Below are 72089 nucleotides of genomic sequence, written 5' to 3'. Positions count from 1 at the left end.
ATCCAATGACTAGAATTTAAAACAAATGATGATGAACAAATGATTGTGAGTATAAAATAATCAGTGGATGTAATTCGCAATGCATTATTTTCGGTATAATTATAGATTATGGTAAAATAAGACATTGTCTTAAAATGCAATAATATATCATGCAAAGTAAAGCACATTAAAATATACAAACACAAACTAAAAGTGTGAATTTAATAAAACGCAGTTAACAATGATATAAAGACTAATGCGAAACCAAATGTTTATATGCAATAAGACAAAAAAATATTAGTCATAAAATGGACGATGAGGTCTGCTGAATGCTAGTTATCCCGCAGGATGATGGAGATCGTTCTCGGGAGTTTTAAACTACGGCGCAGATCAGCCAGGTCCACGCACTCCGTAAGGATGTGTACCACAATAAGATGATCACCGCAAGTACACACCGGAGAGGGTTCTTCTTCCAGTAAACAGGAGTGCGTTAATATACGATGGCCGATCCGAGGACGACAGAGTGCCACGGCTTACCTCCGAGAAGCCCGAAGGAAAGTCCTCCGTACCTTCGCTGTTCCTTTCATCGCCCTCAGGTTATTTGGAAGTGGAGTGGCCTAACACACGCGCGTGGCTTGGGAGCCACAAACAACGTGATTCGGGTGCCGACATCAGAACACCCGGCCAGCGGGTCCTGGATCCGCTGCACCAGAGGGTGCCGAGGGAAACATGTATCAATAGACTCTAGGGACCTAAAGGAGTCGGTACACAGCAGAAATTGCAGGCGCTCATAGGACAGTGCGTACCGTAGAGCTTCACAGATAGCATAGGGCTCTTGTGTGTACACACTACAGGTTTTCTTGGAGAGCAAAAAGGAACCTCTCATCGTCGACAACGCATGCACAGCCCACTTTGGTTTCCGACCTCGAACAGTCCGTGTAAAAGACGATTGAGTCTGGACACCGGCCAACAGCGGACACGAAGAAGCTCCGATAAACAGAAGGGTCCGTGTTTTCCTTCGGGCTGGTGTGCAGATCCAGGATTATTTCAGGTCGTCGTATTATCCACGGAGGTACCCCACTTGGTTGTCTTATAATGCAGGCAACCGGAGGTACATCATACAATATGTCACTGCTATCCAAGCGTATTCCAACCGGCCGCGTTGCTCGAGGATAAGCAGCGCACATCCGACGGTTTCCATTGCGGAATACGCAAGGATAGCTTCGGTGAAGTGGTATCTGTAGCAAATTTTCAGCATAGGACAGAAGTACTTGCTGGCGCCTCAGGTGTAAAGACGGCACACAAGATTGAGCGAGCAGGCTAGCTCCCGTCGCGAAACTAACCGCTCTGTGGTGGATGTTGTTTAGTTTCTCAAGGACGCTTTCCCTTGCTGATCCATTTGCAGCATTGCCATACTCTAACCTGGATGAAGAATGTGCGCTATAAAATCGTAGGAGCCCCCCAAGTGCCACATAATAAACTTCGAAATATTCAAATTGTTAGTGGATCACAGTTTTATCTACCGCACATGATAATTTGCTATCGAAAAGGAGCCCAACAAATCGGTAAGTGTCAACTACAGGAAAAACGACATTCCCTAAGGAAACCTCGGGATACGAGTGAAGAGTGCGCTTCCGGAAAACTATTATAGTTTTACTTTGTCCGACTCGTTCGCTGAATGGTCAGCGTACTGGCCTTCGGTTCAGAGGGTCCCGGGTTCGATTCCCGGCCGGGTCGGGGAATTTTACCTTCATTGATTAATTCCAATGGCCCGGGGGCTTGGTGTTAGTGCTGTCCCGAACATCCCTGCAACACGCACTCCACACATAACACTATCCTCCACCACAATAACACGCAGTTACCTACACATGGCAGATGCCGCCCACACTCACCGGAGGGTCTGCCTTATAAGGGCTGCACTCGGCTAGAAATAGCCACATGAAATTTAAAAAGTTTTACTTTGAGCCCACCTTGCCATTACCTTGCCATTATTATTACTATTGTTACGGGGTTACCCGTGGATCAGCAGAGATGAAAGAAGGTGCCGGGATGAATGGGTTATATTTTCTTGAAACAACAAAATTTAAACAACTTAGTGAAATAACAATGGCACAGCAATTTAGAAACAAGACTTAGAAAGAACCAAGACTTCAGAATTTTAACACTTTTGGGCTACAAGCCACTAGTTTTACAATTTTGAGTTCCTAGCTCAACTTTACAAAAGCACAAATTTGTTCAAAGGGCAGAAATTCCCTAATACATGGAGCACTTGCTCCCAAATATCAAGCCTCCCAGAGGCATTCTTACAATACTTGAAAGGAGCTGACGTGCTCTCAGTGTTCCCAGCCTACTCAAGGCAACACAATGTGAAAATCTAATAATCACTGGCCTTACAAGGCACTACTTACAAATAACCCTTTTATTGCACAGGGGTATCTAGTACACAACCTACGGGGCCTTAGTGAAAAAGAACAGGTTCAATAAATGGCCCGAGTACCACTGGAGTGGAGTCGGAGATTGAGCTCCACAAGAAATTATAAAGACCTATAGGGCACTTGGCCAACGAAAACGGGGGCTAATCCCAATCTACTGAGGTAGCGCGAATGGAGATAACTTTAATACATTGCAGGAACAAATGCGGTACCTCAAACCAAGATGAAGGGGAGCTCGAGAGGGTATATCACTCTCTATTCCCGATTACAGTTAAAGATATATAAAATTTTACATGAGCCGAAATGAGATTTATATTTTAGAAGGTTTGTTACATAGTTAATGTTTCGAACCTTTCCCTCGGGTTAAACTGCAGAGCTAGCAAGAAATATAGATGTTAAACGGCCATTACCTTGCTGAAGAACTGCTGCCTGAAGAAAGAGGCGCCTCCCGCCCCCTGCGTGACAGACACACTTAGTTAGATGTTGGTCAAATGGCCAAGAGACGTGAAAATCCGCAGTTTATAAACACTCGGGGAAAGTTCGAGACCTTTCATGAATAATCAAGACACACCCACAGAGTTTTATTGGTTAAAATCAAACGTTACACTCAAAATCGAAGAAGAAATATGGGATTGGTTGGAAATTAATGACAGAAATTCTTGATTGGCTAAATTCAAAACTGGCGGAAAGAAAAGATAAATATTGCCAACCCAAAAGGTGAATGAACGAAATTTAGTAAAGTTAAAACTTATGAATACAAAGTTTCTTCAGAAAGGTTCCTTCACTTCGCACCAGGGTGCATGATCAAAGTTTGTTAGTAGTGACATCTATGAAAGAATGTTCAAACTTCTTGATGAATGGAAAACAAAAACAAGTAGAAATTCACACAGTTCACAATAACAAATTTTAGTGGTGCCATCTTCAGAGAAAATGTATAAGTTGGTCCAGTTTCATGTTCACGGTTTCTCCTGTAGAGGAGTTCTTTAAGGCGCAAGATTTAAATGTGCGGCGTATAGGTGTACCTCCCGGTACAATTATTAATCATTTTATATCATTATAAATTGTATTGACGAGGTGGACTCAAAATAAAACTATAATAGTTTCTATAAGAGATTCGCGAAAATCAATACAGGATCAAATAAAATACCTATAATGGTTAAGATTATCAACAGAGCTCTTTGCGGTTGAAAACCGAAAGCCATATTCTAAAGTCCACTGCTCCACTCTCCTAAGACCTTGGTGTAATTGTCGCTCTGCGACTGCCATATTGTATGAGCTATAAGCAGAGCAAACTCGACGGTATTACTGCTGAACCAGCAGCAGTGACAATACCGTTTATGGCAATCGCGAACAGAGTGACATTAAGAACCGATCCCTGTGGGACTCCATTTTCTTGATCGTGGTATTGCGAATATGCCCTCCCTACTCGGACACACAACACAATTTCGCAATAAATACCGGCAAGTTACCTCGGAATCTCCATTGATGCAGGAATGAAAGGATACCATATCGCCATGTGGTGTCGTAGGCCTTCTCTAAGTCAAAGAAAACAGCCACCAAATGCTGTTTACGGAGAAAGGCATACTGGATAGAACTCTCCAGGCGAACCAAGTGGTCAGTGGTCGAGCGAGTGGTTCGAATACCACATTGGTACTCGGATAAAAGTCCGCCTTTCTCCAGACACCGCACAAGTTCGCGATTTACCTTCCTCTCACATAGCTTACACAAACAGTCGGTCTGTAACTTGCTGCATACTTATGATTTTTGTCAGGCTTGAGGACAGGAATGACTGTGCTCTCTCGCTACTGACACGGAAACTCGGCCTCTATCCAAATTCGGTTGAACACACTAAGAAGATATAACAGACTATCCTCACTAAGGTGTTTCAACATCTGGTTATGATATTGTCTGGTCCGGGGGATGTGTGCTTGTCTCCAGTCTCATACACCTTACACACTAAACGGAATAACCTCGCCACGCCGGTTTCTCCTAAGGCAGTCAGTAATTCAGAGAGATAGATAGATAGGTAATACCTTTATTGGTGGCGAAATTAGGGCTCAAGGCCCTCTCTTACACATAACCACTAGAAGGAGCTCCCACAATAATTTGCTATCGAAAAGGAGCCCAAGAAATCGGTTAGTGTCAACTACAGGAAAAGCGACATTCCCTAAGAAAAGCTCGGGATACGTGTGAAGAGTGCGCTTCCGGCAAACGTGCATGACAGAGGTCTTTACGAATCTATTAAATAAGCTATTATAGTTTTATTTTTGAGTCCACATTGCCATTACACCTTGTAATAATAGAGGTAATGTCATCAAATTCCAGGTGTCTTATTCCTGTATAGGTCTCTCAAAGCTCTGTCAGATTCTGACCTCAAAGTTGTGTCTCCTATTCCATCAGCATCGACAGCCTTTTCTTGTTCCAGAACCACATCATCTACGTCTTTACCTTGATACAAGTGTTGGATACTTTCCTGCCCGATTTCTGATTTGTCTTCTTTTATTAGAAATGATTTTCCACCTGAGCTCTTAATATTTATACACCTAGTTTTCCAAAGGTTTCCTTGATTTTCCAGTATGCGGTATTTACCTAGGACCATAAAACCTTCAACAATCTTCCATTTCTCCTTCAGCCATTCTCTATTAGCTGTCCTGCACTTCCTATCCAGTTCATTCTTTAATAACCTGTATTCCCTTCTGCCTTCTTCATTTTTAACATGCTTGTACTTTGTCGTTCTTCAGTCAGGTGTAGTATCTCCAGAGTTATCCATTGATTCTTAGTTGATCTTTACCTTCTTCCTAATATTTATTCAGCAGCCCGAGAGACGTCTTTCTTCACGACTGTCAATTCTTCCTCTATTGTATTTCCTTCAGCCTTTTCTTTTAGTTGCCTTTCAACAGTTTCCTTGAAACAGACCCTCAGCAACTTTTCTTTCAACTTGTCTAGATCCCATCTCCTTGCACTTCTTCCTTTCTTCTATTTCTTCAAACTCAGATGGCATTTCATGTCCAACAGGTTGAGGTCAAAATCCACGTCTGCTCTTGGGAAAGTTCTGCAAACCAATACCTGGTTTTTAAATCTCTGCCTAATCATAATGAAGTCTATGTTATACTTTCCACTGTCTCCAGGTCTCGTCCACGTGTACAGCCGTCGTTTCTTGTGTTTGATCCAAGTATTAGCAACGACTAGATTATGATTGGTGCAGAATTCAACCAGCCGACTTCCTCGTTCATTCCTTTGGCCCAATCCGAATTCTCCTACTGTTTTACCTCCTCGTCCTTGGTCTACCACTGCATTGTAGTCTCCCATCAGTATTAGATCATCATCTGGTGAGCTAGCAGACATAAAGTCCTGCACTATTGTGGTAGGCACTGGCTTGGTGTCTCAAAGTTGTGTCTCCTATTCCATCAGCATCGACAGCCTTTTCTTGTTCCTTTCAGTGTGCTGGTCGTAGTAGCTTACCCGCTGACCTATTTTCTCAATTATTAAACCAACCCCTGCATTTCCCATGTTTGATTTTGTGTTAATAATTCTGTAGTCACCTGACTAAAAATCATGCTATCCCTGCCAACGTACTTCACTTGTACCAACTACATCTAACTTTAGTCTATCCATCTCGCTTTTCAGATTATATAATCTAGCACAACGATTCAAGCTTGTAATATTCCACGCTCCGAGTCTCAGAATGTCAGTATCCATCTTCGTGATGATCGCCCCCTCTCGTGTAGTCCCCACCCGCACATCCGAATGGGGGAATATTTTACCTCCGGAATATTTTACCCGGATGAAGCCATCATCGGTGCATCATTCATACAGAGAGAGTGCTTATCCTCGGGTGCTATTTATGGCTGTATTTTCCCGTTGTTTTGAGCCGTGTAGCAGTATCAACACAGCTAAGCCATGTTGAGTATCAGTCAGTCATCTAGACTGCCGCACTTTCAACTTCCGAAAGGCTGCTACCCCTACCTTTCGATGAACCATTCGTTAATCAGGTCTCTCGACAGATACCCATCCGTTATGGTTGCATCTGCGGCTCGGCTATCTGCATCATTGGGGCACACAAGCATCCATTTCTCGGCAAGGTCACACTGTTCTCATGTAGCGGTACTAATCACAAGCAACTTAGATTCACGGTGTTCCTCACATTGTGGTGCTAATGAAAGGTAACGTAGTTCGCACAAGTAACGCAGACCTGTGGCGTTTCTCACACAGTGGTACTAATCGCAAGTAACGTAGATTCACGGTGTTCCTCACATTATGGTACTAATGAAAGGTAACGTAGTTCGCACAAGTAACGTAGACCTATGGTGTTTCTCACAAAGTTGTACTAATCACAGGGACTAGTACTATCTCGTCGTGTTCTCACATAGTCTGCACTAATCACAGGCAACGTAAACCCACGCTATTCCTCATATAATTGTACTGATCACGGTTACTGGAAACACATAGTGAATCACGCACGATGCTACTAATCACAAACCTGGTGTGACCCACCTAGTGGCACTAATTGCAAATAAAGTGGACCTATGGTGCACCAGTCGTTGTGGTACTACTTACAAGTAATCTCGTGGTTCTGATTATATCACCTTTGGTCGCCCCCATTAGCCACCTCTTACAACAGGCAGTGGATGCCGTGGGTGCATTCTTCATCTGCGCCCCCCCACCTACAGTGGTGTCCAACATAACGAGTTATGATTTTATGGATATTTGTATAATTCTTATACTTTCCTCGGTAGTTAGTTATGGCTGTTGTTTCCCGTTGCTTTCAGCCGTGCAGCAGTATCTACACAGCTAAGCCATGTTGAGTATTATTACAAGGACATACTAGTCAGTCACTACCATTCATTTTCAACCATACAATAATTACAACGTTACACTAATAATCATTTCAGGCTGTTTATCATTGCTCTCACCATAATCACCATCAACATCACCATTCGGGTTTTTGAAGATATTTGTACAATTTCTATAGTTTCTTCTCTCAGGGTTATGTTAACAGTCACAACTGAATCACAAAAGTTTTAGTATACCAGTTAAGACAAACCTCATAACGTGCTTCGTGATGTGATGTAAAATACAACGTTAACGACTGGATATCAAAGTGGTAGAGAGTAAATACGATCTAACTCTCACAGCGTTTCAGTTAATTGGGAACTTCCGATGTGCACATGGTATTACTGAACATGATATATGTTTGCATTTGTCATTAACTGACCGGGCCTAAATAAACCAATCACAATAAAAACTAGATTACATACTGGAGATGGAATTTACCATGTGCATTTCTCCACAATTAGATATCACTCGGCCGGGTCATTACACACGCACCACTTTAATGAGCAAAAATCTGTAACCAACACGCAGGCCAACGCCATGGTATTCTAATAAAACACTCCTATCTTCCAGCAAATATCCGAAACGCTATGATGAAATTAGGAATAATAACTTTTTTTCTAGTTACTTTACGTCGCACCGACACACATAGGTTTTACGGTGACGATGGGACAGGAAAGGGCTGGGGATGAGAGGGAAGCTGCCGTGGCCTTAATTGAGGTACAGCCCTAGCATTTGTCTGGTGTGAAAATGCGAAACCATGGAAAGCCATCTTCAGGGCTGCCGACAGTGGGTTTCGAACCTACTATCTCCCGAATACTGGATACTGGCCGCACTTAAGCGACTGCAGCTATCGAGCTCGGTGGAATAATAACTGTGTCATAATTTATTGCGTCATATTTTTCTCGAAAATTAGAGGTGTAATACACGGCGTGGTACTTACACCAGGATAACCTGTGGGTGGGAGACGCATATAAAATATACACCCACGGTATCCTCTGCCTTCTGTAAGAAGCAACTAAAAGGGACGCGCAAGGGATGATTGAATAAGAACCATGAGACTAATTTTGATTAGTACCATCACTCGAGGAACATCATGGGTCGCCTCCACCACTATGTGAGGTACACAATAGGTTTGTGATTAGTACCATTACGTGAAAAACACTACGGGTCTGTGCGTTGCCTGTGATTAGTACCACTATATGAGCGAGACCGTGTGTCTGCGTTGCCTGTGATTAGTACCATTACGTGAAAAACACTACGGGTCTGGGCGTTGCCTGTGATTAGTACTGTACCGGGCGGTACACCTCCACGCCGCTAATTTAAAATGTGCGCCAATTGAAACTCCTCTGCTGGAGGAAGTCTGAACTTTATTGACGGTATTAATTTTCAAATTTCTCAGATGTCACTACGTGGAAAATTTATAGTTTTTGAACTGTGTCATTTTCGACGTATTTTTGTTTTGCTTGTAGTAAGAAGTGTGAACTTTCTCTTCTAGAGGACACTACTGAAGATCAACAATAGTGCACCCTAGCGCGGAGTGAAAGAACTGTTTTTTTGGAGAAAATTTAATTTCAAAAGTTTGTTCTTTGCTAAATTTCTTTCAGTCATTGTTTAAGTTGGCAATATTAACCCTTTTTTTCCCCTTGTTTTGTATTTAGCCAATCCCGAATTTCTTTAATTAATTTTCCACCAATTATGTGTTTCTTCTTCATACTGTGTAGGGGTTTCCTTGGTTAGCCAATAAAGTTTTTGTGGGAGGGTGTTCTCATTCCCCTAACGCCTCGAACTTTCCGCGAGAGTATATAAACTGCTGATTTTAGGGTCTCGGGGCCACTTCTGTTCCATCTTTTGGTGTGTAAAGTACATAGCAGGGGGCGGGAAGCGCCTCTTTCTTCGGCGGCAGTCAACAACCAGGTAATGGCCGATTAATTACTTCTTTTCTTTGCTAGCTCAGCAGTTTAACTCTCGGGGCGGGTCCGAAGTTTCTCCATTATGTAACCTTCCTTAAAATGTAAAGAAACTTGTATCTATTCTATCTTTTAAACTACATATTGGGATAGAGAGTGCTTAACCCTCTCGAGCTCCCACTCATATTGTTTTGAGGTGAACTTATTTTTTTTTTCTCAACCTATTCTTCCTTAACTTAATGTAAATTGTTTCCTTCTTAAGTCACCTCTTTAGTATGGGATTAGCCCTTGTATTAACGGCCTAGTGCCAAGTAGGTTTTAAACAAAGCGTATTAGGAGCGCAAGTTCGCCTCCTCTCAAATTGTTATTTTAGAGGTCATGTAATTAATCTTTTCTCACTTAATAGACCTCAGTAGGTTGGGTATTTTACCCCTGTGTCTACTGTATGTCCAGAGAGGACAACTTGAAGGTGAAGTTTGGTGTGGCCTTTGAGAGGCTTAAAGTTTGAGAGCGAGCGGCTCTTTCTTGAAATTGAGTGTTGTATGCCTCGAGGAGGCTTTTCCGTGTAATTTGGAGCAAGTGTTCCTGAGCATGAATGGGGTTTTCTGCCCCTCTGTTAATACTTATTTTGAAGTAAGGTTGGGCTGATTGGCTAAGCATTGTGAAGTCGGGGCGCGAAGCCCAAATCCTGTAAATATTGTAACTACTTCTGTTAACTTGCTACTCTGTACCTGCCATGCTTGTTATTTCTTTATTTTGAAAAGAAAATATAACCTAATTAAATTTTAAATTAATTTTACTTTCTTAGCTTGAGACCTATTCACCACCCCGCACCTTCTTTCACCCCTAACTACCACAAAAACACGGTAACAAGTGGTAGCAGAGCGTGGTTGAATGGGTCTCAATTTAGCCCCTTTTGACGGCTAAACATTGCTTTGATTCAAACTCTAACGATTTTCTCAGTTGCTGGAATTTCCTGATTTTTTCAAAATTGTTCTGTCATCATGCCCGGCCCTCGCGATGTTCTCCATCTTAACTATTTGCGCAAGGAGGAGTTGATCTATGAATTGACTATTAGAAATGTGCAATCTGGAGGCACGGTTGCGGTAGACACAAACAAGCTTAGAGAGTCCCTTGATTTGCCCATTTCCATCCCCACCTTGGGAGAGAAAGAAATTGACGACTCTCTTTCCACGATCGTCGAGAATATTACTGGGCTAGCATCTGTAGTTAGTTTTTTTGATGAAAATGATCCTTCTCCTAATCAAATTAAGCATGTGCAAGCCAGGCTGTTTCATTTTTCAAATAGAGTTAACGATCTGTTGTCTCTAAAGCTGAATGACGTTCAGAAGAAGGAAGCTAGTACGCTGCTTGAAAATATTTCTGAATTATCTAGCAAGGTCACTCAATTGTTAACTGGGGAAGTTCCTCCCAAAATTGATCAACCCACCACGGTGAATGTAGGTAGCGAGGAAGAGCCTCCTAAGGGAGAAGTAAATAGGAAAACCATCGCTGCTCAAACTATCTCTGCCCCATTGGACAACGAGTCCGAACGCCGTGCATCGTTGAATAATATACGTTCTGAATTAACTTCCTTGCCATTGAAACCTTTACCTACTATGTCGCCCGGGTTTAGCAGCTCGCCTCATCCATTGGCAATGTTGCTCAGAGGTATTTCTAAGTTTTCCGTTAATACCACCAGTGACGTAATTTCATTTTTAAGATTTTTATTTGAATTTCAGGATCATGCTCTTGTGTTTTCTCTTTCTCCATGTCAAATTTTGCAAATTATCTATCCCTATGCAATAGGTATTCTCTCAGACAAAATAGTTAGAGCCATTGCCGAGCAATCATCGATTGAAGACTTCCACGCCCACTTGCTAGCTAACTTCATCCCGGCCAGGGCAAGGTCCTCCCTTATTCAGAAGTACTATTATCGGGTACAGCGCTTGGATGAAAACTTGGCAGATTTCATACAAGACATTAAGTTTTATACTAGGGTGTTTGCCCTTCATTTTCCTGAAGATCAGATTGTACAGGCTATTGTAGAAGGAATTTCACCACCCTATAGGTCATATTTGTGTTTCGCGGCGTGCCCGCAAACCTTCTCGGAACTTGAAGCATTGGCCGTCTCAGCGGAAGGAGTTAGATACGCCGACTCTTTGCGTGTCGCGAAAGAACCCCCTCCCTCTTTTAGTAATCTTCGGCCTCCACCTCGCCGACCAGTCACACCCCGTAAATGTTATGCTTGCGGGTCGCCCGACCATCTGCGCAATAAGTGTCCACTGATCAAGTCGAGTGGGACAAGGAATGGGGCTGGTTCATCACAAGGCTGTTTTAAATGTGAGGCTTTCTCACATATCGCCAAAAATTGCACAAATTCAGATAGCACCCCCTCCTGCTCAACTTCTGGTGCAAATTCCACCAATGCCAATAATAAAAAATGACTAGTGGCTTCGGCTGAGTCGACTAATCCCTCTTCCCGAGGCTCAGCCCCTGGTAAACAGGTCGAAAATTCAGGGAATGTTCTATCTTCAAATTCATCTTTCGAATGCCCCAAAGAATGTCTTAGGATTGCGGCGGATACCCCCGCACCTGTTCCTTTTCTTAAAAATGAGTTAAATAACGAGCCTATAACCGCTCTATTAGATTCAGGCAGTGCTTGTTCAATTATTTCGGACCAATGGTATTCAAAATTGAAGTCTGTTTGTAAATTACCTGACTATGGCTCATCTACTGTTCAATATGTTTCGGCTAATTCATCTCCGTTAGAAATTCTAGGTTCTGTACAGGTCAAAATTCGTATTTTTAAATTTACATGGAAAACCAAACTGTTTGTGGCTAAGCACTTGTCTTGCCCCATCATACTGGGAGCGGACTTCATTTCTCACACTGCTCTTGTGCTCGATCTTCAGAGTAAGTCGTGCACATTCAAATTTGCGTCCAATTGTAAAATTCCCTTGTTAAAGTGTAATTCTGTATCATGTTCATCTATTTCGCCTACCCAGGATGAGATGTTGTTAGACCTTAGACATCTACCTGAGGAGCAGGCTGATAGTATTCGTAAATTATGTCAGTCATTTCCAGAGATGTTCTCGGATACTCTTGGTGTTACTGACCTTATTGAATACAAAATTGAGGTCACGGATTCGATTCCTGTCCGTTTTCCACCATATAGGCTATCTCCACCTAAAATGAAGGCTCTGAAAGAAATCATCGATCAGATGTTGGAGGACGGTATTATTAGGCCCTCTAAGTCGGCGTATTCGTCACCTATTTTTCTAGTCCCGAAACCCCAAGGAGGCTTCAGGCCTGTCATTGATTATAGGGCTCTCAGTCGGAAGGTGGTGTTGCAATCCGTGCCCCTTCCTGACCTTCATTCTTGTTTTTCATGGTTTCGTAAGGCCAAGTTCTTTACTATCTTGGACTTGAATCAGGCCTATAATCAAATTCCCCTTGCCGAAGAGTCTAAACATCTTACAGCGTTTGCCACGGACTGAAACTTGTATGAATACAACCGCGTGCCGTTCGGGCTCCCCACGGGAGCAGCTGTACTCACTAGGCTACTAGATAGGGTCTTCTCCGACATCAAATGTGAGTACTTATATCACTACTTGGATGATGTCGTCGTATTTTCAGAGACTTTTGAAGAACATCTAGATCATCTGCGAGAAGTTCTCGATCGCCTTCGTAAGGCTGGGTTAACTGTCAAGTTGTCCAAGGTTGCCTTTGCTAAGCCCTCTATGTCATTCCTAGGGCATATTGTGTCACCTGATGGTGTAGCAGTCGATCATTCTAGAACACAGGCCATCCGTGATTTTAAACCTCCCAAGGACATTAAAGGTATCGCCAGGTTCATTGGTATGGTGAATTTCTTCAGGAAGTTTATTCCTAACTTCGCTAATAGAGCGGCGCCCTTGAACCTTCTTCGTAGGAAAGGCATCAAAATCGAGTGGGGACCTTCTCAACATGCCGCTTTTGAAGATCTTAAATTAGCTCTTTGTAATGCCCCTGTCCTTGCTCTGCCAGATTTCTCAAAGAAATTCATTGTCCAAACGGACGCGTCGTCGTCAGCAGTAGCTGCAGTCCTTCTTCAAGAGACTGAACTAGGGAGGCGACCCATCGCCTATGCATCTAGGACTCTATCGGCTCAAGACGCCAAGTATTCTATCTATGAGCTCGAAGGGTTGGCAGTCTTATTTGCCTTAGAGAAGTTCCGTCTCTATCTGGAACATGTCAAATTCGACCTGGAGACAGATAATCAAGCCTTAAGCTGGGTCTTAGGTAGGCCGCGTCGTACTGGTCGTATAGCCCGTTGGGCCATCCGTATTTCTGCCTTCCAATTCGATGTCAGGCATATCAGAGGTACCGAAAATGTTGTCGCTGATGGACTCAGCCGTATGTTTTCCAACGACGTCGAGACCCACGAACCGGTCGACAGTTCATCACCTCCCGAGTCCATACTATCTGGTGTTAATGCCATCTTAACAGATGCTCCCATGCTCTTTAGGGATATCGAGAAATACCAACGTGAAGATCCGACGCTGGCTCCGATAATGGAAACCCTTTCTTCTGGGGAACATGTTGTCCCTTATGTTCTGAGGAATGGTGTTCTATGTTGCCCTTCGAGGCATGATAAGATGATGAAGGTTGTCGTTCCAGCTGTTCTTGTGCCTATGATCTTCAAATACTATCATGAGACCCCATTAGGGGGGCATCTTGGAATCTTTAAATCTCGTGAAAAGATTCGTGAAAGGTTCATCTGGAAGGGTATGGACGGTGAAATCCGTGAACTAGTAAAAGCTTGTAAATCTTGTTTGCTCAGTAAACCCACCATGTCCACCAAGGTAGGCCTTTTGTCTTCGCATCAAGCGTCGCGCCCCATGGAACGCCTGTATATTGATTATGTAGGACCCTTCCCCCTGTCAAAGGGAAATGCCAACAAGTTCATCTTTGTATGTGTAGATGGTTTTACAAGATTTTCCTGGTTATTTCCGACTAAGCTGGCTACCGCTCAGTCCACCATTACTTGCTTAAATTCTATTTTTGCCTCTTTTGGTCCGTGCCAATATATTGTGTCTGATAATGCTAAGGCGTTCACATCAAATCTTTTTCGTAAATTCTGTTTTGACTTGTCCATCTCTCATGTAACTACTTCTGCGTATTACCCTCAACCATCTCTGGCTGAACGGGTTAACCGTAATCTCAGGTCCGCGCTTATTGCCTATCATCATGAAGATCATTCCAGGTGGGACACGTCCCTGCATTGGTTAGCTTTTGCTTTGAATTCGGCGGTTCATGAATCTCACAAGTTTACTCCAGCTTCTTTGATGTTTAAGTTCGTTCCCAACACGCCGCTCTCCAACCTCTGGTCTCTGAGTGACATTCTACCCGAGACAATAGATCCGGATAATATTAAAGATCTTTGGAAGAAGGCTAAAGCCAATCTTAAAGTGTCTCATGAAAAGGTTAGGGAAAGATATGATCGTGGACGGAGACTCACCCATTTGAAGGTAGGTGACCAGGTGATTGTCAAGAATTTTGTTCCCGCGGGCAAGCTTGCCCCCAGATTCCATGGGCCGTGTGTCATTCTCGATTTCCTTACGCCGGTTACGTTGTTATTAAGCAATCCAGCCACCGAGAGGATATTTAGGGTTCACTTGTCGCAGGTGAAACCTGTATAACTTCTGTGCTAACTTGCCTCATATTATCTTGAAAGGAATATGAAGGTTATATTGTTTTTGAATTTCACTTTTATGGCTTTTTGCCCCTTCTATAGTATTTTGTTTTATATGTAAGCATTTTTGTGAAACCTGCCCCGAACCGTTAAACTGCCATCCTGTCCTTGCCACGGCCATTACCACGCTCCCGTCTCCTGCTCCACTCTACACAGTGGCTTAATTAATGCCATGGATATCTGCACGCCGCTTGCCCCTCATCCTCTCCACAAGCCTGTGCCCTCAAAAAATGATGATGGTCCAACAATTCTGCCGCCTAGCTTTAATGTTTCAGTGCCCCCGCAGCCGCGCGGCGCCGTGCTGCGACTGGGATAGAGGAAGGGCCCCCTCTACTCGAGCGAGGACGACATGTGCATGGCGAGCCGGAGCCCTCCTCCCGGCCAAGGCTGATGTGCGGCGCTCAACCTGCTACTTGCCCGCAGCCTGTATATGTTCACCGCGGGCGCGGCGTATTTCAACACCACTGCTCACGTCATAGTGCGGGCGAGCGGTATCTCAGGGTACTTGAGGGGTCCGAGCGGCCTCCTCTGGACGCAAGCTGCAATGGCCGGTCTGGCCATCCAACTTAATCAACATTAACTACATGGACTATTACTATCAGCAATTACTACACCTGAGAATTCAACAACTATATCTGGTGGACTTAGAAAATTTTTCCTCAACTTTAAAACTAAAGTTTTCCTTCTCAATTCAACCTTCTACAACCATTAAGACAGTACTTCCGCTGTTACTACAAGATTTTTTGAAACTGAATCAAACCAAATTAAGAAAATCTTATAAATACTTCTGCAATTAATCTTCATATCAACATCAAAACTTGGACCTTTCCAAACAAATTGCATGTGTCACCCCTGGAAGAACTTTTGGGGGGGGGGGGGAGGTCTGTACCGGGCGGTACACCTCCACGCCGCTAATTTAAAATGTGCGCCAATTGAAACTCCTCTGCTGGAGGAAGTCTGAACTTTATTGACGGTATTAATTTTCAAATTTCTCAGAAGATGTCACTACGTGGAAAATTTGGAGTTTTTGAACTGTGTCATTTTCGACGTATTTTTGTTTTGCTTGTAGTAAGAAGTGTGAACTTTCTCTACTAGAGGACACTACTGAAGATCAACAATAGTGCACCCTAGCGCGGAGTAAAAGAACTGTTTTTTTGGAGAAAATTTAATTTCAAAACTTTGTTCTTTGCTAAATGTCTTTCAGTCATTGTTTAAGTTGGCAATATTAACCCTTTTTTCCCCTTGTTTTGTATTTAGCCAATCCCGAATTTCTTGAATTAATTTTCCACCAATTATGTGTTTCTTCTTCATATTGTGTAGGGGTTTCCTTGGTTAGCCAATAAAGTTTTTGTGGGAGGGTGTTCTCATTCTCCTAACGCCTCGAACTTTCCGCGAGAGTATATAAACTGCTGATTTTAGGGTCTCGGGGCCACTTCTGTTCCATCTTTTGGTGTGTAAAGTACATAGCAGGGGGCGGGAAGCGCCTCTTTCTTCGGCGGCAGTCAACAACCAGGTAATGGCTGATTAATTACTTCTTTTCTTTGCTATCTCAGCAGTTTAACTCTCGGGGCGGGTCCGAAGTTTCTCCATTATGTAACCTTCCTTAAAATGTAAAGAAACTTGTATCTATTCTATCTTTTAAACTACATATTGGGATAGAGAGTGCTTAACCCTCTCGAGCTCCCACTCATATTGTTTTGAGGTGAACTTATTTTTTTTTCTCAACCTATTCTTCCTTAACTTAATGTAAATTGTTTCCTTCTTAAGTCACCTCTTTAGTATGGGATTAGCCCTTGTATTAACGGCCTAGTGCCAAGTAGGTTTTAAACAAAGCGTATTAGGAGCGCAAGTTCGCCTCCTCTCAAATTGTTATTTTAGAGGTCATGTAATTAATCTTTTCTCACTTAATAGACCTCAGTAGGTTGGGTATTTTACCCCTGTGTCTATGTCCAGAGAGGACAACTTGAAGGTGGAGTTTGGTGTGGCCTTTGAGAGGCTTAAAGTTTGAGAGCGAGCGGCTCTTTCTTGAAATTGAGTGTTGTATGCCTCGAGGAGGCTTTTCCGTGTAATTTGGAGCAAGTGCTCCTGAGCATGAATGGGGTTTTCTGCCCCTCTGTTAATACTTATTTTGAAGTAAGGTTGGGCTGATTGGCCAAGCATTGTGAAGTCGGGGCGCGAAGCCCAAATCCTGTAAATTTTGTAACTACTTCTGTTAACTTGCTACTCTGTACCTGCCATGCTTGTTATTTCTTTATTTTGAAAAGAAAATATAACCTAATTAAATTTTAAATTAATTTTACTTTCGTAGCTTGAGACTTATTCACCACCCCGCACCTTCTTTCACCTCTAACTACCACAAAAACACGGTAACAAGTACCATTACGTGAAAAACACTACGGGTCTGGGCGTTGCCTGTGTTTGGTATCATTGTGAGAAACACCACGGGTCTGGGCGTTGCCTGTGATTAGTGCCACTATATGAGCGAGACTGTGTGTCTGCGTTGTCTGTGATTAGTACTGTACCGGGCGGTACAGCTCCACGCCGCTAATTCAATCATTGCGCCACTTGAAACTCCTCTACTGGAGGAAGCCTGAACTTTAACCACTATGTTAATTCTGAGGTTTCTCAGAAGATGTCTCTATTGTAAATTTTGAAGTGTTCTGAACTATGCCTGTTTCGATGTGTATTTGTTTGCTCTGCAGTAAGAAATTTGAACATTCTCTAACAGATGTCTCTACCAAAACTGATAACGCTCTCTGGTGTAAAGGAATGAACTGTCCGGAAGAAATTTAACATTCATTAGTTTTGTTTTTGCTAAATTTTGTTCTGTGGTTTGAGAGTTGGCAATATAATCCTTTATTTCCGCTTGTTTTGACAGTAGCCAATCAAAAATTTCTGTAATTAATTTTCCACCAATCCTAGGTGTCTTCTTCAGTTTTGACTTGTAATCTTTAGCCGACCAATAAAATTTTGTGGGCGGGTTGTAATCATTCATGAAACGTCTCGAATTTTCCGCGAGGGTATATAAACTGCTGATTTTCTTATCTCCTGGCCACTTCAGTAACATCTATCCGTGTGTGATTATGTAGCAGGGGGCGGGAAGCGCCTCTTTCTTCGGGCAGCAGTTCATCCATAAGGTAATGGCCTTTTAATAACTTATTTGCTCGCTAGCTCAGCAGTTTAACCCTTGGGGCAGGTTCGAAACTTTTATCATGTAACTTTCCTTTAAAATATAAAAGACACTTGGTATAAAATTCTATCTCTTTAACTACAAATTGGGATAGAGAGTGCCTAACCCTCTCGAGCTCCCACTCATAGTGTGACTACGTTTTCATAACAGTTTCCCCTTCTCTTGGTAATGTAATAAAGTTTTCCTATCGTGTCACCTCCGTAGTATGGGATTAGCCCTTGCATAAGCGGCCTAGTGCCAAATAGGTTTTAAAAAGGTGTATTAGGAATGCAAGTTACGCCTCCACTCATGTTGGTATTTTGAGGCCATGTAATTGTCCTGTTTCTTTAGTGAATAGGCCTCAGTAGGTTGGGTATTTTTACCCCTGTTCTTGTGTGCCTGGAGGGCAGCTTGAAGGTAGAGTTTGGTGTGGCCTTTGAATAGGCTTGAACTTTGAGAGCGGGTTGCTCTTTCTTAAATTTGGTTTTTGTGTGCCTCGAGCAGGCTTAACTGGGTAATTGGGAGCTAGTGCTCCTTGGCATGGTTGGGGTTTTCTGCCCCTTTGTTGAACGTTGTTCATATGTAAAGTTGGGCTCATTGCTCAAGGATTGCGTGTCTGGGGGCTCGAAGCCCAAATCTATTAACAAATTGCAATTGTGCATTCTTAATTTGTTGATATGCTCCTGAGTACCTGTTATACTTGTTATTTCTTGATCATGAAAAGAAAATATAACCTTTGTTAAATTTTAAAATAACTTTAATTTCGTAAGTTGAGACCTATTCATCCCAGCACCTTCTTTCACCTCTGCTGTTCCACAGATACCTCGGAACAAGTACCATTACGTGAAAAACACTACGGGTCTGGGCGTTGCCTGTGTTTGGTATCGTTGTGAAAAACACCACGGGTCTTGGCGTTGCCTGTGATTAGTGCCACTATTTGAGCGACACCGTGTGTCTTTGTTGCCTGTGATTAGTACCACTGTATGAGCGCCACCATGGGTGTGCATTGCCAGAAATTAGTACCATTACCTGAGAGACGCGAGGGGTCTGGGCGTTGCCTGTGTTTAGTACCACTATATGAGCGACACCTTGTGTCTGCGTTGCCTGTGATTAGTGCCACTATATGAGCGACACCTTGTGTCTGCGTTGCTTGTGATTAGTGCCACTATATGAGCGACACCTTGTGTCTGCGTTGCCTGTGATTAGTACCACTATATGAGCGACACCTTGTGTCTGCGTTGCCTGTGATTAGTACCCACTATGTGAAGAACACCAAGGGCTAGTTCGGCCCTGAAGTTCACTCAACCTGCACCCAAAAAATGAGTGCCGTACCAAGTTAATTGCTGAGGGCAAAGGCGGCTGGACCTACAGCTAATTAGTATATCCTACCAAGTGCCGTTAGCCCTCCCATGGCCTTCAAGGCCTTAAAGGGGATGATCTTTCTTTGTTAGCAGTATTTGGTCCGTGAATAGTTCATTTAAGTAGGGTAATATAGAGAGAAGGCATCGGATCAAGGACGGGAGTGAGGTTGACATAGACAGCGGATGCTTTAAGCATTTTCTGGAAACAAGCCTCCATGCAAGATGTTGTTTGCAGCCCGCCTGATCTACTGGAATGAGCTCTAGGATTTTAGCACAAAATGTGTCGAGGTGATTGTAACAACAGATAAGGAGATTTATGGGTCTGTAAATTTCAGGTATGTTCACAGGTTTTATAGCTTTCAAGGCAGAACTGATGTTCAGATTCTGGAATTCAGGTAGGATGTGCTCAGCCTGCTGAATATATCTAAAGAATTTGACGCAAGTGTGATAATAGGTATAACATGAAATCAATTTTCTCTCACCCATGGGTAACTAATGCCAATATCGAGCTCGAATTATTGTTATTTTTCTATCAAATTAGTATGATTATTATCATCATTATTTTACGATTATTGTTAGTATCATTACATTTATGTATGTTAGTATTTGTATTATTATTACGATACGATCGATTGTGCGTGAGGTTATGTCATTAAGTATTAGTATAATTACTATTTACATAGTGAATGATCGTATTCTGTGTGAGGTTATGAAACCTGTGTTGTACATATACATTGATATCATTTCCGTTAATGTACATACCTGTAAATTAATATTATGTAATTCATTCTTACCTGTATAATTTGTAATCCATAATGGTGAAACACACTGTAACTTCCATAATGGTAATATGCACAAAAACAATTGAGAATATGCTGTACACTTTTTCTATGCATTGGACACTCCGGAATATTCAAGAAGGTACCTGTTTTTCTTTTTTTTGGTAATATATCTTTCTAGAAATCTGGCCAGATATATATAAAGAGATAACCTTGACGTGAAGTTAGTTACTGTTGAGTTGCTGAAGTTAGCCAGTGACAGTTTTTGGAAGTGAGTTATTGTTTAGTAGCACGTGACTGACATGCCGATCTCCAGGCAGTCTCCATGTTGAATTAATCGGTAGTCATCTGTTTTATATGTGTTGCAAACTGTAACCTCTGTGGTATTCGGTGTCAGTTGTCAACTTTTTAAATATGGAGGCTTTGTTGATATCCTACAAGTGAGGTGTTTTTGTTTTGTGATACGGCGATTAAAGTTATGTGTGTGTTAATTTGTGAATATGTAAATAAAAGTATTGTGCCATCTGACAGCATCTTGTGTGTGTCTGTGTGGCTACGTGAAACTGTGCCATCAATCTCCTTGAATTTTTACCCACATATGTGAGGAATTCTGGATGGATTCCATCAAAACTAGAGGCCTTACCAGGCATCGTTTCTTCAGTGGCTCTTGAAAGGGACACGTAAAGTGTAATATGCGAAGTAATGGCGATCTCAGAGCACGAGCTTCCCGTCTACCTTAGCGTGCTACATACCAGCAGAAACTCGGGTGGTGCTGTGAAATCGGAGGCTAACTTTCTTATTATCGCAGCACCTGTTTCTTGCTACATAAGACGGCTGCAGGCCTTTCCACGAGAGCAAGCAAAGTCTGGTCTTCAAACGGTTCAAATTTTTCCTTGTTATGCAGGTATTCAAACTAGTCAGAAAATTTCCACCAATTTCTGTACCTCCGATTTTTTGGAAGCTATTCCACAGGGATGAAGGCAACGCTGTACTGTGATCATACACGATAGCGGGGCATTCGTAAAAATGATGATGATACTTGTATAAACGGGCTAACATCCACGTCATCGTCCCCTAATGGTACAAAATGAGAGGAAAGGTAATGACAATTTAAAAGTCCAAAACTAATCCACTGACCAGAATTCAAAACTTGATGATGATGATGCTTGTTGTTTAAAGGGGCTTATCATCTGCCCATTATGGTATGACATGTAATAACAATTTAAAATCCAAAATCATCCACTGATAAGAATTCAAAACATGACGATGAAGAATGAATGGAAGAATATAAATGTAAAAAATAAGCGGATCCAACACACAATATTAAAAGATAAAAATCATTCCAAATCAATCCACTAACTAGAGTTCAAAAAGACGACGATGAACAATGATTGTGCACTTAGAACAATTAGTGGATCCGACCCGCAATATTTCACCTTTTCAGAATCGCAAGAACTATCTTAAAACAATGGTATATACTGACCAAGTGGCTGCTTCCAAAGCTCAATCCTGAATCGATGATGCTTGTTGTCTAAAGGGGTCCAAAATCCTGTTCAGCGGCCCCTCATAATGGTACTTATCGCTAGTAAAATAGAACCATGTTATTTCTCATGTTGCGGCACTAATCACAAGTAACGTAGAGTTATGGTGTTACACACATTGTGGTACTACTCACAGGCAACGCCCAGACCCGTGGGGTTTCTCATATAATGGTACTTATCACAGGCAACGCAAACCCACGGTGTCGCTCATAGAGTGGTACTAATCACAGGCAACGCAAACCCACGGTGTCGCTCATATTGTGGTACAAATCACAGGCAACGTAAGCCCACGGTGTCACTCATATAGTGTTACTAATCACCGGCAATGCAGGCCCACTGTGTTGCACATATAGTGGTACTAATCACAGGCAACGCAGACCCACGATGTTGCTCATAGAGTGGTACTAATCACAGGCAACGCAAACCCACGGTGTCGCTCATATTGTGGTACAAATCACAGGCAACGTAAGCCCACGGTGTCGCTCATATAGTGTTACTAATCACCGGCAATGCAGGCCCACTGTGTTGCACATATAGTGGTACTAATCACAGGCAACGCAGACCCACGGTGTCACTCATATAGTGTTACTAATCACCGGCAATGCAGGCCCACTGTGTTGCACATATAGTGGTACTAATCACAGGCAACGCAAACCCACGGTGTCGCTCATATTGTGGTACAAATCACAGGCAACGTAAGCCCACGGTGTCACTCATATAGTGTTACTAATCACCGGCAATGCAGGCCCACTGTGTTGCACATATAGTGGTACTAATCACAGGCAACGCAGACCCACGGTGTCACTCATATAGTGTTACTAATCACCGGCAATGCAGGCCCACTGTGTTGCACATATAGTGGTACTAATCACAGGCAACGCAGACCCACGGTGTCACTCATATAGTGTTACTAATCACAGGCAACGCAGACCCACGGTGTCACTCATATAGTGTTACTAATCACCGGCAATGCAGGCCCACTGTGTTGCACATATAGTGGTACTAATCACAGGCAACGCAGACCCACGGTGTCGCTCATATTGTGGTACAAATCACAGGCAACGTAAGCCCACGGTGTCACTCATATAGTGTTACTAATCACAGGCAACGCAAACCCACGGTGTCACTCATATTGTGGTACAAATCACAGGCAACGCAAACCCACGGTGTCGCTCATATTGTGGTACAAATCACAGGCAACGCAAACCCACGGTGTCGCTCATAGAGTGGTACTAATCACAGGCAACGCAAACCCACGGTGTCGCTCATAGAGTGGTACTAATCACAGGCAACGTAAGCCCACGGTGTCACTCATATTGTGGTACAAATCACAGGCAACGCAAACCCACGGTGTCGCTCATAGAGTGGTACTAATCACAGGCAACGCAAACCCACGGTGTCGCTCATATTGTGGTACAAATCACAGGCAACGTAAGCCCACGGTGTCACTCATATAGTGTTACTAATCACAGGCAACGCAGACCCACGGTGTCACTCATATTGTGGTACAAATCACAGGCAACGCAAACCCACGGTGTCGCTCATATTGTGGTACAAATCACAGCAACGTAAGCCCACGGTGTCACTCATATTGTGGTACAAATCACAGGCAACGCAAACCCACGGTGTCACTCATATTGTGGTACAAATCACAGGCAACGCAAACCCACGGTGTCGCTCATATTGTGGTACAAATCACAGGCAACGTAAGCCCACGGTGTCACTCATATTGTGGTACAAATCACAGGCAACGCAAACCCACGGTGTCGCTCATATTGTGGTACAAATCACAGGCAACGCAAACCCACGGTGTCACTCATATAGTGTTACTAATCACAGGCAACGCAAACCCACGGTGTCACTCATATAGTGTTACTAATCACAGGCAACGCAGACCCACGGTGTCACTCATATGATTGTACTAATTACAGGCAACGCAGACCCACGGTGTCGCTCATATGATTGTACTAATCACTGGCAACGCAGACCCACGGTGTCACTCATATAGTGTTACTAATCACCGGCAATGCAGGCCCACTGTGTTGCACATATAATGGTACTAATCACAGGCAACGCAGACCCACGGTGTCACTCATATAGTGTTACTAATCACCGGCAATGCAGGCCCACTGTGTTGCACATATAATGGTACTAATCACAGGCAACGCAGACCCACGGTGTCGCAGATATAGCGATACTAATCACAGGCAACGCAGACCCACGGTGTCGCTCATATGATTGTACTAATCACAGGCAACGCAGACCCACGGTGTCATTCATATAGTGTTACTAATCACCGGCAATGCAGGCCCACTGTGTTGCACATATAATGGTACTAATCACAGGCAACGCAGACCCACGGTGTCGCAGATATAGCGATACTAATCACAGGCAACGCAGACCCACGGTGTCGCTCATATGATTGTACTAATCACAGGCAACGCAGACCCACGGTGTCATTCATATAGTGTTACTAATCACCGGCAATGCAGGCCCACTGTGTTGCACATATAATGGTACTAATCACAGGCAACGCAGACCCACGGTGTCGCAGATATAGCGATACTAATCACAGGTAACGCAGACCCACGGTGTCGCTCATATGATTGTACTAATCACAGGCAACGCAGACCCACGGTGTCATTCATATAGCGATACTAATCACAGGGAACGCAGACCCTCGGTGTCGCTCATATGATCGTACTAATTACAGACAAGGTAAGGCTATGGTGTTCCGCATATAGGGGTACTAATCACGGGTGTTGTAAAACCCATATTGATTCACCTTCTGTTGCTATTAATCACAAACCTATTGTGTACCAAATATGTGGTACAACTCGCAAGGAAGGGCAATGCATGTTATTCCTTGCGTGATGGTACTGATTACAAGTAGTCTCATCGTTCTAATTAAATCATCCCATGGTCACCCCTTTTAGTCGCCTATTACGTCAGTCAGGGGATAACGTGAGTGTATTCTACGTCTGCTTCCCTCACCCACAGAGGGTGTAACTGTAGTTATTTTTATATAAAACCAAAAATATTATTCATTCTAACGCATTGTTTCCCTAGATTTCAACAATAACATTCACAAAGCTGAGAAGAATTTTCTCAAAAAGTTGTAGTCGATGGAAACATCTAAACTTCATCAAACAGGACTCTTGAATACACCAATCCTATTCTGTCATCTGCAGCATGATGTATCGATACGAACATACAACGAACTAAGGTAGTTGGCACTGATACGTATATGTAACAAAATTGAGTGCTGTTTTGAAGGTGGAAGTCGCACGCAAATACCTACATTAAATCCGTTTGTGCACACAATCTTGGAGCTTCCATTATAATACACCGCCCACTGGGAGAATGAGATTCTAGAGGAAGGAATATACCCGCCCTACGCCCTGAGCAACGCTCAACATAATGTAATGTTATTTTGAATTCCGTTTTATGAACTTTCTCAAAAATATAAAGAGTTTACAGTGACAAAATATAAGAAAGGATACACCTGCCTCGCTGTGACAATGTGCTTCTAAGTAACGTACATCGGAAAAACCAAGATAAAATTAAAAACAACAACGAACACAAAATTAATTATCTTGATTAATGTAAAGACGCAGATTATAAAAATGTTTCAACATTGTAATTTGCAAACTGTCCGTTTTATAATACTTTCGTGAAGACCACTTTAAGGGAAGAGTCAAGCTGACCTTCAGTGATGGTGATGTAATGCTCCTCATTCAAAGGTGCCTAACATCTAGATCATCGGCTCCTAATGGTATGAGGTGCAACGAAATGAACTGATAATTGAAAACTATAAAATGTATCCACTGATTAGAATCTAAACCGATGAAAATGAAAAATCACGTAAGACCGAAACTATCAGTGCAAAGCCTTCTTTTCTGAGATAATGCTTCTCATAATAGTACTGATCACAGGTAACGTACACATGGTGGTAGTAATCACAGGTCGTGCAGTCCCATGGTATTTCATGGTGATACTCACAGGCAACAGAGATCTAGGTGTTCCTCACTTAAAGGTATTGATGATGATGATGATGATGATGATGATGATGATGATGATGATGATGATGATGAAGAAGTTATTTGTTTAAAGGGGCCTAGCACCCAGGTCATCGGTCCCTAATGGTACGAAGTGTAACGAAAAGCAAATTGAAACTTCAAAATGATTCCACTGACTAGAATCTAAAACGATTTATGATGAGAAAATTATCGCGAAACAAAAACAATCCGTGGATCCAATTCATTGTGTCTTAATTATTGGGATGATGCTCATTACCTAAAGGGGTGCAATATCCAGGTCACCGGACCCTCATAATGGTGTTATTCAGTGGTGATGCGAAACCATGGTGGTTCTGCTAAAATGGTATTATTATTATTATTATTATTATTATTATTATTATTTTTCCGCGGATTCTGTAGAACGCAGAGGTGAAAGAAGGGGTGGGAATGAATGGGTGGATATGGAGAAGTCTAAAGGTTAAAGTAAAACTTTAAAACTGGAGCTATATTCCTTCCCTATATCTTTTGATTTTCCTTTCAAAAGTTAGACTTTACAATTGAGGTACAAACTTTCAGCTCATAAGCTAGGGTAACAATTTTAGAAAATCAGAACAATCAACTAATTACCAATTAGCTACCTTGACTCACTTAAACCAACACTCCAGGAGAGGAATCTCCCAGTTTTTACATCAGAAGGAAGAGCATCATTGCTCTACAAATTTACATTTTAGTAGACTATTCTCAAAATTTACAAGTTCCAAGCAATAGAAGAAATAATCAGTATTCACTGTCTCAGCTGCTCCACAGTTGAATGTTGTGACATTCTACATGGCCTTTGCAAAAAACGAAAATCAAAATGGTGATGAGGCGAACACTTGCACTCCTTGAAAAGTCTACTTGATCTTATGGCCCGACCTTACAGAGGCTAAGCCTTTACTACGGAGGTGACTAGAGTTACAGAAATTACAAGATAGGTTTAAAGGTTAAAGAATCATAGTCACCTCAACATCAAGTTGAGAGGGATTAAAGGAGGGCACCTCACCCTTTTATTCCCTAAGTTCGAATAAGTTCTTCGACTAGGTTGAAATTTGCATTTAAACTTTGAAATTTACATTTGAGGAAATAAAAATTACATTACTAAAGATCTTAAATCTTCCTCTCCAGCTAGCTTTCAAAGACTAACTCATAGTTAAGTCGAAACTGCCATTACCTTGAGCTGGTGATCTTCCCGAAGATGGACGCGCGTGCATTTTCCCCTACCTTCGTTACGTGCACACTCTACTCTGGAGCGATCACTAAGACAACCTGGTCCGAAAATGTGCTAGCTTTTATAGCTGAGGGGAAGGTTCTAGAAACGTCTGGGCCAAGGCCCTGATACAACCCCAATCCTCTTTGTATAATCAAATAAATATCAAAATTTTATCATTGATGAATGAGTAAATGTACAATATTTTTGATTGGCCAACGCCTTAAGTTGGCGGAACGACGTAGAATTGTTGATAACTTTTGAACATCAAAAACAAACACTAAACATTCCAGTTTAGGAAACCTTGACATACCAAATTACTTTAGAAATTAATAGTTCACCTTCTTCCCAGAGGGCACAACATAACTTGATATTAGAGAGATCTGTCGAAATGTGTCCAGACTTCTAGTACTAGTAGTTTTAAAGTTTATGTTGCACATGGCCTTATCCAATGCGCTTGATTTGAATGCGCGAGGTGGGTGTACCTCCGGTACAATTATTATTATCGTATGGCATTTACAAGCATAGTGTGCAGACATATGCAATGAATATATAAGTTAAAATAGAGAAATAATTAAACTAGATTGTCCAGCTTCGACAACCGGTCCACTGCACTTGCTGTTAACTCATACAGAGCCCGTAAACCGTCCTTAAATCGTGACAATGGATAGTTCTCAAGAACATGAAGCAATGTCTGCTTCTCAGCGACACACTCACGCGCAGCACTTTCACAATATCCCGACTTTTTCATCCTAAATCGGCACCGTTCTCAAACGGATGAGCTTTGACCACATGTCGAGGAAGATCGAAAACTGGCTATTTCTTTGTTGGGTCGTTAATCAGAAAGGCGTTGCTAGGTGGGCATTGTTCCCTTCGCTTTCTCCATTCTGCTGTTACACTGAATTTTTCATGGGAGTGTAGATCAGTCCAGAGTGGATTCCGGGATTTTAACCTCAGCACAGGTGGATCTCATAAGGCGCTGAACAAAAGTGAGTTCCTGTGGGTTTAAGATATTCTTGAACACCTGTACGTTCGCTGTTTTTCTCCTCAAACATGCTAAAACAGACAGCCACTGTGTGGAGTGGACCTCACTGTACCAGCAACAACTCTCATGGTTTCATTGAGCTATACGTCAATCTTGCTCGAATATGCGCTGTTTTCGCACACAGGAGTGCAGTACTCACCAGCCGAGTATGTCATAAAAAGTGAAGCAGTGCGAAGAGTATCTGCATCTGCACCCCAGTTGCTGCCCGCTAGTTTATGCAGCAGATTTCTTTTTGTACTCGTATTCTTTGAGAGATTCAGGCAATGCTATTTCAAGGAAAAGGATCGATCCAGTGTGACACAAATGTTTTGAGGAGAAGATTTGGGAGACTTGTGTTCCGTTAAAAACCACATGCAGCTTCCGATTAGCTTCCATATTATGCAAGTGGAAAGTTGTTACTTTCGTTTTACTAATATTTTGGCTTCAGTCTCCATTTGTGGATATCGTCACACATGGTAGCTAGGTCCTCTGTAAGTACATCTTCACAGTGTGCCAAATGCGTACTCTGAATAATTAAAACTAGATCGTCTGCAAACAGTACCTTCTTTGAAGTTGTTCTTGGCAGGTCATGGATGTAAGGATTGACTAGAAAGGGGGTTAATACTGACCCTTGAGGTAAACCATGACTTTGAGATCTCCAACTGCTTCTTTCACCGTTCAGAAATACAGCAAGGGGGCGGTTGGATAACATATTGTTTAGTATGCTAGTTTCTGACAAACTTGACCAACAGTCCCTCTCTTCAGACCGTGTCATAGGCTGATGTAAGGTACACAAATGTTGAAGCAGTCTTCAGTCTTTTTTTGGAATCCTGCTTCAATCTCTGTTGTCAGTGTTAACACCTGATCACAGTAAATTCGATTCTTTCTGAAACCCCCTTGTTCAACAGGTGTGACTCATTCTTTTTTTTTTGCTAGGGGCTTTACGTCGCACCGACACAGATAGGTCTTATGGCGACGAATGACTCATTCTATTGCTTCCTGGATAGGTTAAGTATCATTCTCTCGAACATCATGTAGATTACGCTAAGGAGTGAAATTGGTCGATAATGTGACACACCAGTTATTTCCTTTCCTGGTTTCACGGAAAACGGAAGGAGCCTCCCCGAAGAGTGTTAGACAAGGCATTCGGACGTTCCCTGGGCAACGGTAGTACACCGGCTGATTGTTCCACGAAGGCGCTGCTACACAACAACAAGCAGATGATAGCAAGTACTATGTCCATTAACAGTCCTTTTCAGGATCAACCAGAACACATGCCGATCAGACTTGGTAAAAATCTCCCCATATGTCACTTAAATATCGAATCAATTTCACGACCAAAGAGTCAGTATACGTCTCGATTTATGCTGGGGAACGACGTGGATTGGATAGCATACAGGAAATACACACCAGTGACAAGAAATATCTCTTCAGAAGAGGAAAAATAGATGGTTACAGTATTGCTTGGGCAATTAATGATGAGCGTTATGGGATCGCATCTTACATCAGATCCCAATTAACTGACTTTAAAGTCATTTATGAAGGCAATTCAATACATATCTTTGTCCTGGCAGTGGAAATCTCAGGTATCACTGTTATGAATGTCTATAAACCACTAGGAGCCCTTCATTAAAAGTTTTTGACCACCCTGTTTTGTACGGCGGTTATTTCAATAGTCACAGCACAGCATGGGGATACGAATTCGAAGATGACAATTGGTACAACCTAAATAGCTGGAATTAAGATAACTCCCTACCATTCGTCCACAATGGTAAACACACTGGCACATTCCGTTCTGGCAGATGGCAGAAGGATTATTCTCCTGACCTGTGCATAGTGTCTCAGCCAACTCCTAAGAATCTACACATGGCATGGCGAAAGGTGATCAGTTCCTTTCCTCACAGTCAACACAGACCAGTTATTATTCACTACGGCGCTGTGATTTCTCTTGTGTTTTCAGTGCTAGAACCCCGTTGGAATTTTCGACTAGAAAAGTGGGATAAATTTGCGAAAGGGCTTGATAACACTGTACAGTGGATACCACCACTTCTTGTACATTACATTACATTTGTCAACGCCATAAAAACTAATGCTAGGTAGTCAATTCCCCGAGGTTATCGTAGGAAGTATACACTAGGCTGGTCAGAAGAACGTAATCAGCTCTGAATCGAATTTCAGAACTCTTCTAACGAAACGACCGCTGATGAGTTGCTAAAGGCTGTAAATAAATATAGGAGAAAGAAGTGGCACAGAACTCCAGCAGACATGGACTTCACCACATTCGTCCAGTAGACGGAGCTATAATCCTTGTTGACAAACTCGCCTTACTTTCACTTGCTCTCACAAGTCAGTAAACCCCTGCAGCAGCTGCCCGTCCGCTGTGATGAGAACAGACTTGTAAATAGCCAGCAGTTAGTTGAGTCCGGTCATTCATGTTTGAATAGAATTGTGTGTGTGTGTTTATTAGGCCATCCTGAAATAAATTGCAGTGGTGGAACAGACGGTGCTGTATTCGTAACAATGCAGTGATGCGCAGAACTTAAGGATGGAAGTAACTTGGGCATGTTGTGTCACTGCCAAGTAACATAGCTCGATGGAACTTGAACCATTCAGTATGCAACTGTAGGCAACTGAAAGTAATATGCGATGAGACGAACAGAAATGAAACTTTTATAGAGATACAATAAATTACACGCAACTAACTGCAACTCATAATGGTCACCTAGACATCAAAAAAGAAGGGACATGGGTCTTAAAAATGTGTGTGATCTCCACGGACAGCGATGCATGTTCTGCGACGTGTTCCCATGCTGGCCACAAGATTGGTAAAGAGTTCTTGTTCTGGGGAGTTCCATCCCTCCACCAGTGCGATTGACAACTTCTGGATGGTTGTTGGTGCGTGTGGACGTGTTAGAATACGTCTAACCAATATGGCATATGTCCTATACGTGCTCGATGGGATTTTAGTTGGGGGAAAGAAAGGCCAGTCCATTCGACGTATATCCTCTCGTTCTGAGAGCTCCTCCACCTGTTCTGTTCGATGCAGTCGTGCACTGTCGTCCATTCCCCTGAAAGGACGCACATGAGAAAGGAGTCACTGTCACAATAACGTTGACCGATGAGTGTACTCCGTTCAAGGATTTGGAGGTCAGTACGCCTATGCTAAATTATGCTCCCCCCACATCATAACACTTGGATCACCAAAATGATCATGTTGGACAATGTTTCTGAGTGCAATACTTGTTCCCAAACCCCTGTGGGTGGGGGACGCAGACCTAGAATATACACACGGTATCCCCTGCCTGTCGTAATAGGCGACTAAGAGGGGCGACCAAGGGATGATTGAATTAGAACCATGAAACTACTTGTGATCAATACCATCACGTGGGGAAAGTCATGGGTCGTCTTTACTTGCGAGTAGTACCACTATGTTAGGTACACAAATAGGCTTGTGGCTAGTACCACTATATGCGGAACATCGAGGACTTACGTTGCCTTTGATTTGTACCATTTTGTGGGAAACACCACGGGTCTGGTGGTTGCCTGTGATTAGTGCCACTATATGAACGACACTGTTGGTCTGCGTTGCCTGTGATTAGTACCCACTATGTGAGGAGCCCCGCGGAATAGTACGAGTCCCTGTGATTAGTACACCTATGTGTGATGGACCATGGGTTTGCATTGCCTACGAGTGGCGCCATTATCTGAGAAACATCATAGTTCTGCGTTACCTGTACGACGTACAATACTTGTGAGTAGTACGATAATGTTTGGATCACTTTGAGTTTAAGCTCCCTTTGATTGACACCGCAACTTAAGAAATACTGTGGTTCTTCTTTACTAGCGATAAGCGACATTGAGGCCTTGCTGGCAACATGTAGTGTTTTACGGTGCTCTATGTCTTTTGGTATGGGCAGAGCAATTTGTTACTTTCACTGACCTCTCCCAGTCTCACCCATGGCTGTGACCGAGGTAAAGCGATGTCATTCCTTATGCAGTCAGGCCCTGTTATGAATGGTGTGAGAATATCGCTTTATTTATTTATTCGTATCAGAAGCATACATTTTGCATAGCATAATGGTACTTAATGACATACATATCAAATAGTGTCTGCCAAGAATTTTGCCAAATCACGGGCATTAGGTGTCACAGCCATCAAGTCCTCCATTGGGCAACTGAAAGGATACTTACTACAGTTCCTGAAATGGGCTATGGTTTGGTCTTCACCACATTCACATAGCCTGGATGTGCCGGGAAAGCCCCACTTTACCATACTAATTCTTGATGTACCAACCCCAGTGCGAAGCCTCTTCAACGATTTCCAAGTAGACCAATGTTCCTCATGTCCTGGAGAGAGATGTTCTATTGGTAGCAACCAACCAGCAAGTTGAGGATTTCAACTTCTCCTTAATCTCAACCTTGTGCATTGAGCAGATTCGTTTAGATCTTCGGTTGTTATCAGGAAACTCCTCCTAGACCAAAATCTTCGGTGGGCACGTTCATATCGTTACAATGGGTGTGCCCATGAGGAAAGTGCTTTATTTCTCTCTTTCATTGATGCAACTTCTCTTCTAATATCTATCTCGTGGTTTTGGTCTCAAACAGGCTGTGATAAATCGACATGTTTCATTTAGAGGAATGCTAACTTGTTTAGCATGACTGGATCTGTACCAAACAGGGCAGCGGAGTAGTTCTCATAGTCTTTGGATGTGTACAGCAATTGGTTCCAGATAACTTGCTAAGGATCGCTTTCTGCTTGATGATCATGCAGTGTTGTTTGTAGGTGAGAACATGATCCAATGTTACACCTAGATACTTTGGTGTTGGACAGTAAACTAGTTGAGTATCTTCCCATACTACCTGCAATTTCCATGACACATGTCTGTTCTCTAAATGGAAGGCACATACCTGAGTTTAAGATGGGTTAGGCTTCAATTGATTTTCTCTGTTGTAGTAAGATAATTCAGAAAAAGCCTCCGATAACTTTTCTCCTACAACCTCAAAGCTGTTTGCTTGAGTAATAATAGTTCGATCATCCGCATACATGAAGCTTCTGGTGCCAACTGGAAGATGTTTTTCATTCGTATATGTAGATATTGAACAGCATAGGGGCGAGAACACTGCCGTGTGGCAAACCATTACTTTGTTTCCTCCATCGACTATTCTAATCTTGAAATTCGACGAAGAATCTATGATTTGGGAGAAGATTGTTAATGACTTGAGCATCTTGTAATCCTTTGTCATACTGTATAGTTTGCGCAACAGTATACGGTGATTAACTGTATCATATGGAACAGATAAGTCGACAAAAGCCACCCCTATGATTTTATGATTATCGTATCCATCTTCGATAAACTGCGTTAGATGTAGGACCTCTGAAGTACAACTTTTTCCTTTCCGGAATCATGCTTGCTCTGGGATGAGAAGTGGTCCAATGAACACTGTAAGTTTTCCGTTGGTGCATGCATTTCAGTGGGCTTGGCAGACTGATGTGCAATAGCAACGTCTGACTCGGTGAGGAAAGCAACGGGAAACTACCTCACTCCTCATTTCCCAAATATGCCTCTTCAGTGACACCTAGGCTGTCCATGATAGCTTTTGACGGAGCTGTGGAAGATCAAACCAGCCTTCGGGCTGAATACCCAACATACATAAGTGCCATTAAGAGGGACCGTTGACCTGCATATTGAACCCCTTTAGACAGCAAGCATCATCGATTCAGGCTTTAGAAGCAGTCTTTTGGTCATTAATATAGTTTCTGGGAAGGTGAGGCATTGCCGGTCGGATCCACTGATTGTTTTAAATTAATATTCATCCATTCATTTTTCATCATCACGTTTTGAATTCTGGTCAGTGGATGAATTTTGTATTTTAAATTGTCATAGAGTTTCGTTTCATTTCTTACCAGGGGCCGGTGACTCAGATGATAGGCCCCTCTAAGCAACTAGCATGATCATCATCACGTGTTCCCACCTCTCGCTAGATGAGGGTATGTCTGGAATCACTACTCATACTGAATCTGCTCTGATCTCAGAAGAGCACGTCATCCCGCTCCTGGTCGGTCCAGACCTGATGCTCATTGCAAACGGTGCCGCCATTGTGCGTGAACGGAACACAACGTAATGGTTGTCGGGCAAACAGACCACCTCCATGGAGCGTCAGACTGGGTGCTTTGCAGTCCTGTTAAATGCTTCTTTGCGCAGCAGTGTCAGTGATTCGCAATGCTGTGAGCAATACCAACTCCTGGGCTACACTCGTCACAGTTCCTCCTTCTTCCAGTCTCCTCATGATTATTTCCCGTGTGAAATCATTTAAATGTTTTCTCCGGGCTATATTGTAATGAATAACACCCCCAGAGTGCACCGTAACAGCTCACTGTTTGGTCCCGTTCCTTCATATGCGTCTTTTCGTGGTGCTAGACCCATTTGGCGTTATAGTCGCGTTGACTATGCACGTGTGGGAGACCGCAGGCACTTTCGTTCATTTGCAACGAGTAGTTGACTTGTTATGTTGCTTTATCTATCTCGTCTTTAAGTTTCGCACAGCACTGTATAATGTAATATAATATAATATAATATAATATAATATAATATAATATAATATAATATAATATAATATAATATAATCTATATAAATAAAATTGTTTCTGTTTGTCTGTTTGTCTGTCTGTTTGTCTGTTCCACCATCACGTCGAAACGGCTGGATAGATCTTAACCAAACTTCATATTTAGAGTATACTGACCCCGGGGAAGGTTTCGATATGCATATCATTTTAAAATCTTTGAAAAGACGGGGGTTTTATAGGAAAAACGGTTTTCCTCCATTTTCTCTTATACTATTATAGGCAAAATATCGAATTTGTCGTATAAGGATGAGACAAAGCTCAATTTAATCCTCTTGACGCAAAGAACAAAACTCGGTAAGCCCTACGGGCCCGAAAACCATGTTTTAAGGCCCTAAAACCAACCGTTACGGAGATATTGGCACCACACTACCCCTGCTCTAGGAATCGGATAAAGAAATGAACTGCCGTAACCATGGCAACGTCAGCTCCAGGATTCTAGAGCAGTGAGATTATGCATGTACGTTTGGGCATAGCTGTCAACCAAAATAGGTACAAATAAGACTTAATATCTGGGAAAAAAATATACTGTTGTGTAAGGCACTCATAGGACTCCTTTGGGCGGGGATAAATAAAATTGTTTCTGTTTGTCTGTCTGTTTGTCTGTTCCACCATCACGTCGAAACGGCTGGATAGATCTCAACCAAACTTCATATTTAGGGTATACTCATCCCGGAGAAGGTTTTGATATGCATATCATTTTAAAATCCTTGAATAGATAGGGGGTTTATAGGAAAACCAGAATGGTTTTTCCACCATCACGTCGAAACGGCTGGATAGATCTCAACCAAACTTCATATTTAGAGGATACTCATCGCGGGGAAGTTTTCCATATGCATATCATTTTAAAATATTTGAATATATGGGGGGTTTATAGGAAAATCAGAATGGTTTTTCCACCATCACGTCGAAACGGCTGGATGGATCTCAACCAAACATTGTATTTAGAGTATACTAATCCCGGGGAAGGTTTAGATATGCATATCATTTTAAAATCCTTGAATAGACGGGGGGTTTATAGGAAAACCAGAGTGGTTTTCCCACCATCACGTCGAAACGGCTGGATAGATCTCAGCCAAACTTCATATTTAGAGTATACTCATCCCAGGAAAGGTTCCGATATGCATATAATTTTAAAATCTTTGAATAGACGGGGTGTTTATAGGAAAACCACAGTGGTTTTCCTCTATTTTCTCTTATACTATTGATTTTCTGTAAACTTCGTTTACCGTACGTGAAACGTCTCTTCATTATAAACAACTTTCGTTATGTTCATAATTTATCTTACTCTTCACATGACGGAGAAATTTACAATTTTCTGCTGGTATCATGCTCTGCATTTAGTGACCGACAGACCGACAACGAACCTACAGGTTACCATGGCAACGTCTCTGACTGCATGCCAGTAGGGAAGTAACGTATTGCCATTTTCCTCATCATGCTTTTAAATTCGTGGTTGTTCCTTGGGTAGATGGCAAGAGAGGCATCAATCGGCTCATCTGCGGGATATTGGCGGAATATCGTTGGAGGTTATAACCGCCCTCGAATAGATTAAGTAATAACACCATTAGTCATCTTCATATTTGTTTACCTAAGAATCACTGAACCTAAATTTCTCCTCTGTTAGCGCTTTATTATATCCATAACTCACGGCATTTATTTATTTGTCGTTATCCGGCTGTCCTCAGTTATAATCCATTTTCTATTAGTTTCAACATTCTTAACTGTATTATTTTCTTCCTTAATTACGCCGTATGTACGTGAATGCTAGAAACTACTGGATGCATTTCCACCAAGATTCGTATTTAGAATACACCTGTCCTTGATAGGTTTCAGGGCAAATATTGTTTCTAAATCCCTGAACTAACTGGGGGTTTATACGAAACCGAAACAGTGATTTTGCACTTCCAAAAAATATACACAACAAAAGTTTATGGAAGTCTACCTACCTTGGTAGAAATTAATGTCTAAACCTTTTTTTCTCATGTGCATCATTTCGATACGAGGATCAATAAGGGAGATATCATTAAAGGACCGTTTTTCTGTACAAGTCCCATCGGACTTAACTCACGAGCGGGTGCGTGTAAAGCGTATTCCTTACAACTTGAAAACTACTGAAGACATTCGAAACAAAATTTATATTTAGCATCCACCTGTCCAAAGGTAGGTTTTAAACGTAAATAACATTTCATGTTCCGGAATGGACTGGCGGTTTATAAGGAACCGAAATGGTGATTTTACTCTTCCACAATATATACAGAACAAGACCAACCTGACTGGAAATCGACCAAACCTGATGGAATTCCACCTCTAAACCTTTTTTTTCATGTGCATTTTTTCGTCAGGAGGATTAATAAGGGAGATATCATGAATGGTCACTTTTGCAGGTTAAGTCCAGCGGACATAGCCCAAAAGGTGTTTTACATGGAGCAGATTCCTTATCTATATAAATCAAATCGTAACGACTGTGTACCTCTACACTGACTATTTTGGCGAAATTTTCGTACAGCTTTCCGTTTAAGGGGTAATAATAACAATCTCCATAATTTTTGATTTCCTGAAAGTCCTAATTTTTACCCGCCTCGCCCAAAATCCACATTGTGGCATAATCTGCCAGAAGAATAAGAAGATAATTGAAATTTGACAAAATTATACGTTTTAGCCTGTAACGAATGAAAAATCCTATATCATTAAATTTTTCATTTTTTATCCCCGAAGAATATCGAAATATGCAGGCAATTTTAATGATGGTGCAGACCTTCGGAAATTCCTATCCTTGCACAATCTCCGTTCAATTTGGAATGATCTACAACCTTGGTCTTATGACTTTATGCCGTATCTGTATCCCTTTTACGTTTGATTTTTCTCTATTAATCGATGTTAAGTCAATTTGGAATTTTCACATGCATTATTCATACTTTCAATTACTTATATGAAATACAGAATCATCAAACTCTTCACGAAAATTGGCCCACTCAGTAGCCATATGTGAGCCAAATGCTACGTATGTAGCTGTCACATTATTATCCGAAAAGTAATGTAATGTGAGATGATCTTACAAAACCTTTACCCTGTTCCACGTTTCTAAATCTGACCCAAGAATAGATGACATATCATTGGACCAGCCATTTAGGCCACTAAATCCGGCGTGTCTTATGGTATAATCCTTTGTCTATATGACGTACGTTTAGTAGCAGTTAATCTGTAAATGAAGGTCTTCAATATTGTAAACACGCATATACTTTCGTATGTCGATCTATATATATTCACTGATGTCGATTTGTAGCGAACGAGAAAGGGTGGGTCTGCTATTGTAATCAGTACTCCCCACACCGACTTTGACTGGCAGTAGGAAAGGGTTCCTTCTCCAACTCCTGTGTAACTGTCATTAGTAAGGAAGGCCTACAATTGTAATGAATAGTTCCCTTCTCGATTTGACTTGCAGAAGGTAAGTGAGCATGCAGTTTTGTTTAAAACTCCCCTACCCGATTGTGTTTGGCAGTAGGCAAGGGTGCCCGCCATTATAAAGAAATGTACTCATCTAAAATGTGACTGGCATTAGGCATAGTGGCCTGCTATTTTGATGGAAACTCACCAACTTGGTGTGACTGGCAGTACGCTGGCTGGCAGTAGGAAAAGGGGCCTGTCATTATAATGATAACTGCACAACTCAATTTCGAGTGATAGTAGGGTAATTGCCTGCCATTATAATAAAAACTGTAATCTGTCTGGAGGTAGGAAAGGGGGCTGCCATTTTAACGAAAACTCCCCAAATCGATTCTGTCCGCATAGTAGGCAATGGGGCCTGCAATTATAATGTAAACTTCCCAACCTGATTGTGAATGCCAGTAGGCAAGTGAGCCTGCCGTTATATCACAAATCCGTAACAAACACTTTACATTGGAAACGTACGGGGACCTCCCCATGCTCTTTCTCGGATAACGCTAAGAGGCATGCAATTTTAAAACTATCTTATTTACTGCATGTACACTATTTACTTCGATATTCGAATACAATGTAGAATACCGTAGCGAAGCACGGGTACATTCGCTAGTATAATATAATATAATATAATATAATATAATATAATATAATATAATATAATATAATATAATATAATATAATATAATATAATATAATATAATATAATATAATATAATATAATATAATATAATATAATATCAGCAACGAAACCAAAGAACACACACATATAGTAATAATATTCCAACTACTTTTGAGGTTTTCGAAGACACAGAAGTGCCAGAATTATGTCCAGCAGTAGTTGAACACCTTCAAATATCACGGGACTCGGCCGGGATCGAACTCGGCAACTGGATATCAGGAGAGCAGCGCTCTACTGCCTGAGCTATTCAGCTCGACAACACAAATTTTCACTGCAAAATACGTTCATAGAATAACAATGATTCTAGTACAATAAACCACCTTCATTTGTCGCACAGTAGACATGTAGCGCACTAAACGGTGATAGTAGAGGAATATTTTGTCTCTCGGCGACCTGTGTGCCAAAGCTAGCTTTATAATTCGTTCCCGTGTGGTCGCTGACCGCACTATCGCAGGTAGACGATGGTGAAACAACATAGTCGGTGCAGAACGAACAGGCAATGCGACGCTTTTTATTTTATTATCAAGTGTGAACAAAGAGCCTGCCTGGATGAAGTACCAACTCAGCAGTTAATAAATTGGCCTCTGCTCATGAGCAAAGTTCCCAGAATTGCTCGTTTTATCATTCGAGGGTTCAAATACTCTGGTATTAGAACCTAAAACTATAAATCACGGATTCTGCGGCCACCTCAACCTCCGACTCCCTGGGGCCCGCTCCTCCTCCCCAGGGGCCTCTTCCTCCTCCCGCGGGAGATTGGAATGTTGGCGCGAGATTTGAATTTGTAAAGAAAGCCACGTGCTTTATGACAGCTATCATCGACAACAACGCATCGCTATACTCACTGCTGCCATCTTGACGGGCCTAAACCTCATTGCTGCCAACTAAACCTTACTAGCGCGAGATTTGAATCAGTAAACAAAGCCACGTGCTTTTTGACTGCCACGTGCTTTTTGACAGCTATCATAGACAACAACGCATTGCTAACCTCACTGCTGACACCTTGACGGGCCTAAACTTCATTGCTGACAACTAAACCTTACTACCGCGAGATATGAATCAGTAAACAAAGCCACGTGCTTTTTTGACAGCTGCCATAAGCCATCTTGCATCGCAAACCTCAGTGCCACCCTCTTAACGGCACTGCTGTAATTTAAAATCCATTTAAAATCAATTAATGTTCTAATCACATGTTGAAGTTAACGACATCGAGTACCGTGTTCGATTTTAGTCATGTTATGTTTCTTTTGTAATCCGCAAGTCTATTCATGCACGATTATGTTATCGCTGCACACTCTTGCCTTCGCGATGCATGTTCTATAAAGCTATGCCTTGACAGAGGAGGAGGAGGTGGAGGAGGTAGAGGAGGTAGGGGAGGAGGAGGAGGAGGAGGTGGTGGAGGAGGTAGCCATAACAGCCACCGCCATCTTGTGTAGTAACCTCTAAGTAGTAATTAGCATCGAGAAGGGCATCTTCTTGTATGGTCTCCTTCATGATGGTAGATGAGAGGTTAGGTTCGCAAATGCATTAAAGTTGATGATAGCTAACGGAATTTCAAATTATCCGCCACCACAATTCAAAGGTAGTAGCTGAAGATAGCAGCACGGTGCTCTGTTGATTAAAGATGGCATCTGGATAGAATTTCAAATTGCCGGCACCAGATATTAAATGTATGTAGCTAAAGACAGCAGCACAATGCTCTGTTGATTAAATATGGCGGATGATAGTTAACGGAAGTGTTTTTCAAATTATCTGCCACCACAATTCAAAAGTAGTAGCTAAAGATAGCAGCACGGTACTCAGTAGATTAAAGATGGCATCTTTATAGAATTTCAAATTGCCGCCACCACATGTTAAAATATATGCAGCTAAAGATAGCAGCACGATGCTTTGTTCATTAAAGGTGGCTGCTTGTCAAAAAGCACGTGGGTTTGTTTCCAAACAAGGGAGCTAAAGAGGGCAGCACGATGCTCTGTTGATTAAAGATGGCTGCTGTCAAGAAAGCACGTGGGTTTGTTAAGCACATAGAAATTGCCGCCACCACTTTTCAAAGGTAAGTAGCTAAAGAGTGCAGCGCTGAGGTTTGCGATGAAAGATGGCTGATGGCAGCTGTCAAGAAAGCACGTGGCTTTGTTTACTGATGCAAATCTCGCGCTAGTAAGATTTAGTTGGCAGCAATGAGGTTTAGGCCCGTCAAGATGTTAGCAGTGAGGTTAGCGATGCCTCGTTGTCGATGATAGCTGTCAAAAAGCACGTGGCTTTGTATACCAATTCAAATCTCGCGCTAGTGAGCTTTAGTTGGCAGCACTGATGTTTAGGCCCGTCAAGATGACAGCAGTGAGGTTAGCGATGCGTTGTTGTCGATGACAGCTGTCGAAAAGCACGTGTCTTTGTTTACAAATTCAAATCTCGCGCCAAAATTCAAATCTCCCGCGGGAGGAGGAAGAGGCCCCTGGGAAGGCCCACCGGGTGGAGGAGGATGAGCGGGCCTGTGAGTGCCGGAGGTGGAGATGGCCGCAGAACCCGTGATTTATACTACTGACCCTTTTGATGTAATAAATAAGCTCAGTAGTAATGCATTGGCGTTAGCTACGCAATATGATTGGATATATACAAAGTAATTTGTTAATTAAGACGGGCGTAAAGGCGACTTAGTTACTGGCTTCTCATCCAGAATTTTCAGGTTCGAATAAAGGTGAATCTCAGATTTATATTTTCATATGGGGTTTCAGGAAGGCCATCCGGACTGGAAAAAGAGCCTGGACGACTTTAGCGAAAAGAGAATGATGATGCCTGTTGTTTAAAGAGGCCTAACATCTATGTCATCGGCCCTTATTGCTACGAAATGAGATGATATTTAACGATAATTTAAAAGTTCAAAACTCATCCACTGACCGGCATTCAAAACGTGACGACGAAAAATGAATGGAATAATATAAATTGAAAATAATCAGCGGAACCAACTCACAATTTTTAAAGTTAAAATTAATTCCAAAATATATCAACCGACTACTATTAAATAAGACGACAATGAATCATGATTATGAACTTACAACAGTCAGTGGAATCGACCGGCAATGCCCTACCTTCACAGAAACCATCTCAAAACAATAGTATGTAGCGTCCAGCGGCTGCTTCCAAAGCACAATATTGAATCAATGATGCTTGTCGTCTACACTGGTCCCAAATACAAGACAACGGCCCCTCATAATGGTATTTATCGCGCAGAAGACGACTACGCCGAAGGTATCAGTTGCGACTGAAAGGGGCGACCAAAAGGATGATGAAATTACAACCAATATACTACACTGTGATTAGTACCATTATGTAGGAAATACATTAGACGACGTTACTTGCGACTAGTCCCACCTTGCATGGAAAACCATGGGCCTGCGTTACGTACGAACAGTACCATTATGCGAGAAACACTACGGGTCTGGGCGTTGTTTATGATAAGTGTCATGGTTTGCATTTCACCGGTCGGTCTCACTGTCTTCAGAATGTGTCTGCATTAACTACGATTAGTACCACTATGTGAGAAACAACACGCGTATGGCTGACGCCAGTCATCAGTACCACTATGTGAGCAACACCATGGGTCTGCATTGCCTGTGATTAGTACCACTAAGTGAGCGATGCCGTACGTATACGTGGTCTGTGATTAGCTTCACTATGTGAAGAACACCGCGAGAATACCGGCGCCCGTGACTAGCCATGAGTTTGTTACCTATGAGTGGTGCCGTTTTGAGTGCATACCACGGGTCTACATCACGTATGATCAGTAGCACCAAGCGAGAAACGCCGTGAGTCTACGTTACCTGTGATAAGTACGACTATGGTTCTGCTTAACCAGTGATTACCATCATGACGGCCAATGACCTGGGTTTTGGAGCCCTTTGGACAAGTATCATCTCTGAAAGTAAGGAATTGTGAATTGGATCCACTGGCTGTTTAGGATTCTGGTCATTTTTTCATCATCTTTTGCTTTAGATTCTAGTCATTGGATGCATTTTGAAATGTTTAATTAGTATCACATTTCATTCAACCCGTTTCATTAAGGACAGATTATCTAGATATTAGGCATCTTTAAATAACAAGACCTTCATCATAGGTTGGCGTTAGGAAGAACATCCTGTTGCAAAACGGGACCACATAATATCAATTAATTAAATTAATATGAACTGACGACGCCAAGAAAATGAGAAAAGGCCACGAAGAAGTGGAAGAAAATAAGAATAATTATTGTTACCGTGTTTTTGTGGAGCAGACAGGTGAAAGAAAATGCGGGGATGAATGGATCGATATCGGACAGTCAAAAGATTGATTTAAAACTAGAACTATGTTTCCTTCTCTGCTATCTGTTGGTTTATTTTCAAAATCTCAATTTGTTCAGTAATTAACAATAGTTACAGAACTTTAGATCATAAGCTTCAAAAACATTTTTAGAGAGTTCATCTAACGAATGTACAGGTTGAGGTAGTAGCTCGCAAATACAATTTATATCTGAGCATTGCTGCTCCTTTAAAACGGTAGTCAAGGAGACGAACCTCCCAATTTCTTATAAGCACAAAGAGACAGAGTATCCTTGTTCTACAAGTTTATCTAGGAGACAACTCCCCGAACCTTATGACATTACAGCCTTCCAAAGGCACCAAACCAAACCAAACCCCATGGCACTACATGCCTTGAAGGGCCTTGGCCTACCAAGCGACCGCTGCAGATTACATGTGGTCAGCACGACGAATCCTCTCGGCCGTCCAAACAGTATGCTCAACAGTCTAACATCTTTACATAAAATGAATGAAATAGAATTTCATTGCGTGCGGTATCGAATACCCATTATACCTGGCCTTTGTGAAAAACAACAGGTTAAAGTTTCTGGCCCAGAAATCAAAATGGTGACGAGGCGTATATTTGCGCTCCTTGAGAATTGAAATGAAAAAAACAGAACTCTATTTGGGCCTAGGCCGGAAGTAATGGAGGCTAAACCTATAATACTGAGGTGACTAGATGGAGAAACTATTTAAGTTACAAGGATTACAAACTCAAAAATTATAGTCAGCTCAAAATTAATTTGACAGGGAACACGAGAGGATAGCTCACTATATATTCCCTCATTTTCGATAAGTTCTTTTGGCTTGTTTGAGATTTATATTAGAAGTTTGAAATTTGCATTTTAGAACATTAAAGTTACATTATTAAAAATTGGAAGCCTTCCCCTCGAGCTAGCTTTCAAAGATTATCACTTAGTAAAACCAGAACTGCAATTACCTAAAGCTGATGGACTACTCGACGATGGACGAGGCAGCCGCGTCTCCCTTCACAAACACACACACTAGACTGGAGCAACGAATAAGGCTATCTGGTCAAACATGTGCCAGTTTTTACACCAGTGAGCAAAGCTCCAGTAAACTCAGGGCTAAGGCCCGACATATACCCAGTTTTGATAGGGTAATTAAATAAATACTAGAAAAAATTTGATTGGCTGAAAAATAAATATACACAGTTTTCTATTGGCCAACAATTTAAGCTGGCGGGCAGAGATATTAGTGTTCTAAATTTTAACACACCAAAAACAAAGGATAATCAATTCAGTTTAGAAAGCCTTTGAAATACTAAATTACTTTATAATTTTAGCAGTCAATCTTCACACCAGAGGGCATAACGTAAATTTATAGTAGAGACATCTGTAGGGAAATATGTTGTATTAGTTGTTGCGAATGTAAGATCGTAGATAGCGTTCTCCAAGGCGATTTATTTAAATGAACGGGGCGGGTGCACTTTTCGGTGAAATTATATTCTAGTTAATTTGTTTGGGAGAATGGTCAGGAAATACTTATAATATTATTAATTGAGAAAAGTACCACTTATTTTTTCAAGTATAATCAAATTGAAATGAAAGGATCATATTATTGTGACAGCGGTTTCTTCACAGGTTTTCGTATGGGATAATCATGTAGCTGATAGAATGAGACTATTTCTATACAACATGAGTTTATCTGTTGGGCTCTATGAGCCACACACACTGTGCTTGTGGTCACAGCCGACCGGACGGTGTAATGGGCGTATAATGGTGCTGCATAATAAATAGAGACCATCAAGCAGAACGCTTGCATTGTGCCTGCTCCATGTTTATGTATAAATCCAGGATACTGAGTTCACTTTAATGAAGTCCTATTGACAGGCGCGTTTAGCTCCAGTCTTCCCTCGTAAACTACTTTCTTTGTCAAAAGGCGTAGAATGTTTTCGATAAATTTACGAATACTATTACGCTGTCGTAGTAGAGGGAGAGGTAATACTCCCACGTGCCTCGTCCCAGGTGGCGGATAGGGGTTCCTAACCGGTTTGCCGGCGGACTTGAGCGAAATAAATTAGCAATCGTGGACCAATCACAAACCCCTGTGGGTGCAGGCCGCAGACGAAGATACCCACGGTATCTCCTGCCTGTCGTAAGACGCGACTAAAAGGGGCGACCAAGGGATGATTGAATTAGAACCATGAAAGTACTTGTGGTTCGTACCATCACGCGGGAAAAAACTATGGTTCACCGTAACTTGCGAGTAATACCACTATGTTAGGTACACAATAGGTTATTGGTTAGTAGCGTCAGAGAGTGGTTTACTAAGAGTTTACAGTACCTGTGATTAATACCATTATATGCGGAACACCACGGGCTTTTTTGCCTGTGATTTGTACCATTATGCGAGAAACACCATAGGTCTAAGCGTTACCTGTGATTAGCACCCACTATATGCCGAACACTACAGGCGTGCGTTGTCTATGAGTGGTGCCGTAATGTGAGAAACACCATAGGTTTGCGGTGCCTGTGCGACATACATTACTTGTGAGTAGTGCCACAATCTGTGGAACACCGTGAGTTTACGTACTTTTGATTAACACCGCTACATGTGAGTTACAATGGTTCTACTTTACTAGCAATACGTAGCAGTATGAGGGGCCAATATGACAGATAGTATTAAGGAACTTAAGGTCCAATGTCCTAAATGAAGACCCTTTTAAACAACAAAGATGATCATCATCAACATCACCATCGTGTTAAGGAATTTGAGAGGTGGTGCTGAAAATTCATGGATATGATCCATAGGTCAGGTTGGGTAACAAATGTGGAAGTAGTCAATCAAGTCGTTGAAGGAAGGGTAATAACTGACAACCGCGCGGAATGTGATTCGCCTGAATTAGGCAAACACTGTGACATGGAGGCTTTCAGCGGGATATAACGGATGACAGGTTACAGGGAAGAAACAATGGTCAAGGTAACGTCACCTGTTTAGAGACCAACTAATAAGGAAATGAGATATATTTGGCCAACTAAAAGCATCCTGTCGTAACACATGCAAGAAAAGGGCGTCCCACAGGGATCGGTTCTCAGTGTTACTGTATGGGTTGAGTTAAACGGAAAGTTATTATTGCTGTTGCTGGTTCAGCAGAAATGGTTGAGGAGTGCACTGCCCTTAAAAGTGAACAACAGAAGTCTTATCAATTGAAAACCGAAAGCCATGTTCTATGGTCCATCGTTCTACTCTCACAGTAGCTTGCTCTCTCTGCGAGTGCGAGCTACTGCATAATCATTCACATCTATATGGGACTACGTTGCCTGTGGTTAGTTCTACTATGTGAGAAACACCACGGGTTTGCCTGACGTCAGAGATTAGTACCACAATGTGAGGAAAACCATTGGTCTGCGTTGCCTGAAAATAGTATTATTATATGGGAAACACCATGAGTCTATGTTACCTGTGATTAGTACCACCATGCGAGGAACACCATGAGTCTAGGTTACCTGTGATTAGTACCTTGGTATCCCCTACCTGTCGTAAAAGGCAACTGAAAGGGGCCCCAGGGGTCTCAACTCAGAGACCATGGGGCCCTTAACTAAGGTCTGGCATTGCTGGCACTTAACCAGGATCCTCAATTTCATCTATCCTGCCGACCTCTCTTGATCAACTCTTGTTCTCTTCCGACCCTGACAGTATTAGAGCATTCGAGGCCTAGGGAGACTTTCATTTTCACGCCCTTCATGGCCCTTGTCTTTCTTTGTCTAGTACCTTATTTTCTGAAGTGTCGGATCACTTCATTTCTTCTGTTTCTCTACTCCTTTTTGGTGGGGGTCGCAGGTGAAGACCACACACTCGGTATCCCCTGCCTGTCGTAAGAGGCTACTAAAAGTGTTGAACAAGCGATGATGACATTAGAGCCATGAGATTACTTGTAATTTGTGCGACATTACTTGCGACTAGTACCACCTTGCGAGGTAAACAATGGTTCTGAGTGTTGCTTGTGATAGCGGTCATCATGTGTGTTCCACTGAGCTCGGAATGGGCCTGTGTTACTTATAAGAAGTAACACTTTATGAAAAACACCATGGGTCTACGTTACTATGTGAGAAACACCACGGGTTTGCCTGACGTCCGAGATTAGTACCACAATGTGAGGAAAACCATTGGTCTGCGTTGCCTTAGAGTAGTATTATTATATGGAAAACACCATGAGTCTATGATACCAGTGATTAGTATCACCATGCGAGGAACACCATGAGTCTCGGTTACCTGTGATTAGTACCATTGTAGGGGGAACACCATGGTTCTGGTTTACTAGTGATTAGTACCAATCTGAGGGGCCGGTAACCTTGACTTTGGACCCCGTTACATAGTAAGCTTCATGCCAGTAATTAAGACATTGTAAATTGGATCCACTGATTGTTTCTATTTCACGATAATTTTCGCATCACTATTCGTTTCAGATTCTAGTCATAGGATACATTTTGAAGTTTTTCATTTGCATTTAGTTGCACCTCTTACCATTAGGGGCCGATCACCTAGGTGTTAGGCCGTTTTAAACAATAAACATCATCATCATTATTGAGGGGAGGTCGCTCTATCTGTGGTACTCGTGTACCGATTCTTGGATTCCTTTTTGATAGTAAATTGATGATGATGCTTGTTATTTGAAACGGCCTAACATCTAGGTCATCGGCCCCTAATGGTACGAAATGAGACCAAATATAATGACATTTTAAAATCCCAAAATTCATCCACTGACCAGAATTCAGAACTTGTAATTTTTTGTTTGCTAGTGGATTTTACGTCGCACCGGCACAGATAGGTCTTATAGCGACGCTGCGATAGGAAAGGCGTAGGAGCTGGAAGGAAATGACTGTGTCCTTAATTCAGGTACAGCCGCACCATTTGCCTGGTGTCAAAATGGGAAACCACGGAAAACCATCTTCAGGATTGCGGACAGTGGGATTCGAACCCACTATCTCCCGAATGCAGGCTCACAGCCGCGCCCCCTAACAGCACGTCCAACTCGCCCGGTGAAGTTGTTAATGAAGAATGAATGGATGAATATAATGTAAAAATAATCAGCAGATCCAACTCACGGGTTAAATGTTATTCTAAAATCCATCCACTGGCTAGAATTCAATGATAATGGACTTAAAACAATCGGATGCGACCCACAGTCACTTAATAATTTGCAGTGTGAACAGTGGCAGAGTCCTGTTGACGCTCCCTGCTGGTTTATTATGTGAAGCATGATATTCACATGCCTATGTATGCTTCACCACTCATGACATACCATGCGTCACGGAGGGGCACTTCATTGACGATGTCAGGTCTCTTAGTCATTACTCTCCTTTCTCTCTTTCTCTCTTTCTTTCTTTCTTTCCTTCTTTCTTTACCCTTTTACCATCCAGGGTTGATTTTTCCCTCGGACTCACGGGCGAATTCTACCTCTACCGCCTCAATGCCAGTATCCTGGCGCGAGAGCGGCCTCGCCTGCTATGCTGAACGGTGTCGTCCCATTTGTGATCAGTCTTATCAGTGGCATACAAACATTCAGGTTGCTGTAAGGGAATTCCCTGCTGAAGGACTGGTTCAGGAAGACACCCCTCAATATAACTGGCGAAACTACATACTAGGATTTTTATTAACCGTATGTTGAAACTCATTAAATTACTTATATATACCGTTTGAGACTGATGCGATAATACCGGGACTGACAGAGAATAAAAAGTGTTACCAGATGGTTGTGGATGTAAAGGCGTATGGGCGTATTAAAACAGTTTAATTTTACACTTTTCAATTTCAAAACAAAGGATTTTGCTGTAACACTTTGCTTCTTCGAGAGTGCTACCCTTTTCTTAAGAAATTATAGCTCATTTCAAACTTAGCAGTTCATTTTAGGGGACACTATTAAATTACTGCTTTTTATTTATTTCTTGCTATTTGTTTTACGTCGCACCGACACAGAGGTCTTATGACAACGATGGGACAGGAAAGGCCTGGGAATGGGAAGGAAGCGTCCGTGGCCTTAATTACGGTACAGCCCCAGCATTTGCCTGGTGTGAAAATGGGAAACCATGGAAACCATCTTCAGGGCTGCTGAGAGTGGGGTTCGAACCCTCTATCTCCCGGATGCGAGCTAACAGCTGCGTGCTCCTAACCGCACGGCCAACTCGCCTGATAAATTACTGCTTAAATAGTGCTCAAACTGTTCAAATATGCATACTGACACGTTAAGTAAACAGCTGCTCAAAATATAATTTTACGGCTTTCATTTACCTATATGTATGTCTACCCCTTAGTCTCGTTTCTTGATACCGGGTCGGGGATGAGATGAGATTAATTTATACGGCATGTTTCTACGGTCGGATGCCCCTCCTGACAACTCAGTTGAAGAGCTAATGAATTTGAAATGTGTTATGGTGAAAGAAACTGGGTAAGGGGGTGGGAGGACTCAGCTCTGCCCTGTGGATAGGAACTGTCCCCGCATTTTCCTGGAAGTAAAACCATTCTGAGAACAGCCGACGGTGTGGTTCGAACCCACACGTTTCCCGAATGCAGAGCCGTTAACACGCGCAGCCTACTTTGACCTATATAAACAGGCCTAAAATGATCATTTTTGTCTGTACGCTCGGATTAGATGTACAAGATGCCAGAACTTAATATTAAGAAAATAGATTAAAATAAGTTGAAGAAATTTTAATTCTATAATGATAGCGCGAAAAGATGAGATTGCATTCGGGAAATAGTGGGTTCGAACCCCATTGCCGGCACCTCTGGTTTTCCGTGGTTCCCTATTTTCACAACAAGAAAGTGTACTTAACTAAGACTACGGCTGCTTCCTTCCCACTCCGTGCCCTTTCCTATCGCACTGTCGCCATAAGACCTATCTGTTTCGGAGCAACTTAAAGCCAGCTGTAAAAAGAAAAACACCCATGTCACCATACATCCCTGACTTCCGTAAATTTCTGTAAGAGTTTCCATAAGATAAAGCACGAGGCTTGCCTCTCTTCCTCTCAATGACCTGCATGTCGTAAGCACGCATATAACAACGAAAGCTACATTAACGATGGATGCCTACAGCTGGAATAATTACAGTATGTTAAACACTGTAGACTAATATTACCACAAAAAACGTCCAAGAGTGAGGGGACGGGTTGGGAGAATCCATATCACACGGTTGCGTGGAGTACGTCCTAATTAGCAGTCCCCCTTCTGCATGGACGATGGAAACACCTGATAGGCTGCTGATAATTTTACAGTGATCGCAAATGGGACACGAACTGGTCTTTCTTCTCATTCTTTTTTTCCACTGTAATGGGACTGATGGCAAATGGGACAAATTTTGCTGTGATCGCAAATGGACTGATCGCAAATGGGACACAACCTTCTGAACAGGGGCCTGGTGAAGGGATGGGGGATATTGGAAGGGATGGACAACGAAGAGGGAAGGAAACGGCCGTGGCCTTAAGTGGGAGGTGGGAATCGAACTCACTTCCACTGAGTGGACCCCGTTCCATTCCTCGTACCACTTTTAAAATTTCGTGGCAGAGCCGAGAATTGAACCCGCTATCTCTCTAATGCAAGCTCAGAGCTCCGTGCCACTAACCGCACGGTCGATTCGCTCGGTGATGAAAGTAAACTCGTGTCCTCATCCCGAGGTGGTGCAGCTGTTTTCAGGCACACCCCCATTGGAGGTGAGCTGCGTGTACCATTTCAACCCCATACCAGCCCTCCTGCCATTCTTAAATTTCTGGCAGTACCGGGAATCGAACCCGGGCCCCCGAGGACGACAGCTAATAACACTAAGCGTTACGCTACGGAGGCGGATCGCTCGGACGAATGATGGTGATGATGAAAAATGACCATGGATTGAAAACAGTCAGTGGATCCAATCCACAATACCTTATTTTCAGAAAAGATGCTTGTCCCAAGAGGTCCAAAATTCAGGTCAAATTGCAATCACTGGTAAAGTGTTCCTCATATAGTGGTACTATTCATGGGTAACGCAGACCAGTTCTGAACACAGGGGAGCCGACACATTCCAGCACAGCGCACAGCTTCTCACGCACAGACCTAAGTGTATGTAGTCGAGCGTGCCCGCTCCCCCGCCTCGGTGGGATGCACAGATGATAGTAATCACTGGCAACACCCTGATCCATGGTGTTCCTCATATAATGGTACCAATCGCAAGTAATCTCATGGTTCTGAGTCCATCATCCTTTGGTCGCCCCTTTTAGTCACCTCTTACGACATGCAGGGGATAACGTGCTTGTATTTGTTGCCTGCGTCACCCACATAAATGGGGTTCGGAGAAAGTAATCGTGCAGGAGTTTTATGGACGTCATTTGCATTTTCCGTCAGCATGGAGTTCAATACTTTCATGTAGATCGTTTTCCTCTTGGGTACACACGACTTGGGTCTCTCCGTCACCGTTAGCACGTTTCCCATAATCCCTCTTCATCATCCATACGAAATACTTCTGTTTTCTTAATATGTTTACAAATTGAATATACTATATTGAAAGAAATGATCTCCTCATTCCTTACTAAGACTTTCCGTTACTAAATCTTTGGTTACACTCAATATTTAACTAATTAAATTTCACTTCCCATTAACAAGGAACCAATAGTTTGTTATGTTTGGTATTTTCAACTTTTTAACTTGAAAACACCCAGTGAATGTGATTGTTAACGTTTAATGCCGGAGCGCTGGATATAAATTTACTGACGTATAGAAGACAAATTTACAGTCTAACTAGAGGCCACCGACCTAGAAATTCGGCTTCTAAAAACAAACACTCGTTACATTACAATCATTACTGTGAAATCTTAGAGAAAGATCTTACTGTTATTTAATCACGTTTGAGATTATTTTCAGCGAATGATTTATATGAAATGAAAGTGTGTTGCAAATATTAAATGACGAAGATGAATGTTTAATTTGCCCAAAGATTGAGATTTTTAGCTTTTCTATTATACATGTTAAGCATTAGAATCATTAGCTTTCCAATGGCATATGCCAGCCAGCTTCAACTAGATAGGGCTTGACCAATCGACAAAGCATCCCGAACGTTAGTTACAGCACGTCTTGTAATCAGATTGTTAATGAGATTTCCCTGTACAAGTCATAGGAGTTATGCAAGTAATTCCTCAAAATAACTATACAACTCTTGACAGCCCTCAAGGGCACCGTGTTTCTTTAATGATTGTCTGACAGTAATGTGCAAATATGGCCGTTTCTGCCTCTAGCTCCAAATCATTACTGTGAAATCTTAGAGAAAGATCTTACTGTTATTTAATCACGTTTGAGATTATTTTCAGCGAATGATTTATATGAAAGCACTGTTTCTATAGATATTACTTTACAGTATATGATATGGAATTGTGGATTCGTAGGGGTAGTAATTTTCTTTATGAACATATGCCGGGTGAGTTTCATAGTCCTCGGTTCTAACTGTAGGTCACGAGTCTATCTGGTTAGAATGAATATCATATCGTCTTACAAGATCCATTCAGCACCATTTCATGAACTTCCTCATATACTTTACATTGATGTTCCTTCCATCTATTAGGAAAGTCCCTTCCATCGAAAACTGCCCTGAGAATAACGATGGCTTCCTCCAGATCTTGGAGCTCATGGAACGTCTGTCACCTCCTGTCACATTTTGTCACACAGTATTGCAACCTGCGGCAACAGTGTTTTTCTCTACACTTTGCCCCATGTATGGGCAACAAATTTAATGCAACCTATTGGTGGCCTCGTAGTCCTAATTCTTACCAAGGTCCAGGTTGGACTGATAAAAATATAGGTATCACCATGGCGCTGTACTTCCTCATACTTCACCTCAAGTTGTAGTACTAATTTAATATGATGTTGCCCGTGCAATATTTCCACTTACATGTTGCTAATTAACTATGCGAAATCGGGGATGGATATACCAATCAAACGCGGTGGTCGCATGTCCATATTAAGTCAATATCTCAGGGTAAAAACATCTATATATATTCAACAATACTATTTACCTTCGCAAGTTCCGTTGAAGAGGGTGTATAGTTCAATGTGTTACTCATTTACTCCGAAATCCTACCGTAGAATTAATATAAGCCTTTAAATATCATGACTCCGAAATATCAGCCTAAATGTATCCTTACAACTAATCTTCCTATCTCTACCTTTGAAAATAAACGCTAGAATAAACTTAAAACTAATTTATTAGCATGCCAATATTATAATTAACAAAATAATGATCATCTTTGGTAATAGAGGAAAGTAAATAAAAAAAAATCACATATTATTTTTCTTGACAACTAAAATTGACGAATTGACATAATTAAAATTGGGCAGGTATCTTTAATTCATCTGGGCAATTATTATTTTGTTGCGTGACCACACTTCATCATTTTATTTCAATATGGGGACAACTAGGATTTACTCTTTATTAAAGGAGGGAGTGGTCTTTCTTTCCTTTAGGTCTATTTGCACTACTCTTTGGAATTGGTTTGGGAATTTGCGTATTGACTTTTTTATGGCATGAGATAAGTAACTCTTTCCAATGATGGCTTCAAAATGCCAATTTAAGTATCTACAAGAAATTCATCCTAACCATAAATATAAATTCCAACATCCTATATATATTAAAAATGTGTGCCAAAAATAAAATTAAATATCTTCATTTACGAATGCCATCGCCATGTTCTTCAACCGTCATGACCTGTCAGAATCGTACCGACCGATTAATTATTATGTGTATTTTCAATTAAAATTACTCCTTCAACTGCCTACTAATTTTACCATTTTCAGGTTAACGCGTGCTCCACTGCTATATATTCATTATATGAGGCGAATATATTACTAGGCGACTATATCTCTATTCTATATACACTTCAAATACGTGTAAATTACGATCCATCTATCTCCATATTCCATATAAGTTCGACCAATAGACCATTTAATCTCACTGCTTCACTTAATATATTCACGTATCTAGGCCTTAATTTCACTGCTTGCCTCATTTTCAATCGCAACATAACTGTAGCTAAGAATAAATTCGCACCTATTTCCATCAATCATTTACTTACACAATACCTATTCAACATCTCAAATCTCCAACAACATATTATCATTTATGCATTTAATTACTGCGATTCCTCCGCATACAACAATATCTCTACTCAGATTCCACGTAATGTCTACCACGTCGCAGTAAAAACATTCCTTTTACTTAAAAATCTACTCAAAACACCGCAAGCTGCTACTGTTTATTTCAACTCAACGTAAATGTAGACGATATTGGCCTAGTTATTCAATCTGGTCATTGGGTAGCCTAGGTTTATTATTATTATACTGCACTTCACTATCTTAGCCTTGCCTAGTTTAATATATGACGTTCTCGTAAGCATATAGGTTCATAAACATCAATTCTCTTCCCGATACTGCTCACATTAACCTCATATCAAACTTATGAGCACGGCAGTATATTACTACACATAAATAATACGTATCTGTGGTTATTTTCTCCGGCATACGCCTTAGAATTCACACAATGGCACAAACAGGTCATACCTTTGGCACTTCAGCATTCCTACAATTATACTACACCAAATGAAATACTTTATAGTTAAATTTACTAGAACGTTACTTATCTCTGGCCATGTTATGTCCGACTCTGCTTTCTTCTTGCTCGTCACGGCTTCTCGGAACGCTTAGCCTTGCACTGGATCACGTCATGCTGGATCTCTAGGTCTTCAGGCTTGAGCTTACGATGATCTGGTCAGCCTCCCTCCATCGCTTTAGGCTAGCTCCATTTCGTGTCCAATTTCCATGCAACGAAAAGACAATATTAAATTGATAGAATACATCTTAATTTTCAGTATATAAAGCTTTTCCAAGTACTTTCTCTAATTGTATATATATTTCTTTTCCTCTAAAGATACTGCTCAGATTCAATTTTTATTTTCATAAACTGGCTCTTCCTTGGTCTTTTTTATGTTGTCTGAATAATGTTCTTTAAATCTTATCAATGGGCAATACGTATAATTTGATGAAAATTTGGCCGTTTATTAAGTCAGTGTAGGCCTTATTTACGAATGCCGTATCCCAACACCTCTTCTTCCGTACAGTATTTGAAATCTTTTATGCGTGTTTCCCTGCCGTTTTTATGTATTTTCCAGTGGTTTGTTTCTGGATTCTTCCTTCGTATGGCTTCTATTATGGTTATATTGATTATGTCAGCTAATCTTCTGGTCAAGTAATCGCAATTCACAGTCCGTTTACGACGAAAACTCTTCTTGCCAAAGTAGATAATAATAGACCGTTTTTCAATTTTTTACGTATAATGGTTCATTTCTCATAGAGTTTCCTTTCCATCTCGCCAGGCACTGCCTCCTAATTGCGGTCAACTTGTCACAAAAAGTTATTCCGTGCATTCTTAACGCTTGAAGCTGATCTGCGCCATTTTTCTTCCGATGTATATTCATGTAAACTGACGTCAATCGTAACGTAATGGTACATTTTCTCCTCCCACTTATTTTTTAAATATGTTGGTCACAATATTTATACTATGCTTCCATTCGTATAATAAATGGACCTTTACGTTACTCAACTTCCTTCTCCGTACTTCATTTCATAACTGTTGACTTTGCAATTACTCTATGTATTTCTTTTTAAACAGTCTCCTCTTCTCCATCTGTTTGACATTCTGAATTAATGCATCCTTCCTTTCCGCATATCTCCGGTATATTATTTAAGGATTGTTCCTGATTTTCCCGGTAATAATACTTGATATTTGCTGCGTTATGGATTCCTTTATATGTTCCAGATAAATTTTCAACTTGATAAGCGTTATTCCCAAATGCTTTTCTTATAATATATGGGCCATCATATAAATGCAGAAATTTTGCAAAGATCTTTCCGGATACATTAGAACTTGGTGTCTTTCTAATAAGTACCAAGTCATTTAACTTCAATTGAGGGTGAAACTTTTTGTTCTTCAGCCTCTTAAGGCTTCTTTGGGATTGTTCCTGCAATCTTCTTTGTACCATATCATTTAATTCCTCTGCACTAGGTCTATTTTCTATCAGGTTCCCTAGAACAATATCCCAAGGCCTATCTGGGACTTCGTTTCTATGTACTATTTTCGGTATTTGCCCAGTAGATTCGTGTATAGTGTTGTTCATATAATACTCAATAACTGGGATTACATCAATCCATTTCCAATGGCTTTTTCCACAATATATTCGGCAAAACTTCGAAATTTCTCTCATGCAACGTTCTACGGGATTGGATTGCGGGTGTCTATCTGAGCAAAATACGTGCTTTATGTTTAATGTTTGCATAGCCTCGCGAAACTGTTCAGAGGTAAATTGAGTACCTCGGTCGCTTAATATCTCTTCCGGCCTTCCCATTTTTGGTATTACGCCTTTCATAATTGCATGAATAACTTGCTTCGAATTAGCCCTTTGTATAGGCTGGAGAACCACATATTTCGAAAATATATCCATAGTGACCACTATAAATTTTCTCCCTTTCCTGGGTATAGGAAGTGGTCCGAAAATGTCGATTGCGTATATCTCTCTGGTCTTGGCTGGCAATATTGCGATTGGTTGATGGCTATTTAATCTCGTACTATGCTTCGTTCTTTGACATACATCGCACGTTCTAATGATTTTCCTTATCATTGCTCTTAATCCCTTCCAGGTAAACCTCTCTAGGATGGTGTGCAACACCTTATCTATTCCACCATGTCCTGTTATTCTGTGAGTTAACCATATTACTTCTCTTTGCAATTTCCTTGGCACCACTATCCGTGCTTTATCTTGATCTTCGGTAAGATATCTATTCAATCTTCCATCTATTATCCTGTATGCCTGGGTTAATGGGGTTTTTCCGGTTTGGTTTTCCAACATAGAAATGATTTTAGCTAACTCCACATCCGTTTTCTGTAACTCAGCTATCGCTTGTAAATTTTCTACCATATCCCTATCCTGGTCATCCAATTCTACTTGACACATTATCTCTTCTCCTTGCTCTGGATTTCTACTCAGTGCATCAGCCAAAATGTTGTCTTTGCCACTACAGTGCTCTATCTTAATTTGGAATTGCTGTGTAAATAAAATCCATCTAGTTACACGCTCACTTGCCATGGCAGCCTTCAGACCAAAAGATAATGCTTTATGGTCAGTGCGTACAACAACTGGATACCCACTAATTATTTTTGACCACTGTTGTAACGCGAACACTATCGCTAACAGCTCTTGTTCCGTTGTTGTATAGTGTTGTTCATGTTTTCTCAATTTTCGACTTGCAAAAGCCAGATATGTTGGCTTCTTTTCCCCATTTGCTTCTTCCTGATATAGGCAAGCACCAATTCCTATGTTCGACGCATCGGATTGTATGATAAACTCTTTTTCATAATTGGGGTAACCAAGCTTAATGTTATTCTCCATTAGTTTCTTCATTCCTACAAATGCTCTTTCAGCTTCTTCGCCCCATTTCCATCTGTTGTTTATTCTTAATAATTCCTGCAAGGGTGCTGCCATCTCGGTGTATCCTTTGCAATGGTCTGCGAAGAACTGCGTCATCCCAAGGAACTGCCTTAATTGCTTTATTCTGGTTGGCCGCGGAAAGTCACATATAGCTTTTATTTTTGTTGGATTGGGTCGTATTCCTTCACCATCGATAATGTGCCCTACAAAAGGTATCTGCGCCTGGCAGAATTTCGACTTAGCGAAATTGACCTTAAAACCAGTATTCTTTAAATTGTCCAACAACTTTTCCAACCGTTCACAATGTTCCTTGTATGTTTCCGTCGCAAGAACCAAATCGTCCACATAAGATGTTACATAGCTCTTCACCTCTGCCGTTAAATTCCTATCAAGTGCTCTGATAAGAACGGCACAACTATTTTTCAGGCCAAATGGGAGTCTACAATAGGCGTACGTTTGGTTATCGAACATGAATCCCGTTAGTAACCGTGATTTTTCTTCTAAGACAATGTGGTGGAATGACGAAGTGAAATCCAGACTACTGAAGTACTTCATGTTCTTAAATCTCTTAATAATATCCTTTATCCTTGGTACCTGGTCATATTCAGGTATTAGCTTCTCATTTAGCCTTCGCGCGTCCAAACATAACCTCAAACTACCATTACTTTTCCTCACAATGACCAAAGGGTTTAAATATGGAGTCGCCGTCTTTACAATTATTTCATCATCTAACATTTCCTGGATGATCCCTTTAACCTCTTGGTAATATTTTTCAGGTACCTCATATAGCTTTCCTTTGTACGGTGTCCAGTCATTAACTTGTAATCTGTATTTAAAATTTGGAATTTTTCCCGGTTTATTTTTGAACACAACCGAATATTTCTTCAGAATTTCATATAATCTGACTTTTTCTTCAGTGGAAATTTTGGTCTCTATAAGGCTTTTCCATATTTCAGGATCCTTCTCCTCCTCTTCCAGACTTAGTATTCCTTCAATTGTGCCAATTATTTCTGGTTCTACAACCTCAATGGTATTTTGGTATTCATTTACATGGATGTTTTCGCGATAAATATTGCTAATTTCCCGTCCTTCAATTCTCATATGCTCCGCGAGCTCTCTATTAATGTCTAAACTTATCCTTTCAGTTGTCCCCTTATTATCACTCTGGATAATTGGAAACCTAATTTCTTGTTTTTCCATATCAATAGTCATTTTCGTAGCTACCATGAAATCCACACCTAATATAATATTATATTTTATCCTATTCATTACCACGAAAGGATGTTCAAATCTCTGAGTCCCAATTCCAATACATAAAAATGTCTGTATTTTACATTCTATTGTTTTATCTGGTATGATTCCTTTAATTTTAACTCCAGCCACTGGTATGGTCGGTAATTTCATCTTTTTCTCAATTTCCAGGAATAACGTGTTTGAAATCACACTTATACTTGCTCCCGAGTCTATAAGACAATGTACTCTCATTCCATTCACTCTAACCACAATTATTGGCAGATTCAATTTCTGTGGTCTCGCATTCGATGCCATATCATGTAGTAAATCCTCTGGTTCGAACTCCCACGATTCGATCTGTGCTATCATCCAACTTATAATTTTAATATCCGTTTTCTTTCCTCTATTACCATTTTTATCATAATCTATTTCAAAATTGTCGTTTTTTTTCTCATGAACGTCTAACCCTGTATTGAAATTCTGTGCATTCGGGTTAAGATGACGTTTCCCTGCTTCCGAATTTTTATATTGTTGGAGCTCTAAACTCTCTGCGCCCTCGATATCTCCAACAATCTCCTTGTCTTTAATCGCTTGCTTCCATTTTTCTTGATTTCTCAAGTCTTCTTTCTGCTCCTGGGCATATCTTCTATTTCCGAACTCCCTTTCTCTGAAGTTCCGTCCACCTCTTCCTCCGTAATAATTCCTTCTTCGGATCATATTTCTGTTTCTTGTATATCTGTTACTTTGCCTGTCATATGGCACATATCTTCCATCCATCTGATATGTCCGTCGATATTCTTGATCTCTTTGACGTTGGTATCCTCTCATCTCTTTTCTTTCATCCATCTCCTGGTTCCTAGCCACGTCTCTTTGTCCTCTTCGTTTGTTAATTTCGTAATTCTCATGGGCTATTAAATTGATTGACTCTTCATTTCCCATACTACGTATTAACCTACTCGTGGGATGAGAAGTCGTCATGTCAATTTGTCTCAGCCTATCTTCCATTTCAATTGCCGTTTGAACATTCGAGGTCGCCAATAATCTTTGTATTTCAGGTGGAAGTTGGCTTTGAATAGTTTTAATAGCTTCCAATTCACTGGGTGCATAATCCAAATCCTGAAAACGTTGAAATTGGAAAGCAAAATAGTCACTATATCTTGTCTGACCAGCAACAGCAAATTTTCGTGAATACAATTCCATTCTAAGCTGCTGTTGTACTTCCGGACTCCAATATTTCCTTAAAAATGCCGTTTTAAAATCCTCATATTCGTGGAAACTGTACTTAAATGCCTGGTACCAAATACTTGGGTTAGCATCTAAATGTTTTTCAATTACTTTGAGTCGTTTCTCGTTTGGAACGTTATTATCCCGAAAATAATCCTCCATCTCCCTCAAAAATCGTTTTGGGGATAAACTTGCAGTATTATTAAAATGTTTTGGCTTATCCTCGATGGTTTTAATTATATTTATTATTGCTGGACTTCCCTTATTACCATTTCCGTTCCCCATCGAACTTCCATTAATACCATGGCTTGAATCCGTAGTCCTTGCTGGCGTTGTTTCCCTATCACAAGCCTGAATTTCTACTGTTCTCATGACATTAGGCCTTGTTGTTCGGTTCTCTATTCTCATTTCCTGAATTTCCTTACGAATCGTATGTAATTCTCTCTCCGTTCTGCTGATTCTGCTGTCAGTTTCATTTTTATTCCGTTCAGCTTCTTCTTGTATTATTTTAATTTTATCTGACACCTGCTCTCTTGCCAGAATGATATTTACTTCTACTGATTTATTCGTTGTTTCGATTGCTTCATTCAATTTGTTAATTCTTTCTGTGGAATTTATCCTCAAACTCTCCAACTTATCCGTTATACTCTTCATCTCTTCCATTTTCAACTTTTGAATAACATTTCTGCTTTCTGCCAATTCTTCCATAACTTTATTTATCTCTTGATTTACCTCTTGATTCTTATTTTCCATAATCCCTGTCATATCCTTACGTACAACGTCAATATCCACTTTAATTTGTGTCATTTCACTTCCGACTTTTTCCATTTCCATCCTTACAGCTTCTTTCACTTCCTTCATTGTTTCCTGCTGTTTTTCTTCTTGCCTGTTAATTAATTCTTGAAGTTTTCCTTCAATCATTTGCTTTTGTTTCTCATCCTGTCCGTTGATTATTTTCTGAAATTCCTCATTTTTCTCATTCATCCTTTCCAAGAGCTTTCCTTCCAGTCTGTTAATGTTTTCTTCATTCTGCTTCCTATTTTCTTCATTCTGCTTCCTATTTTCTTCATTCTGTTTCCTAATTTCTTCAGCCATCTGGTTCCTATTTTCTTCATTCTGCTTCCTAATTTCTTCATTCTGTTTCCTAATTTCTTCAGTCATCTGGTTCCTATTTTCTTCATTCTGCTTCCTAATTTCTTCATTCTGTTTCCTAATTTCTTCAGCCATCTGGTTCCTATTTTCTTCATTCTGCTTCCTAATTTCTTCATTTTGTTTCCTAATTTCTTCAGCCATCTGTTGTTGTCTCTCCTCCTGATTTTTAATCATCTCCTGGAGCAGCTTCTCACTTTGCTTCCTATTTTCTTCATTCGCCTGTTGTTGTTTCTCCTCCTGATTTTTAATCATGTCCTGGAGCAGCTTCTCACTTTGCTTCCTATTTTCTTCATTCGCCTGTTGTTGTTTCTCCTCCTGATTTTTAATCATGTCCTGGAGCAGCTTCTCACTTTGCTTCCTATTTTCTTCATTCGCCTGTTGTTGTTTCTCCTCCTGATTTTTAATCATGTCCTGGAGCAGCTTCTCATTTTGCTTCCTATTTTCTTCAGCTATCTGTCTAAACACTTCAAGAATCCCTAATTGCTCTTCCTTGGTTTTCTGTATTACTTCATCTCTCTTCCTGTTCTCCTCCTCAATTTCTTTCCTATAATCCTCAAATTGTGACTTTAATTGAGCTAAGTTCGACATTTTTTGATATTCCACTTAAAATGCTCTATAATTCCAGTTATGTTATATATAACCCTAATTCTCTATTTATCCCTCAACTTCAACCAACCAATCATCAAATATCAACATAAAATAGTCTATCAGACTTATAACTATATCTATTATTATAAATACTTCAAAGTTTACTTTGTACTTTCTTGTTTAACTGGGAAAGACTAACCCAGACCATCGTAACTCAGCCATGACAACCTATACAAGTCATACGCAAATCCAAACCTTGGCCTATATGCCCAATTTTAATTATATTTATGTCGTATCCACCTAATCATATATATAAAATCAATAATATGAAACTTGCGTTATAAAACTCTTCCCTCATCATCACTCATGCATCAAATTCCTTCAAGTAACCTAAATATATATACAGTAGACTTTCTCCTTCCACGAGACTGTCAAATATTGCGAGACTCTGCATCAAATTTCTTGCTACCTTCTTCTTCTCCATCCAAAAATATAAATTTCTCCATTAGTTAAGCCCTCTCTTCCTTAATCTTCATGGCTATCAATCCATTCTGCGTCGCATGCCATACCTAAGTTCATAAACTATCAGGCATCGTCTCCTTCTTCGAATAAATTTCATGACTGTGGTCCAAGATTTAATTCAACCACCCCGGTATCTTTCTCTTGAAACCATTCTCATTCCTCAATTCGTCCTTCTTTTCAGACTTGCTCGACGCTACGGCATCATATGACATATGTCCAAGCCTAACATCCATATCTCATCCTCAAGATTCACTCCATAATCAAGTTATCAAATTTCTGTATATCCAGAATCTAATTATTCATCCGACCTCTTCAAACTTGCCTCACGTTCGGGCCGCCATATTTAATGCAACCTGCGGCAACAGTGTTTTTCTCTACACTTTGCCCCATGTATGGGCAACAAATTTAATGCAACCTATTGGTGGCCTCGTAGTCCTAATTCTTACCAAGGTCCAGGTTGGACTGATAAAAATATAGGTATCACCATGGCGCTGTACTTCCTCATACTTCACCTCAAGTTGTAGTACTAATTTAATATGATGTTGCCCGTGCAATATTTCCACTTACATGTTGCTAATTAACTATGCGAAATCGGGGATGGATATACCAATCAAACGCGGTGGTTGCATGTCCATATTAAGTCAATATCTCAGGGTAAAAACATCTATATATATTCAACAATACTATTTACCTTCGCAAGTTCCGTTGAAGAGGGTGTATAGTTCAATGTGTTACTCATTTACTCCGAAATCCTACCGTAGAATTAATATAAGCCTTTAAATATCATGACTCCGAAATATCAGCCTAAATGTATCCTTACAACTAATCTTCCTATCTCTACCTTTGAAAATAAACGCTAGAATAAACTTAAAACTAATTTATTAGCATGCCAATATTATAATTAACAAAATAATGATCATCTTTGGTAATAGAGGAAAGTAAATAAAAAAAAATCACATATTATTTTTCTTGACAACTAAAATTGACGAATTGACATAATTAAAATTGGGCAGGTATCTTTAATTCATCTGGGCAATTATTATTTTGTTGCGTGACCACACTTCATCATTTTATTTCAATATGGGGACAACTAGGATTTACTCTTTATTAAAGGAGGGAGTGGTCTTTCTTTCCTTTAGGTCTATTTGCACTACTCTTTGGAATTGGTTTGGGAATTTGCGTATTGACTTTTTTATGGCATGAGATAAGTAACTCTTTCCAATGATGGCTTCAAAATGCCAATTTAAGTATCTACAAGAAATTCATCCTAACCATAAATATAAATTCCAACATCCTATATATATTAAAAATGTGTGCCAAAAATAAAATTAAATATCTTCATTTACGAATGCCATCGCCATGTTCTTCAACCGTCATGACCTGTCAGAATCGTACCGACCGATTAATTATTATGTGTATTTTCAATTAAAATTACTCCTTCAACTGCCTACTAATTTTACCATTTTCAGGTTAACGCGTGCTCCACTGCTATATATTCATTATATGAGGCGAATATATTACTAGGCGACTATATCTTTATTCTATATACACTTCAAATACGTGTAAATTACGATCCATCTATCTCCATATTCCATATAAGTTCGACCAATAGACCATTTAATCTCACTGCTTCACTTAATATATTCACGTATCTAGGCCTTAATTTCACTGCTTGCCTCATTTTCAATCGCAACATAACTGTAGCTAAGAATAAATTCGCACCTATTTCCATCAATCATTTACTTACACAATACCTATTCAACATCTCAAATCTCCAACAACATATTATCATTTATGCATTTAATTACTGCGATTCCTCCGCATACAACAATATCTCTACTCAGATTCCACGTAATGTCTACCACGTCGCAGTAAAAACATTCCTTTTACTTAAAAATCTACTCAAAACACCGCAAGCTGCTACTGTTTATTTCAACTCAACGTAAATGTAGACGATATTGGCCTAGTTATTCAATCTGGTCATTGGGTAGCCTAGGTTTATTATTATTATACTGCACTTCACTATCTTAGCCTTGCCCAGTTTAATATATGACGTTCTCGTAAGCATATAGGTTCAAAAACATCAATTCTCTTCCCGATACTGCTCACATTAACCTCATATCAAACTTATGAGCACGGCAGTATATTACTACACATAAATAATACGTATCTGTGGTTATTTTCTCCGGCATACGCCTTAGAATTCACACAATGGCACAAACAGGTCATACCTTTGGCACTTCAGCATTCCTACAATTATACTACACCAAATGAAATACTTTATAGTTAAATTTACTAGAACGTTACTTATCTCTGGCCATGTTATGTCCGACTCTGCTTTCTTCTTGCTCGTCACGGCTTCTCGGAACGCTTAGCCTTGCACTGGATCACGTCATGCTGGATCTGTAGGTCTTCAGGCTTGAGCTTACGATGATCTGGTCAGCCTCCCTCCATCGCTTTAGGCTAGCTCCATTTCGTGTCCAATTTCCATGCAACGAAAAGACAATATTAAATTGATAGAATACATCTTAATTTTCAGTATATAAAGCTTTTCCAAGTACTTTCTCTAATTGTATATATATTTCTTTTCCTCTAAAGATACTGCTCAGATTCAATTTTTATTTTCATAAACTGGCTCTTCCTTGGTCTTTTTTATGTTGTCTGAATAATGTTCTTTAAATCTTATCAATGGGCAATACGTATAATTTGATGAAAATTTGGCCGTTTATTAAGTCAGTGTAGGCCTTATTTACGAATGCCGTATCCCAACACCTCTTCTTCCGTACAGTATTTGAAATCTTTTATGCGTGTTTCCCTGCCGTTTTTATGTATTTTCCAGTGGTTTGTTTCTGGATTCTTCCTTCGTATGGCTTCTATTATGGTTATATTGATTATGTCAGCTAATCTTCTGGTCAAGTAATCGCAATTCACAGTCCGTTTACGACGAAAACTCTTCTTGCCAAAGCAGATAATAATAGACCGTTTTTCAATTTTTTACGTATAATGGTTCATTTCTCATAGAGTTTCCTTTCCATCTCGCCAGGCACTGCCTCCTAATTGCGGTCAACTTGTCACAAAAAGTTATTCCGTGCATTCTTAACGCTTGAAGCTGATCTGCGCCATTTTTCTTCCGATGTATATTCATGTAAACTGACGTCAATCGTAACGTAATGGTACAGTATGAACATGAAATATTTCACCCGGCGAATATTTTACCGCTATGTGTGTGCTTCAACAATTTATCATATTGTATATAGTTATACCTCCATAAAAAAAAGAAAACGAACAAGGATCGTATACTAAAGGTGCAGTATCCGTGTTTACATCACAGTGTGCATTAATCATTCCCCAAGTGGCACCATCACTCAAGCCCGGGACAACTTTTTACTGTGTTCCTGTGGTAGGAAGTTGAGCTTCTGCCACCCCAACCACTTCTGAATGCAAAGTGTTTCTTTGAGCTGTGCGAGCCGTAACCGATAGAGTCATATTAGCCTGAGCCTACTTTAGACCTATTCGTTGTCAAACTTCACGGTTGATGGCATGATTTTTAAGAGGAGGGGGAAAATGTACCGTCCCTACGCATAGGTATATTATTCATACTCATGGTACAACTCCCAACAGATATCAGTTATTACAACAGCTCTGGAAACGAGGTCCGATTTTGATTCATCTCACAAGCAAAGGAACTCTGTTTAGTTTTTGCTGAACAACATTTTCATATAGGGTTTCAGGAAGGGCATCCGGGCTAGAGTTTCCGGCCAAAATAACCTGGATGACTTTAGCGAACAAAGAAATGATTGCGATAAGCTGAAGATTATGATGATGCTTGTTGTTTAAAGGGGCCTAACATCTAGGTCATCGGTCCCTAATGGTATGAAATGAGACGAAATGAGCTTGTAACTTAAAAATAATTCCAAAATCGATCCACTGACTAAAATTCAAAAAGATGACGATGGACCATGATTATGAACTCAAAACATTCAGTGGATCCCACCCGCATAACCCCAGCTTCCCAGAAACTATTGTGACGTAACCACTCTCGCACCGTGGATGTGCGACAATGTAAGACGTGCAGGGTCACCTTAATTTTTATATAAATAAATACTTGCTCATATACTTCTCAGTAAGCAATATCCCATGGTCGCCAGCCTTCAAACTTATGACAAGACGATATTTGGTAATTATTAATAATAATAATAATAATAATAATAATAATAATAACAATAACAATAATAATAATAGTAATGAGACTCTAAATACCCCCAGAGTTGGGGTGACGGAACATTAACCATTAAGTACTTGGAAATTAAGGATCGTTAATAAGAATTTCTGCAATAACCAATTAAATATTTATTAGGATGAAAAACGTGACGACGTATTTACGAACTCTGAACTTACGGAAGCAAAAGAAAGATTGAATGAAATAAAATGTAATAAACTGAACTGTTGCGCGGAGCTTTACAGTAATTTATGCCATTAGTTCACCATTTTTATACTCCGTTTTCTGGACACGATCTATGTAGCAGCTAATGTTTGATGGATCTCTCGTGCTGGCGTCGTTATCTGTCGCTGTAGGTACCGGTCCTATTTCTGATTCGTGCATAGCTTTTTAATTGAACAATGACTTTCCTGATTTGATCACTTCCTACAGTAGTCCTTACATAAAGTTGTAATGAGTCCTAATTTTAATAGAAAAACCACATTGGGGCACGTTCATGAAGAGAATACACGTCTTGTATTCTTCCGTATTACAGAATTGTAGCGAAAACTAAATACATAATAAAATTCCTCCTGTCTTGTACCAGTCACAACCGGTCTCTCCTTGACTTTAACTCATGTCATCGAGATAATCACGTCTCAATGAGAGTAGTTTCGAGTAGTTCACTACTCAGAAGCGAAGTGAACTAAGTTAAGATCTTTAGCAGTTAAGACCTTAGTAGTATAATTGGATGGTTCTGCAACCTCCTCCTCCTCCCGCGGGAAATTTGAATTTTGGCGCGAGATTTGAATATGTAAACAAAGCTACGTGCTTTCTGAGAGCTCTCATCGACAACAACGCACCGCTAACCTCACTGCTGCCATCTTGACGAGCCTAAACCTTAGTGGTACCAACTTAACCTCACTAGCGCGAGATTTGAATCGGTAAACAAATCCACGTGTTTTTTTAACAGCCACGTGCTTTTTGACAGACAACAACGTATCGCTAACCTCAGTACTACCCTCTTGACGGGCCTAAACCTTAGTGGTACCAACTTAACCTCACTAGCGCGAGATTTGAGTCGGTAAACAAATCCACGTGTCTTTTTGACAGCCACGTGCTTTTTGACGGACAACAACGTATCGCAAACCTCGCTGCTGCCATCTTGACGGTCCTAAACCTCAGTGGTACCAACTTAACCTAACTAGCGCGAGATTTGAATAGGTAAACAAATCCACGTGTTTTTTTAACAGCCACGTGCTTTTCGACAGACAACAACGTATCGCAAACCTCGCTGCTGCCATCTTGACGGGCCTAAACCTCAGTGGTACCAACTTAACCTCACTAGCCAGAGATTTGAATCGGAAAACAAATCCACGTGCTTTTTGACAGCTGTCATCCGCCACCTTTAAACTACAGAGCACCGTGCTGCCCTCTTTATCGCAGTAGCTGCAAATTCGTCACCTGTCATCCGCAGTGCTGCCATCTTAGCGGGCCTAAACCTTAGTGCTACCAACTTAACCTCACTAGCGTGAGATTTGAATCGGTAAACAAAGCCACGTGAAATTTTTGACAGCTGTCATCCGCCATCTTTAATCAAGAGAGCGCCGTGCTGCACTCTATGTGGTGGCGGCAAAGTCGAAGTGCTTTACGAACTCACCTGCTTTTGTCATCCGCCATCTTTAAACCAGAGAGGACTGTGCTGCCCTCTTTGTGGCGGTGGCAAAGTCCACGTGCCCTTGTTTGGGAAACAAACTCACGTGCTTTTTTCTGACAGCTGTCATCCGCCATCTTTAATCAAGAGAGCACAGTGCTGCCCTCTTTAGCTACTTACTTTTGAAATGTGGTGGCGGATAATTTGAAAAATACTTTTTGACAGCAGCCATCTTTGAGCACCACGCTGCCCTCTTTAGCTAGATACTATTGAAATGTGGTGGCAGGCAATTCTACGTGACAGCAGCCATCTTTGAGCACCGTGCTACCCTCTTTGTGGTGGCGGCAAATTCCACATCCGCCATCTGAGAGCACCGTGCTGCGCTCTTGATCGTAGTAGCGGACAATTTAAAAGAACATGTCAAGGAATACCTTTGTTCTAGGAGAAGAAAAGACTACAGTTCTGAACGGCTTGCGTAAGATAGCGATTGTTATAACCTCCTTTTCGCTGCTCTGTTAAGGTATAGCTTTATCGAATACTTGAAGATTATATTACAAAATAAGTGATTAAGAATATAATCGAACACTCTACTCGATACAACATATGATCAGAACATTGAAGGATGTGTTTGGGGTGCACGTTCGTTCTAAGAGAATCGAACCCGAGACTGCCGGGTGAGAGGCAAGCACACTAAACCAAACCGTAGGAGCCGGCAATTCTCTTTCTATATAATAATTTCGTGTGGTTATTTCTAGCCAAGTGCAGTCTAAAAATAAATCCTAGTCTTGTTCCATCAGGAAGGGTAACTGGCTAAATCCTGGTCTTTCAGCGTCAGAAAGGGCAATCGGCCGTAAAACAGATTCTTGCGATTTAAACTCTTGCGTCAAGAGGGGGCACTCGGCTGTAAAACATATTTTTAATCCCAGCCCTGTTACGTTAGGAACCACATCTAGCTGTAAAAACAGGAGCTCCAAACATTTACAGTGTTAAGCTTTAGGAGCAGGCTATGTGCTCACACCAGGTTACATTTTTGTTCCGCTGCTTAGAACACTGTTTTTGAAGTTGTACCTGTGTAGTTAGAGCGAGGTAAGGAATGCATGCGTTGACTGAAATTGTACACTCGTCTTCCGGCTGTAGTAACCTTGAACGAGGACTGTGCGTATATGATAAGCTACTTGTAACGCCAAGAGCGTTTTTTTAGTCGTGTTAGTAATTCTTTCTAGTTTAAGTTCCTAAGATAAAATTATGATTGTACGGAGAGGTTAAAACACAGTGTCAGCACATAGCCTACTCCTATCGAAAGAACCTGCACGGTGCCGGTACATAGCCTACTCCTACCGATGAAGCCTGCACACCTCCATCCGACAGATGAATCGTCATCAACATCTTGTACTCACAATCATTTTCGAAGGAGTCTGCACAAGGTTTAACGTCCCCATCAACAGCGTTATATGCCGTTACTTAACGCTGGCTTTTTGCACGCCCTCTGGTTGTTCGAAACTACCTGAGAATGTAATATGCAACAGTAGGATCGCCTCCATCCGACAAGTGAATCACCCTCAACACTCTTGTACCCGCAATCACTCTCGCTACTTCGGGAGATAGCGGGTTCGAACCCCTACTGTCGGAAGCCGTAAAAAGCAAATGCTAGGCGAGGGACCTGCGCGATCGTCATGACGTGTAATTACATGATCTAGCCGGATGCGGTCTTAGCTCAATACCTTTAAGTGCCTACAGGTACGGAATACTGCTGATGTCGTCTTCTTGCTTAGCTTAGTACCCTCCCGTTTAAATCCAGAGGTCGAGGATCGCGCGCTAACTTTCTAAGGCTCGATCCACTGCAGAACTCTTAAATTCTCACACCTCGGCATCAACAGCAGGTTCGATCCCGGCTTAAATACGTCAGCCTGCAGAACTCAGCGTAAGGCACTCAGGAGAGCTCTTGTTGCATAAACATTTAGTTCCAACTGTACTGCAGTTGTCAGCGACATTTACATCCGCTTGGTAACAAGCAGCATATTTACTCGCTGCAGTCTGCGTGAAGCGCTCACATTTCTGTGTGTGCGTTTATTGTGTACGCTTCTTTACTTGCTCACCTACCGTCTAGTAGTAAAAACAGAAGGTAAGATTAATTCCTTGATTATTATTATTAATATTATTATTATTATTATTATTATTATTATTATTATTATTTACTTTTTCTTTTTTTCTTTTTCTTTTTTAGAAAATCACTGTCTGCTGAAAATATTATTCTACAGTTTACAGCCTTCAACTGAAGGTAAGCCTAAACTGTTAGGTAGTGTGTAACTTCAAAATCAGAACAATGTCTGACCTCAATAGGCTGAAAATTGGTTTCTTCTAAACATCGCACCTCTAGGCTAGCTGACTTGTCCTTTCGTATCGTATTATTACATTTGCTTTTACGTTAGACAATACAGGACTTTGAGTTAAAGATAGCTAGGTTACCTGTTAACATACCGAGTAACTTTTGTAACCTTCAATGTTTTTAGCGTTTAACGATTGGAGGATTAGAAGGCGTGGACAAAGAGGTAGTTAATCTTGTAACTTCAAACTCACGACAATGTCTGACCTCAATAGGCTGAAACTTGGCTAGCATTTTACGATTGGAGGATTAGAAGGCGTAGACAAGGAGGTGGTTAATCTTGTAACTTCAAACTCACGACAATGTCTGATCTCAATAGGCTGAAACTTGGTTTCTTCTAAAAACATCGCAACTGTAGGCTAGCTGACTTGTCCTTTCGATATCCTATTACATGTATTACATTTGCTTTTACGCTAGGCAATAAAGGCCTTTGAGTTAAAGATAGCTAGGTTACCTGTTAACAAACCAAGTATCTTTTGTAACATTCATTGTTTTTAGCATTTTACGATTGGAGGATTAGAAGGCGTAGACAAGGAGGTGGTTAATCTTGTAACTTCAAACTCACGACAATGTCTGACCTCAATAGGCTGAAACTTGGTTTCTTCTAAAATCATCGCAACTCTAGGCTAGCTGTCTTGTCCTTTCGATATCCTATTATTACATTTGCTTTTATGCTAGGCAATAAAGGTCTTTGAGTTAAAGATAGCTAGGTTACCTGTGAACAAACCAAGTATCTTTTGTAACCTTCATTGATTTTAGCATTTTACGATCGGAGGATTAGAAGCCGTAGACAAGGATGTGGTTAATCTTGTAACTTCAAACTCACGACAATGTCTGACCTCAATAGGCTGAAACTTGGTCTCTACTAAAAACATCGCAACTCTAGGCTAGCTGAATTATCCTTTTGATATCCTATTATTACATTTGCTTTTACGCTAGGCAGTAAAGGTCTTTGAGTTAAAGATAGCTAGGTTACCTGTTAACAAACTAACTTACCTTTTCATATCCTATCATTACAAGTACTTCTACGGTACATTCATATGTTTTTGTTCTTTTTTTAGGCACATCGACATCTCTGAAAGTAAAGGATTATACTGTTGCAATGTCTAATAAGAAGCTCAACATCAGTAAAAGACCTAAGAAGGGCTCTAAAATTAGGGCATAAGTTGTAGTAATTAGTATAAAATAAAGAATGTAGAATTAGCATATTCTTTTATTTTAGATTAGGTATTACCTTCTCCTCCTCCTACTCCTTCCTCTCGAAGAAGAATAAGAGCAATAAAGAAGGTGTTGATTAAATTCGAAAGTATGTTATCATCTAGTTCGGTAAGTATGTTGAGAACAGAATTTCTTTTTTTTCTCAAAAGTGTTTGATTCTAGTCTTGCTAAGCAGTGTTCTACAACATCGCACTATAAACGGTAGTATGTGTTCAAGTCTAAACCTGCGCACTCTCGCTTTTGCAATGCATGTTCGATAAAGATGTACTTTGGCAGAGTAAGGAAGAGTTGCTATCTTGAGCAAGCTGTTCAGAATTCTACGCTAATTTTTTCTTAGAACAGAGGTATACCCCAG

This window comes from Anabrus simplex, chromosome 4, assembly GCF_040414725.1.
Source record: "Anabrus simplex isolate iqAnaSimp1 chromosome 4, ASM4041472v1, whole genome shotgun sequence".
NCBI lineage: Eukaryota > Metazoa > Arthropoda > Insecta > Orthoptera > Tettigoniidae > Anabrus > Anabrus simplex.
The sequence above is the reverse complement of the archived record's forward strand: the minus strand, read 5'-3'. Positions refer to the sequence as shown.